Below are 59398 nucleotides of genomic sequence, written 5' to 3' on the forward strand. Positions count from 1 at the left end.
TTTTGGAAACACAAATTAAGATCACAATGAGATACCAGTACATCCCCATTACAATGACAGTTGAGAACACTTACTGCTCTTGCAGAAGACCCTAGTTCAATTCCCAGCACCTACATTTGGCAGGGGGAGGGGGTTGCCGTCACCTCTAACTCTAGCTCAGGGAATCTGATGCCTCTGGACTCTACAATAGCAACACACACACACACACACACACACACACACACACACACACACTCGCTTGAGTAATAAAATATATCTTAAGATAAATAATAAAGGAAACTAGTATTCCTTCCCTGTTACTTCTGTAGAATCCCATGACAGAAGAGCCTTTGGGGCTGATGGTCACAGTCGTAGCACCAGGAATCCAGTTACTTTCAGTGCCTGCAGAGGCAGTGGACATGCCAAAGGGTGTCTCTCTCAGGGTATAGATCACAATTAAAGCTATAAAATGAATGAAGTCTCCTCAGCTAGTATGTCACTGCTAATTTAATTTAATTAGTCTCTGAATGGGAGCCTCGGCCTGCCCTCAGAGGCAGAACGTGAGTTGAAATTGCTAATTGCAAACTGGGGGGTTTTCTGTGTGGACGATTGTTCTTTGATTACTTGCTCAATTGGATCATTGGCTCAGTACTATTAAGACCAATGGGACTTTGATGTGGTGCTCCTTGCAGTACATAAATGTCTTACAAGTCAGACAAGAATGGAGTGGCAGGTCCCTCAAAGTTGGTTTTGGAAATTCACCGACGGTCTTGGCTTCTGAAATCTTAAAGTGTATTTCATAAGCAAACAAAAATGTTCTCTGCTCATTCAAATTGCCTGCCTGTTTACCATTCTTCTGTTAGATGCACTCATTTCAAACCACCTTCAGGATCTCGACTATGAGCCTGGAAGCCACTGTGTTGAACCGGCTTTGGTATGGGTAAGTAATTCTGACCTTGAGAGATGAGCCTGGTGTGTTTGAGCGGAGATCTGGAGCGTGAGTGTACGTTCCAATCTGCTGCTTATCATCTGATCTGGATGTGGACTTCTCTGAGCCGTGGGCAAAGATTTGGTGAGGAAAGTGTGAGCTTTGCATGAAGGCTCTTCTGGCTGCTATGGCTTTGGTTCCATTTGTTCTTCTTGGGTCATAACTGCTACCCACAGAGTCACTGGGAAGACTGGAAAATGTGTAAACATTTCATAAACCATGGATCGGTTGCTAGTACTTTTACTTCCCCATCTGTGATGCAAAGGAATTCAACTGGGGAGGCGGGGTATGAATAGTCCCTGTATTTGTTTCTTATAACCACAAAACAAAAAAAGCCATATGGACGGCCTCCCTTAAAGCAACACCAATGTATTCATCTAGCATTTTGCAGACCAAGCATGAAATCGAGGGAGGGACCAGATTTTTGTTCCTCTGATGGTTCCAGGAAGAAACATGCCTCGCATCCCCCACCTTTGGATAATTCCAGATGGCTTAAGCTTTCTCTGTGATGGATACTCTTGTCCATAATTGACTGTGCTGAGAAAACGTGTAGAAAACTGGCACAGAACACTTCTGGATGCGTCTGAGGGGTCCTTTTAGAGATGACTGTCGTACACATCAGCAGTCTGAATGGATAAGACACACATTAAATGAGCATGGCATTATCCAATAGGTTGGGAGTCCCCTGAAACAAGCCAAAAGCTGAAGAAGGGAGAAGTTGGTGCATGGCACACTAAACTCCTAAGTAGTCTTATAATACGTTAATAAAAATACAGTACTTTTTACTAATTCTTTGAGCATTTCATGAACACATACAACGTATTTTGATCAAATCCACCTGCCTATTCTTCCCCCAACTCCTCCCTAATCTTCCCCCTTCTACCACTTCCTCCTAACTTTGAGTTCTCTTTTTTAAAATTTAATCCACCAAGTCCATTTTGAACTATCTATATTCTTATGGTTGTGGGACCACCCACTGGAGCACAGTCAATCCACCAGGGACCCACAGTCCTAAAGAAAACTAACTCTCCCTCTCCCCCAAGCCACCAGCCATCAGTAGTTTCTCAGTCTCAGCTGGGATGTTGACTGTTCTGCTCTTGTGCAGGCAACCATAGCTGTTGTGAGTCCATGAGTTCATAAGTTCTGTCAAGTTCACAAAATACTGTTTTGCTTGGTTCTTGTCCAACCTCTGGCCCTTACAATCTTTCCCCCACTTCTTCCTTGATGATGTCTAAACATTGGTAGTCAGAAGTGTGATAGAGATGTCCCATTCATGGTTGGGCACTTCACAGACACTTGTTTTCTGTATTTTGGCCAATTGTGACTTTTAACTGCTACCAACTGCTCAAAGTAACTTTTCTTATGAGATCAGAGAACTGTACTAATCTGCCAGTGTGGTGATATTAGGGGGCAGTTTAATGCCATGTCCTTATATTAAAATAAGAGTAGTAGATTCATCCATGGGGAGGGCTGTGAGCTCCACAATCATGAGTTCTTGGCCAGATTTACAGCACCAAGCATTTGTTTCCTTCTATAGATCATGTCTTATATGCCGTTAGAATTGGTTGGTTCCCTCCATAATATCCAAGCCACTGTTGTACCTGTGGGCATGTATTGCCAGACCAGTCATTCTTCTAAGTCATGGGTAAGATTGTTATTGATGTTTCTCCCCAGAAACCTTTGTAACACCTTTTGGCCTATGAAAGCTAGCCAGTAAGGAGAAAGCTTTCTGGTTAGCACCAGCTTGATTTCTCTATATCCAGTGAAGAAAGTGGTGTGGTTGTCTATACAAGATCAAGGCAGTCAACATTCCAGCTTGGAGTTGGGAGGGATACTCCTGACCGACAACTCAAGAAAGGCACTGATTTTTTTATTTGGCAACCTGTGGCTTCTAGAAGGAACATTATCTCCTGTATAGTGTAATGCCAATACAACTCTTCTATCTATCTATCTATCTATCTATCTATCTATCTATCTATCTATCTATCTATCTATCTATCTATCTATCTATCTATTATCTATCTATCTATCTATCTATCATCTGTCATCTATCTATATCTCTATGTATATGTTTGCACTTAGGAAGCATAAAATGGTAGTTTCCATAAGGCCATTTCAAACATCCTTAATGGTAGCTATTGTTAGTTATCCATCTCCACCCTCTCCTCTGCCCAACACTCACTCCCTCTCCTCACTTAAACTTCCACCATCTTTATCATCCCCCCTTTCCCTTCATAATACCTGTGTTCAACTCTCCTTAAGGCCTTTCTTCCTCCATCTACAAATGATTACTTTTAGTTTCCTGGATTTCACAGGCACTTCAACTTAAACATACACATCTAAAGAATTGCCACTATGATCCACATATGAGAACATGTGGTATTTTTCTTTCTGGGTTTGAGTTACCTCAGTCAGTATAATAGTTTCCATCTACATTTATTTTATCTGGAGATTGTATGTTTCTTTATAGCTAAATAAAACTCCATTGTGAGTAGGCACTCATTTTTATGTAGTGATGTATGTATAGGCTGATACCATGTTGTAGCTGTCACGGGTAGAATGATGTAAACATGGACAAATCTGTGTTTCGTTATCATCTGTGAACATCATTCCTCAGCTTCAAATGTAGACTTGTATCAGTGGCTGTCCAGAAGCTCCTAGGCCTTTGGCTATAGAATGGGCTGCATTATTAGTTCCTTTTGATATGAGATCCTTGGACCTAGCACCCACTGGTCTCCTGTCGCTCTCTATTTTCCAGCCTACAAACAGACATCGTGTGATGAGTGCACCTCCAATGGTGAAAGTCAACCTAAGAGACCCCCTCTTGTAGTTCTGCTTGTCTAGTGAACCAAGCAGTACAATATCATCCCAATAATTTGTTATGGGTGTTATCATTTGTTCTAACCTCAATCAACTCAAGTTATATATTACCACTATAAAAACTGTGAGCAAATATGGCATTCCCATTTTGTGTGTGAATATGCTTTGTCAGCACTCACAGCTGAAGAATGCATCAAATATTTTGTTACAGTGGGCGGCAGTAGGCTCCATATGTAGGGCAAAGAAATAAACATTTCAAGCAGTCCAAGGCACTATAACAAAGTCTGACCTTCAGGGAGTTGGACTTAAATAATAATAAAACTCAGGGAAGGATAGTGTCTACCAAGTTGTTTTCTGCAGTAGGAGACCCTGAGTTAAGGGCTTTTGACTTTTTCCTTCAACTGACAGATGTCTACTATTCTAAAAGCAAAGCAAAGGGAAGTACAGCTGAGGATATAAAAAGGAAGATGTCAGAAACCATGCTAACAACAGACAATAACTGCTGCTTATGATTCTAGGGAGGTTTCCACTGAGATCAATGGTGCTCTGTAGGCAATCATCCAAACCCTGCCAGTCTGGGGATGTTTTCAGAGACTGTGCCAATGAGGAAGTGTAAGGACACCGTGTGTCATTGGAAAAAGCGCCCGGAGCTGATGCTGCAGGGTCATCAGAGCCATGATCATCAGACTTAGTTCAGGATGAAATGGGCATTGGGTGATTTCATTCGATCTCTTTTATAAATTTATGATTTTGTGTTTCATGGGTCATCAAAGTGACTGTTTCCACATTGGCTCTGTGTTAGTTCTAGGTTGCAGGCTAGTGAGTGAGGGCAACATCTCCATTATTCCCTCATGTTGATGGGTGATGGTTGGCCTGATTGCCTTCCTGAAAGGCTTCTCTGTATTTCCCATATATCCTGGACCACTTCCAATGATGTTCTTGCTCTAGAACATAGATTCATGAGCATGTGAATGGGAAGAGAACCTTAACTTCTCAGTTTTATGTTCTAGAAAGGTGGTATGTGGACAGCCAGCCCAAACTCTTGGATGAGCATGGAAGGAACAGCCTGGACCTTGCAGAGGACACTTTGGCATTTAGGAATTTGCTCTTGGAACTGGTGCTCATTTTCTTTATTTGCAATTCTAAATTTATCTTCCACTCTTCTCTATATGGTCCAGACCTGGGAATATGACCTATAGGACAGTAGCAAGGGTGCTCTTGATCTCAGGATGTTGGTTGTTTTGTCTGTACAACCTCAGAGAAATGGAGAAATGAGGGATGGGCACATTTTTCTAGTACCCCAGGATTACAGGGGCTAGCCACTTCCCTCTGCCTACATTTCTGCTGCTGACATTAACCTCCTTGACCTTGGCCTCTTTGGGTATGGAGTCTGGTAAGTTTAGGCCTAGCAGTAGCAATGATCTTGTACACAGCTGTGCTAGTTCTGGGGTAAAGTATCCATCATGCCTTTGCCCATTCATAGCTTTGCCAACAGTATCTTTGTGCAATTCTCCTGAAATCATCTTAACTTCTGTACACCTGTTCTTTCCCATATTCTGACTCATGGGTTCCTGAATTATAAAAAAATTAAGAAGGGATGCTATCACATGGGTTGTTTAGGACTTAATGTAATAATGATGGCAGCAATGTGGTCAAAAAGTGGTAGCTGAGGAAGTGTCTTAACGTGGTGCTTGATTCCTATACTTCAGTCCTTCTGATATTTGCTAAGCCCCTCAGTGTTCATAAGGCACAGAGCCAGCCATTTTCTAGGTAAGAAAGATGCTGTAGTGAGTTGAACATACACACTCACAGCAACGTCTTAATTTCTCTTCCCCCTTTTCCCTCATATTCATTACCTGACAAATATTTATTAGGGCTTATCAAATTTGAGTTGATATTTTATTAATACCTAGGGATGAAACGTTGAACAGAATACATATGCCCCTGATTATGGAGCATAAGCAGGCAACTGGAAAGAGGAGATATGTCCACAATTCTTTCTCATAGTCACCGTAGAGTGATGGGAGGACTCCAAATGAACACCTACTTTTGTAGGACATACTGATTGTCCTGGACCATGGTCAGGAACTACTCTCCTGAGAAGGCAATGCTAAATAAGCTGGAAGAAGGAATAGATATAAACCAGGTAGAGACTCAAGCACGAAGTCCATGTGCCAAAGTAGCTGGAGTAGAGAAGGTCAGCAGCAACACTGAGCCATATGGTGTAGGTTCTGTGGCCCGGGATGGCATTTGGATCTAAATTTAAATCCAAGGCTAACCTTGGTGGTGCACATTTATAATCCCAGAACTTGGGAGGCTGATGCATGAAGTTTGGGAGTTTGGGTCCAGACTGAGTGCCATAGTGAACTCTCATCTCAACGAACATACATACAATAACCTAAAGAAACCTATGAGGAGGTTGCTTCATGGTGGTTTTAAGGGTTGAAGGCATCACTAGACAGTAATAAAGAGCACGGGTTGGAGGGTCAAAGTATGCAGATGCAAAGATCATAGGCCTTGGCTATAACCTGGGTGAAAGAAGACAACCTCAGAACTGGCACCAGAGAACGTGAGGAGACCTGTAACAATATACAGGGCATTAAGAAAATGTGTGGTAGGAGTAGATTGGGTGTAGAGGATGAAGGACTGAGGTATCTAACAAAGTCCTAGGTCGCTGGCTGTGAGTGAGAGCATCAGGCTAGAGGTAAAGTATTGGATGATGGTTTAATTTGGTGTGCAGTGGGTGGAGAAGATCAATTGCAGTTTTTAGTTGATGTGCCCTTTGAGAAATCTAAATTGAGCATAGCAAGAAACAATTGGATACAGGACTCTGTATCTCTCTGAGGATAGGGCTGAACTGCTGTTGGGAATAGTTAGTAGAAACCACTTTGTCATTGAAGTCCAAAGCCAGCCCTGACAGGCTTGCCTGTGGAGAGAGTCTGTGGAGAATTCCAGAGGGGTACAAGGAAAACTGGAAGTGTGGGTGGCAAAGAGATCAAGAGAATGTTGCAAGGGAAGGGAGTGGTCTACAATGTCTAGAGTTCTAGAGAAGCCAAGAAGAGAACTGAAAAATAGCTGCTTGATTTAGCAACATGGAAGGCCTCAGTGACCTTGGTAGGAGTAATTTCAGTGATGCATGGTGACCTGGAGTAATGCTAGGGAATTCAATGAATTTACACCTTTGTACTCGTCCATCACTTTCCCGGCTGATTTGATGATAAATGGAAGCAGAAGAAAGGGGGGGAAAGGCCAAGGGAGGGTCGTATTGGCCAGCTCTGTTATCTGTTTTAAGATTTATTTAAACTGTGTGTGTGTGTGTGTGTGTGTGTGTGAGAGAGAGAGAGAGAGAGAGAGAGAGAAACAGACAGACACTGAGGGTGTGTACAGATGTACAGGGTCAACATCTGGTGTTCTCATCACTCCCCACCTTAATTTTGAGACAGGATCTCTCAGTAAACATGGGTCTCATCAATTCACCTGTCAGGTGAAATAAACCCTTTCCTCTCCAAGTTGCTATTGGTCAGTGTTTTAAACAGTAACAGGGAAGCAAACCAGGATATGTGCCAAAGACTCGATCCCACAGAGCCATACACAGATATATAGAATGATGATAATAACAAGGCTGAGTTTCAACATGAAGAGGCTCCTAAAACTACTCCTGGGTAGAGAATGCCCAGGCTTCTTCCTTTGGCTGTTGTTCTTTGTTTCTCTTTCTTTAAAGAATTAGGAAAAAAAAATAGTTTCACGGTGGTTATGTTAATTGGAAACAACAACATGGAACTTAGGCAGAACAGAAAGAGACTTACACGTCTGAAACTCTGGTTTTAAAAGGTTCCATTGTCTACTAGGAAAGAGGAAGGGGATGGGAGAGAAGTTGGGGATTAGGGGAGACAATGGGGGTGAATGTGATCAAAAGGTGTCTGCATGTATAAAAAGGCCACAATGAAGTCTATTATGCTGTGCAATTAATATGCACTATAAAAAAAGTCCCATTGTTCTCTCATCACAAGAGCCTTCAGTGAGACCCATGTGAGTGAATTGTAGCCTGGTCTGTCAACCAGCTGAGATGAGCTGCAGAATCCCCAGCAGGCCCTTCTTTCCTTGGAACTTACACCTCAAGAAGAAGGCAGAAACATCCTGGAAACATCCAGAGACTGAGGCAGCAGTAGCCCCTGAAAGTGAAGAGCTGGGCCTCCTGAGACTTGCCAGGGTTTCTCCTGGGAGTGGGAAGGTCAGGGCAGAGGAACCTGGACTCTGAGATCCTGGAGGCCAGACGGACTAAGCATGTGAATTCAAGTCATCATGTCTGAATGTCAATGTCCATCCCTCTCAGCTGTGTGACCCGGAGAAAGCTACTGAATTTCTCTAAACCACAGGTTCCCCATTTGTGCAAATTCTGATTGCACCTAATAATAGGACTAGGGTGGGGCAGAATGAGAAAATTCATCTGAAAAAAAAATCTTAGCCAGACATGGAATAAACACTCAAGAAATTTGAATGATGGTTACATAACTCCTCTTTATTTTACAGATGACAAAACTTGGTCCAAAGAAGTGAGCTGGTATTCTTAAGGTGGTCTGGTTTGTAGGAGAGTCAGGTCTTTGTCTGCAAGATACAATATGTGACTGACAGAAAGCAAAGCCAAATTCTGGGCTCAAGTCCCAACTCTTCCATTGTCTGATGCTAAACAGAAAAGGAAACCTATTTATTTATTCATGTGTTTATTTAGTGTGCTAGGGATTGAGTCTAGGACTGCATGAATACATGCATGCTAGGTAAGCACTCTGTCACTTGGCTGTGCACTCCTGCCCCAGGGATGTCAAGGACCCCCTTGGCTGGAGAAGTGTACTGAGAGAAGGGGTATCTTGGAGTGTTGAAAGATAAAATTAGAAGTCAAATTGTGGGTCCAAGCTGACAGCCTCTGTTCTGCTTGAGATAGCTCCCTAGGTAGATCTCTGTAGATAGGACTTGTCTATCTAGTCTGCTCGAGACAGCTCTCTCTGCTTGAGACAACTCTCTTTTTTTTTTTTTTTCCGGAGTTGGGACCGAACCCAGGGCCTTGCGCTTCCTAGGCAAGCGCTCTACCACTGAGCTAAATCCCCAACCCCGAGACAACTCTCTCTTGCTAGAATAAAATTTCTAAAGGTTCCTTGGATAGTTCATGGATTTTTTTCCAACCAAAGTCAGAAAAGCTACTATAAAAATTTTGTTGGATTTTCAAGAAAAAATTCTAAAAGAGCTATGTTCATGTTCCAGAGATTTCCAGACAGCTCAGTTCTTGCTAAAATTCTAAAAGAGAACTGCTAGCTCATCTCATGCAGACCAAAAGCCTACACTTTTATTTACATATCAATGCAGTTATTCCAGGTTCTCTCTTGACGACCCCATGATTCAGCATTCCATGACCTTAGCCCCTTGACTCTTAGGAAAGGGACAGCAAGCACATTTTTTTTTTTAACATTGCAAAAAGAATCCAGAGATCTGCCTGCCTCTGTAAACTTAGCTGGGTAGGATAGTGTTCAACCTGACCATTCCTGGACCTAAATTTGCTCTGTCCCAGGCTGACCTTGAACTCAGGAATCTGCCTGTCTTTTAAGCATAAACAAGAAACATAGCTGGATGGGATCTTGCTCTCTGATCACCACTTTCTAAACCTATTTACTCCTTCTTTAGTATTTTTCTGACAAGCTGACTCTGCAGCTGCCTCTGTTCTTTTAGATCTGTGAAGCTGCTTGTACAGTTCATATTGCATCCTTATATTTTTGCATAGTTGAGGAATTATATAAACTCATGTTTTCAGTGTTCTTTCCCACAGCTTTAAGGGCTGTCTTGAAGGTCACAGTGTTCTATCATTTTGCTGAGACATAGATGTGCCCTCAACTCCTAGACTCACATTGTCTCTGATTATCATGGAGTTATTAACCTTGGCAGAGAGGACATTCCTCAAAGGAGGAACATGGAGATATATATGTACATCCTTATACAAACAAGACTTAAACCCACAGCAACCATCAATACTTGTGGAGGCCCAGGCAGGCTCTGTTCCACCCTTACATGGCCAAGCAGGACTCAGCACAGGGCCACCTGTTTAAACTTTAGATTCCTCCACTGTGTTATGGGCAAACTTAGGTTGTTACAAGGTCTGAGATGAAAGGCTCTGAGGATATGTGTATGAGCCTAGCAAATGACATTTCTCTGTCCCCTCCTCTAAATTTTCCTCTTGCTTTCTAAGCCAGGCTTTCAGAATCGTTATGTGGAAGAAGGCCACTGGCAAGTCTTCAGCTTAGTGAAGTGCTCATGGTCTAACAAGATGGCCGAATGTGCAAAGATGCCTACCATAAAGCCTCACAACTTGAGTTGATCCCTGGGTGCTTCAAGGTGATAGGAGAGAACTGATTCCCAAAGTTGTCTTCTGACCTGTTCCACATGCACATCGTGGCCCATGTATTTACATATGTGTGCACACACAGTACATAAACTAAAATAAATAGGAAGTACCCATGATTCTCTGTTCAGGACCTTGGGAGAGTTGTCCAAGACCAGCAGCTCATAGTCCTAGAGAGTGTGAGAGAGGTGCATGTAGAACCTTGAGAGAAGTAGCTGGAGCCCGGGAGAGGTTGGAGAAGTAGAGCTCAGGCTGACATGTGAAGAGGAACCCAGCCGTGATCAGGGAGAAATTGAGTCCCTGGAGCTGTATGGCAATGCCTGTGGCTGGACATGTAATTTGGTGGGGGAAAGAGTAGCTGAGAGTATGAAGAGCATAGGACAGCCACAGGATATAGACAGCCAGGCCTCTCTGTTGGTGATGACAGTGTGTTCTGCAGATACCACCCAGTTCCTCGAGGAGAACAACAACTTCTTCTACAGCTTCTGAGACTGCTGGGTTAAATAGTGCTGAAACTTTGAAGGCAGAGACTGTCACCCCTCCTGTGTCAGGTCCCTACCTAGAGCAGTCTACAGAGGATGACATATGGACCTGGTGTGTAGTAGCACCTTGACCTCCCCCGCGCCCCCAGTGAAGCCAGCTGAGAAGGGTCATCTCAACTTCAGAGATCTCTGTGGTCTTTGTTGAGCTCATTCTTGCTACTGTATTATGGCTCAACATCCTCCATCCCACCCTGATGTGACCATCAGACTGTTCAATATTGTCTTTGGGGATGAGAGGGTAATTTCTTAAGAAAATGAGTCACTGGGGTACAGGGCGGGGCAGGTAGGCAGAGAAGAGGAATTTGAGAAAAAGGGGATGGTAGGGGAGGGCATGCCATGCCAAGAGGGTGTGTCCAGAGAGGGTGGTCCTGAATGGAAGTGCCAAGAAGCAGTGGGCCCAGGGCAGGATAGGGCAGGAAGCTTCAAGCCCACCCCCTATGAAGAATAACTGAGATTGACAAGTAGTTTGAGGGCAATCAGACAGGGGACACAAACAGGCTAGATGGAAGGCATGCTGCTAGCTCTCCCAGCTTCCGCTCTTGACAGTCTGCCCCTACATCATATAGAATAAAGCAAGTCATCACTTTCCAGCTTGAAATTCTTTAAGCACTATGACTAGAACCCACAAGTGTCCTTGTACGGTTTGTGAGATCTGTCATAATATTACCCTTCTCTCGTTTTTTTCTTTCCTGGTGTCTGTGTGCCTGCAGGGTACACAGGTGATGTCATAGGACAACCTTGGGTGCTGTTCCTTGGGCACCGACAAACATGATTTTGAGAGACGTTCTCTGATAAGCTCAGTGCTAGCTGATTGCAGTAGCCTGGCTGGCTAACCAGTTACACAGACAGGTCCTCTTTGACTCCTCCCCGGGCATCCTTCAGTTTTTTGCTCAAATATTACTTTCCCAGTGAACCTTTCCCTGATGCCCCCACCTACCCACCCTCTATTCTTCCCAGCATTCTCTATTTACCTTTCTGTTTTCATGTTCCCCTCTGCCAACGTGGAAACAGGAAACCGATCCGTGGTTTGTTTTTGTTTCTTTTTGTTATCTGTCTGTTAAACTCTACACTCAAGGAGGGCAGGAATTTGTCCTCTTTGAGCTCTGGGCTCAAAGAAAGCAGGTGTTCTGGCAAGCACAGTAAGGACTCAGTAATTGTTCTACAAATCAGCCTCTGACTTGTGACAGCTAGAACAGGAACAGGTAAGAATGCTGGTTGTGGAACTGCCTGATCTCAGAGAACAGCTTTTTGTGTGTGTGTGTGTGCCCGCAATAGTTTTCTCGGCGGAACACACACTTGTTGGAAACTAAGGTTTTCAACAGTTCTCCAACTTTAGGAACTCGGAGGAGGCAACCATTAAGGAGGATTCAGAGTGGATGGGGATGGGAGAATCCATTTCTCAGGAGGTGGGTCAGATGAGACTGATGGTGCAGGGAGGTAATGGGAGAACAGTGGGTAGGGACTGAAACCAGGCCACCTTGGGCTCAAGTGCTGCTTTCCCTGAACTAGTAGTCACTCAACCTCCCTGAATTTGCTCGGAATTTTAAGCAGGTGGCTGGGTGGGATGTGGCGGGGGTGGGGGGTGGAGGGTGGGGGTAGGAGGGGAGTCCATCACGCCATCCTCTCTGGCAGATTATAGCGGGGATTGGGGAGGTATTGAAGGAGATCATCATAGAAGTAGGCCAGAGGCAAGGTGGGCGGTGGGGCAACTGAGGAGGAAGTAGCTATGTCATCTAGGGGAGGGTGCATGGAATGGAGGGAGGGAGAGGCTAGGAGGACCTTGGCCCGCGGGCAGAAATGCAGTTGGTGGAGGAAGGGCGCAAAGGGGGTGTTTCCTGGGACAGGGGGCGGAGACCTGGAGATTATAGGCTCCCCCAGGACTCAAGTTCACTGAGCTTCTGCAGACACTGTATAGCGTTCAGTCCTCCTGCTGTGACTATCACCTGGGGGACTCACCTGCCTGCACCTTTAGCCAGCACCTACAGACAGTACCTGTGCCAGACCCCAGCAATGGCGGACCATGTGCGCTTCGAAACGGATATCAGTACCCTGACCCGCTTCGTCATGGAGGAGGGCAGGAAGGCTGGGGGCACGGGCGAGATGACCCAGCTGCTGAATTCGCTCTGCACCGCGATTAAAGCCATCTCGTCAGCGGTGCGCCAGGCCGGCATCGCTCAGCTGTGAGTTAGGCCTCTGGCTGCTGCATCTTGTTCATTAGAGCACCTGGGGTCTGCTTCTCTGGACCCCTGCTGGTAGCCAGTGTGCCCATCTGACACCTAAGATTCCGGTTTCTTGCTCTGCTGCGCACAAGCCCTCATTCCCCTTTCTCCTGGTGCACAACTGTCCCATCTCTTCTGGTTTCAACTCTCCTTTTCGCTCCTCCCAGCTTCACGGTAAAAGTGAGTGACTTACCAGCTGCTCACCTGGGCCTCAGAGAGAAAGTGCTAGCACCGGCACCTTTCACCCCATTTCTCTTTTAACCTCTGTTACTCTCTTTTGGAATTGCAGTCCTAAACTCAGTTTCTAATCCGGTATCATCTAGACAAGTCCCACTGAGAGTATCACATCACTTGTCAGTCTGGGAGGAAGTTGATGCCCAGCGATGTAAGCTGTCTATACAGCGGGCGCTCCCTCTTTCTGGAGCCGGCTGTAGATCGCCCCCTGAGCATCAAAGCCTCTCCTTATTTGCATTAATGATAGGAGCAGATCTTGCCCAGTTAATGAAGAGCTCAAAGACAGAGCAGAAGTAGTAGACTGCTTTTTTATAAAGCCAAGGATCCGATCTCCTTCCCCTGAACCATTTGAGGACTTTGTTATGCAGACCCTCCTTAGGGGGCAATAAGGGCCTTTCCAATAAGTTCCCTTGTGGTAGGTTATGCTGATGATGACGATGATGATGATGAATTTTATTATTTTGTTTTGTTTTTGTTTTGAGACAGGATCTCACTATGTAGATCCTACTGTTCTGGAACTCACTATGGGTAGACCACGCTGGCCTTGAGCACACAGAGAGATCTGCTTGCCTCTGCCTCCTGAGTGGGGATTAAAGGCATGAAGCACCACACCTAGCATGGTGGGTGATTTTAATGCTCTGATCTGCAGTTTGTACTGTAGGTAGGAGAAAATGAAGAAACATGGAGTCTCAGAACACCTTCATTTTATAAACTACACAACACTTTTTTTTTTATTTTTAAACTTTGTTCTGGCCTGAGCACATGTTTGGGACCTAACTGGTTTTCATACAACTGGACGGAACCTGGGTTTTCACATTATCTGTATACTTTCTTAATATTTATCATATCTTTAAATATTCCCTATGAACAACGAAGAACTGATATGTGAGGTTTGTCGCTAACTTGAACCTATCAACCTCTGAAATGGATTTTTAAATGCTCCTCCAACAGCATGACCTGTGTTATCTAGGTATGCATTTATTACTGGAAAACCTCTGGTTCTACTGTGTGGCTTGGCTGAGATCATTCTTAAGCATAGAATACCTGGTGACGTTTACTTTTAGATGCCAAGCAGGACTGGGCCTTGCTAGAGAGAGCTAGGAACAGGTATGTTAGAGGTGTGACTCCCTCACTGTTCTTGAGGAGTTGCACCCACTGACAAAAACACCAAGACATTTCAAAGATAAGAAGGAAAACAAGCCCCCCCCCCGCCATGTCAAATTCCTGGCTACCCACTGTTAATTTTTCTTGGTTATTTTTTCAGATGCTTTTTTATGCAAACAAAACAGGACTATACTTATCTTGTTTTTCTCCAGCTACATAATGACCATTCTGTGCCACCAGGATGTGACAACCTACCACTTTCTTTTAACCTGCTGCATGGTGTTTCCCTGAGCAGATACCTTATTAGTAATGGAACCCTTCTGCCACTTTGGGGCTTTTAAGTCCTCACTACTATGGCTAGTACAGTGGTAGAACAGGTGTTGATGCTGGCTGGCTATGTGAGTAACTAAGGGAAGAAGTTGGGTTCTTGTGGGACAGGAAGCATCTGACTATTCGCAGGGTGATACCGCAGTCGGACCACTAGCAGCCAGATGAGATCTCAAGTCGGGCCTTTCAATTAGGCTCATTTAGGCTTTGATGTGTTGGATGGAGAGCCAGTGTGCCTGTAAAGAGCTTATTAAGGCTGCCAGTCGGCCTTAGAAGAGCATTCACCCAGAGGGATGGGATGGTTGAAGATCTGCAAGAACCCCGCCAAGACTGGTCTCCTCCCTGATGTCGCACAGGGAAATCAGCAGAGGTGTAATTATGGGTCACGCTGCTCCTCTACCTGGGTCAACCACAATGTTGCCGCTGTAGTCGTTTCCACTGCTCCATATGATGTGACATTGTATGATGTATGATATATGGTATATGATTGATGTAATAATATAATAGTATAAGTAAATAATATGATATCTTGAAGCAGCATCTCAGCCCAGGTCAAGTTCTGGGGAAGGGAAGGCTAGGAGTGTGGAATTGGAGAAGACATGGAAAATGGGTGAAAAAGATGAATTGAGCAAAGCTTTTGTAGCAGAGAGAGCAGGGGTATGGCAAAGGTAAGGTATGGATTGGATCTGAAAGGCAATGAGGGTTGCTCTCAAAGAGATGGCTCTATCTAACAAATGAGACTAGAATCATGCCACCCCAAACCAAGGAAATACAAAACTGAGAACGGGATCAAGGAAATGTTGACTTGTAAAGGCTTGGGAGCAATAAGGGGATGTAGCACTTTGGAAGCCTTGGCTAGGCTAGCGTAGAAATACACAGTCATAGTCTAGGGGCATTAAGGCCCCTTGGCATCTTTAGGACTAGGTTTAGAAAAGCAGGGAGATGCAGAACCGAAGAGACCTTCTCAAAGACAAGGAGCTAGGCTTAAATTCCTGGAGCTGCCATTTAATTTAGGTGGTGACATGGGTGGATGGATGGTGAAGCATCTGAGGGCCTCAGTTTCCCCTATCGTAAGATAGGGACAGCTGCTCTTCAACCTAAGAGCTGTTGTGGAGATGAAGGAGCTTACTAATCACATCCAGATGTCGTCATTGCGTTTCTGGCAACGTCCTTATTTCTGTTGTAATCTGTTTGTGCTTCGCTTGCATTCTATTTTGCAGCCACCACATGCATATCCGCTGGAATATATTTCAGGTTACAACATCTGGAAAAGTGCGTGCGTGCGTGCGTGCGTTCGTGCGTGCGTGAGTGCGCGCATGCGTGTATGGAGGTCAGGGCCAAACCTTTGTTGTTGTTTCCCCGAGGCGTCTGCCTTGCTTATTGAGACGGCGTTTCTCATTGTCCTGGGGTTTACTTACTGGTTAGGTGAGGCTTGCTGCCCAGTGAGCTCCTGGGATCTGCCTGACTCTGCCTCCCCAGCACTGAGATCACAACTGTGTGCAATCATGCTCTGCTTTTTAAAATGGGTTCTAGGAACTGAGTTCAGACACTTTGCTCATGTGTCAAACACGTTACCAATTGAGCTCTCTTTCTAGTTTCCCAGAAACATTTCTTTTTCTTTTCCTTTTTCTTTTTCTTTTTCTTTTTCTTTTCCTTTTCTTTTCTTTTCTTTTCTTTTCAAGACATGGTCTTCTCCCTCGTTTGACAGAGGGGAATAAGGAAAAACAGCAGTTTGGGACTGCACATCAACTGATGTGAGCTTATGCTTGTGTGCACACTGGCAGAATTTATGGCACGAAACTGCCGAGAAGAACAGCAGATTCCCATGTTGTTTCTTGGCTTATCTGCACCATACAATACCAGCGTGCAGTAAATCTCATTCTGGGGCAGGATCAGAGCTGGTCCCATACCCTGACATCTGTCCATCGCCAACCTGCACGAACAAAAGCCAGGGTTGGGATTGTGATCTTGGAAAGAGCTTGACTGACACCTCTTCCACGTATTTTTCAAATAACCCCAGGATTTTCCCCACTGGGTGAATGGTTGGTCATTTGCCACAGGATCAATGAATAACAGGGTGGAGGTAGGTTCACCTAGGACCTCAGTGATAAAGTTTAAACCATAATCCTCCTCCCTTTGCCCTTGGTTGGGTGTTCTGAAAACCAGTGTGGGCAACTTGTATGCTGCCAAAGATGCTTACAGCTCTGGTATAGACACCAGAGGAGGGAAATAGCCTGCCAGTCAGAAAGTCTAGAGTGTTATATAGGGCTTGTCCATCCTGTGGCAGCCCTGGTTTTAGTCCTGCTGTTCGAGGAAGCTACGGTTGCAGCTCAGCGGTAAGGTGCTTGTTTAGCATGGAGGCTGAGAAATTCAAGGTCACTCTGGAATACAGAGCGAGCCTAGGCAATCCCCAACCCAACTCCCAGCTCTGATGACCTGGGCTGCTCTCAGCTAAGAAGCTTCTCTATGTAGCAGTTGTGGAGAGACACAGAACCGGGTAAACTGCCGAGAGTGCTCAGCCACAAACAAAGCATCTGTATTCTCTTACCTCCAAGGCTCAGGGAAAATTCCGGAAGAGAAGGCAGGCAGAAGGTAAGAGCCCCAAGATGGGGAGGAACGCTGTGAAGAGCTAGGGTCTGGACATGACTTGGTTATAGAAATAATGAACCAGCAGCACCTGTGGTTCCCTCCAGACGACCCAGCACAGGACCAAGCAAAACTGCAGCCTAGATCTGTTGCCCAGCCCCTCATTGAGGAGCTGTGGGCAGTGGATATCTGCTAGGGGAGAGAGAGACTTATTCTATTTGGAGAATGTGGGACTGTAAAATTCCCATGATCCGGGGGATGGCCCCACATCTGTCTACATGTGAGTACAGCACTAACTGAATTAGAAGATAGTAATAGTAGTCCTAGTAGTAGAAGTAATAATGATTAATAATAATGATGATAATAATAGTAATAATAATGACATGAAGTCAGAAGGATCATTTTGGGGGATGTGGAGACAACTGTAGATATGTTTGTATTTTGTTGGACACATGTATGAGATTCTCAAAAATAAAAAAAAATTTTTTTTTAAATATCAAAGCTGTTCAAGGCCTCCGTTCTTCTGGCTCCTGCCACGGTAGAAATCATTCGAGAACCTTGCATAAAATACTAATACTTGACCCAAGCTTTCAAAGATTTAAATATATTGAGCAAATTAACCCACGCGCTAAGGAATTTGATTTTCTACTAATTAATTAAAGTAGTTTATATCTTTAAAAACTTGAGTAAAATGTGGAGTTTGACAGTAAAAGCAAGAGTTGAGATTTACAAAGCATTTTTTTTAAAGATTCATCTACTTATTATATATAAGTACACTGTAGCTGTCTTCAGACACACCAGAAGAGGGCATCAGATCTCATTACAGATGGTTGTGAGCCACCGTGTAGTTGCTGGGATTTGAACTCAGGACCTCTGGAAGAGCTGTCAGTGCTCTTAACCACTCAGCCATCTCTCCAGCTCTACGAAGCATTTCTTAATGCTGATTTTAGTCCATGGACTCCGGGAAGAGAATGCTTGTTTCCAGAGGCCTAAGGGCAGGCCCTGGTCTAAGGCTCTTGACAACACACTTTCCTCACTGTAACTGCTTGAGCTAAAGGCCAGATAATTGCAACAGAGCCATAACGAAGTGTCGCAGGACCTCACAGGAGCTGTTTTCTTCTTCATGCCATTCACTTGTGATGACAGTCCTATGTCGGCTGGTCTCTTAGAAGTTGTCTGCCAGCGTGGTTCAGAATGGGTCTCTCACCCACCCAGCAACAGACACTTGCTTATCGGCTGCTCTGGGGATGTGTTAAGCACAACCTTGGCTGTCATTTTTAGGGAGTCAGATGAGCAAAGGGACACATCTGTAGACCAGGTGTGTCAAGCTCCCTGTTTCTGGCTAAGTTTAGCCAGGGAGTTTTAGACAAATTGACGGCGATCACACACTTGGTAGAAGGAACATAGAGAAGCTGAACCTAGGTCTTTGTGACGCTGACTTTTTTCTAGGACCTCGCCTGAGTGTGCTAATGCTGACTTAGCATGAATGTGCTAATGTTGACGGAACCAGAGATGAGTGGGACGATAATAGTTCTTAAATGTCTGTCTAGACAGGGGTATTATTTAGAGCCTTTGGCCCCTATCAACTAATTGCCCACCCTCCCCATGTACTGTGAAGCTGATGTCTGTATCCCCATGTTATAGTTGAAGGACAAGATACCAGAGGCGTGAAGTGACTTACGCAGGACTGCCAAGCAAGTAATGGAACTGGGTTTGGAATCTTGGTTGTCTAGAGTTCCAGCCTGTGGCTTGGAATGTCACCTCCTGTGCTGCACATTGCTTTTGCTGGTAGAGTTAGGGATATGAGCGGAAGGAAACGCTCTGTCATCCAGTCTCCAAAACTGTAAATTCTCAGATGTGCCCCTTCTGCATAGGGTCGGTTCCTTTAATGGATTCCCTCAGCATTTACCTTGCAACCACGAAGCCCCGGTTCTAGCATCCCATCTCGCCAGAAACAAAGCAGACTGCCACCTCCCCAGGAAGAGACCTGCATGGACAGAGTAGTTCTTAGGCTGGCCCAGCCATTCAAGACCAGACACAGATTTCAAAATGGAAATGTTGTGTTATGTTGGTGACCGTTATCTTTCCTAGTCTCGAGAGTCCTAATTCTGACTGGGCTGTATGCAAATGCACTAGGGCTTGCACTCAGAGCCTTCTGCATGCTAAAGCGCTCTAAAACTGAGCACAGGCCCAGGCCTTGTTAGAAACCTTTGAATACCGGCTACAATCCACACATATCCGAATGCAGATTTAATGAGCTTGACACCCCTGGTTCAGTGGGTCAAACAGGCTCCAAGAGCCACATGTTTTGTGGAGACCCCTGCTACTCTATCCCTCAAGGCTTGAGGAAGGAAGACCAATCCCCCGCAGAGGCTGATGGTTTCTGGGGGAGGAAGCGTGGGTGCAGATCTGGAATTGTGTTGAGAAGATACACCCCACCTGTGTGATGAATAACTTTTTTCTTTTCCCAATAATTCTTTTTACTTTTACATCCCCATCACAGTCTCCCTCCCTCTTCTCCTCCCAACCCCACCCTTACAGGTTCCTTCCCCTATTGCTCCCTCCCCTCCTAAGAAGTGGGAGACCCCCTTTGGTACCACTCCATCCTGGGATATCTAGTTCTAGTAGAACTAGACACATCCTCTCCCACTGAGGCCCAACTATGCAGTCCAGGTAGAGGAAAGGGGATCCAGTGGAGGGAACAGAGACCAAGACAGCCCCCACTCCTCTTGTTAGGGGTCCCACCTGAACACCAAGCTGCACATTTGCTACAAATGTGTACGGGAGCTATGTCCTGTTCCTTGGTTGGTGGTTCAGTCTGTGAGCCCCCATTGGCCCAGGTTGGTTGACTCTGTGGGTCTTCTTGTGGTGTCCTTGTCCCCTCTGACTTGCTCATTTCTATCCCCGACTCTTCTACAAGACTCCCTGAGCTCCATCTGATGGTTGGCTGTGGGTCTCTGTGTCTGTTTCCATCAGCTGTCAAATGAAGACTCTCAGAAGGCAGTTATGCTAGGCTCCTGTCGGCAAGCATAGCGGATTATCATTAGTAGTGTCAATAATAGAGACCCCACATACTCTCTCATATGGACTGGGTCTCAAGTTGAGGCAGTCATTGGTCAACTGCTTCCTCAACCTTTGCTCCATCTTTATCCCTGTACATCTTGTAGGCAAGACAAATTTTGGGTTGAAGGTTTTATGGGTGGATTGCTATCCCTCTCCCATTCCAGAAGTCCTGCCTGGCTCCAGGAGGTGGCCATTTCGGTCTGCATCCCCTCTGGTAGAAATTTCAGCTATCTCTCCTCCCCAATTAGCTCCTCGGTCTCAGGCCTCCAAATAGTCCCAGAGATGCCTCCCACTGATTTCCATTCTCACTTTCAGCCCTCTCCTGCCCCACTTTTCCCACATCTGAATGAGGGATGATTTTCATTGTCAGCCTGACTGGATCTAGAAACGTAGGGGATTGGTGAGGTTTGTTTCTGAGCGTTTGGGGGAGGGCATTTCAGAAAGGTTAACTCAAGAGGGGTGTGGATGGCACCATCCTGTGGCCCAGGGCCTAGGTGGACAGAAACGAATCCAGCTAAGACCTGGTGCTCTTCTGCTCCCTTTTCTCTTGACCTGTAGTGCAAAGTCACACGTTTCTGCTGCCAGGATGTTCTGTCCTGGCTATGGCACATGGTACCAAGCAGTCATAGGCTGGACTTTCTTCTTAATCTATTTCTTGCAGGAGTTTGGTTACAACGACTAACGAGTAGCTGATATAGTGTGCTCTTCAGTTCTTTACTTCCTTGAGGGCTCATTAGTGTGTGTTTGCGTGTGTTCACACACGTGTCTGGCATGGGTGTAGAAGACAGAACAACTCACAGAAGTCAATTCTTTCCTCAGGTTGTCAGTGTTGGCAAAAGCTACCTTTTTCTGCTGAGCCGTCTTGCTGCCCCTTGAGAGTATTTTTGTTTTAGATTCATCTATTTATTTAGTGTATGTGAGAACTCTGTCACTGTCTTTAGACACGCATCCCATTATGATGGTTGTGAATCATCCGGGAATTGAACTCGGGACCTCTGGAAGAGCAGTCAGTGCTCTTAACTGCTGAGCCCTCTCTCCAACCCCCGCCCCTTGAGAGTACTTTTAAGGGATTATTTTTTTTTCCTCTGTCAAATCAACAAAAGCCTTGATTTCTGGCCTTTCACTGGCCAGTTGTTCCTCCACAGCAGCCTTCTGTGGCTCTTAGAGTGTGATCAGGACTGCTTTACTCTGACCTCACATCACTGGCCCGAGTAAAGATGTGCACAGTAGAAAGGAACAAAGACCTGACTCACTCAGGCACTGGGCCCTGAGGCAAAACTTAGGTCACCTGTGACCCACACATCGCTCCCGTTACCAAGGTAGTGTTATTGACTGGCAACTGAAAATGTTCACTCCTGAGCCCAGTGTCTAGCTTCAAGACATGTCACTGTGTTTTCTTATGGGGTATCTAAGCACCTGGGCTTCCCTGAGCAAGCCTTCACACTTCATGCCCTACAGAAGTTGTACAGTGCACCTATGAGTTTAGAGGTTTCTGGAAGAGGCAGACCCTCACTGGAGATCAAAAAGAGCTCTGATGGAGGAGCAGTGTCGCCTAGTGGCCACTGCACTAAGGTGAATGGGAGTCCTGGAGGTGTTGGGTGACACTGGTACCTTGGCGGCACAGACCCTGTGGAGTGTTAATTGGGCTGAAAGAGTCTTTTCATGAACAGGCAGCATGTCTCTGTGACTCTTGACTTCCTGTACACTGGCTTCTCTGTGACCCCAGGGTCAAGCCCTCTAAGATCCTGGAGCAAGTGTGGAGTATGAGCTTGACCGATGAAGCCACCTCTGCTGACACCACTGTAACCTCTCATAGCCCAGGGCAGGGTGACAGTCCCAAGGCTCCGTTATTTATGGTCTGCCCACACATTGAAGCTGGATGCTCAGAAAAATGAGCTGAGTGGCCACTGTCTTTACCACATCTCAGGATCTGGTCATGACGGGAGAAAGACGTCAAAAGTTTTAAAAAGCTATTTCTACGGATGTTTATACAGCACACAGCCCCTTTCTTCTGGAAAAACGGACTATCTCTCCTGAATTGATTATGTAACTTTGCTTTGTAGTCATTGCTGACTGGTGAATTCAGGCTTCTTCAGGGATTTGGGGTATCTTCTCTTTCAAACACAAAAACCAACCAACCAACCAACCAACCAACCAACCACTCTAAATTTCATGCACTTGGAAGTCCGGCATTGAGTGCCTTTCTGACCATCTAAATTAATTACCCACCTGCTACCTGACATCCATAGCTGCTCTCTCACCATCGCACTCATTTGGAAACAGCCATTTTCTGATTTGTCTTTTCTCACAGCAATATTAAGCTCCCTGAAGCCAGGGGTCTGGTCTGCCCTGTTCAGCAATGCTGCCCTAGCACAGTAGGTTCCCAGAAAGTTATTTGTAGTATTTAAGAAGACTCCCCACAAACTCACCTTGCTGCAGTGTAAGTTTCAAGGGATCATGTGCCAGGAGCCTAGCCCTCAGTATGCCGGTTGTGTCTAGAAGTGGTGGTACCTTTAAGAGGTGGGGCCCAGTGGGAGATGGTAAGCTGGCCCCTCCCCCTCGTGCTGGCTTCTTGCCTCACCAGCCAGGTCTCCTTTTCCCAGGCACTCTATTGTCATCCACCAGGGCTGATGCCCACAAAAGGGTTCTTATCAAAGCTGGTGTTTGTACCTTCCATCTCTCTCACTGGAAGCTCAATACTGGTTCAGGTTCTCCACGTAGTTGTGACAAACTGTAGGAAGGTGCCTGTCTGCAGTGCCCAAAACCTTTGCCTGAGGCTCTCATCTACACTGCCCCAACTCTTCAGGCTCCCCAGAATCAGATCTCCCATCTGTATTCCTGAGGTGCCAAGGGCTGCGCTGAGTCCCCCCCCCCGCCTCTGTGTGTGTGTGTGTGTGTGTGTGTGTGTGTTTTCTAATGGCAGCCTCACCCGCAAGATGCCATTCCTTCTGTGCACACCAGGAAGAGAGGAGACTCAGAGACCAGAGATTCACAGAGCTGAGGTTTGCACGTGGTGGGGGTGAGGCGAGGCGAGGCTGTCATTGGCATCTTTAGGCTCCATCTTCTCCTGTCAGTACCGTTCCCCTTCTGATTTAGCAGTGGCCTTGATGGCGGCAACTTTAATCTAGAGGGAGAAAAGCTGTCCTCATGGGGCTTATCTTCTGTGGTTTTTCTTCCCTCTAGCTATGGCATCGCTGGCTCAACCAATGTGACTGGGGATCAAGTGAAGAAGCTGGACATACTTTCCAATGACCTGGTGATCAATATGCTGAAGTCGTCCTATGCTACCTGTGTCCTTGTGTCGGAAGAAAATACACACGCCATCATAATAGAGCCCGAGAAGAGGGTGGGTCTGTGTTTACACCCCTGAAGGCTTGCATGTGGCCATTTTCCTCCTCCGCATTGTGGAAGATCTCATTCACTTTTCTAAGCTACCATTACCAAGCTCCCTTTCTGTTCTGTCTTCCCACCGTCCCATCCCAAACCTCTCCTCTGAACGTGGTCCCAGAGGCTCCATTGATCCTGCCCTCCCCATTTCTCCGGGGTGTGTCTGCGCGTCACTGCCGTGTTTAGGGATCGTAAAAGCCTGGTTCATCATGACCAATCTCCAGCCTTCGTGTTAGACCCACCGCCATGGTGAGCTGCCTCCATTTTTTTTTTTTTTTTTCCCATCCCTGGCTCAGGTACTGGGATTCTCTGGTGCTCAGATTGCTTTGTGAGGGCAGAGAACAAGCAATAATCTGTACATCCCAGCCTCTAGCTCCACACCAGCATGTTGTAGGACTCCATGATAAACCATTGGGGGAAGATGGAGCTACTGCTGGGGACATGCTCAACACCGCACTCCTGGGGGAATTTGAGAGTGGCATGCTACAGGGTAGGTTGATTCGGCTTCTATTCCAACAGTAGCTAGTCCTACTTACCGTCTTTCCTCATCCAGGTGAACTGAGGGCATGGAAGAGTAGAACTGGGAAAGAAAATCAGAGTAAATGCCCAGCTCGTCTTGACCTTAGTGAGAGGCAAGAAGCCAGTCTAAAGTGACCTGCTTTGTTAAGAACAGGCAGTGGGAGAGTCCCCTGACTCTGGCAGTGCGCCGAACACCCCTCCACATCTAAAGACGCTGAGTCGGAGATGGGAATTTCCCAGTGATGAGCTGGTAAACTGGCTCATCACCGGGAAATGTTCGGTCTTGGCCTGCAAGCACGCTGTCACTGTAGTGTCCCTGACAGAGCTTGGAAGAGCCTGTTCAATGAGCTCTCGTGAGCTGAAGCTGGTCAGCCCGGGTGCCACAGACGCTGGGCTGACACCATAGCAGAGGGCCACTTCCTACTTCCTCCAGGAGTCATGGCAGGGATTTTGTTGAGAAATCTGTGCACGACAGTGTAGAATATCCGTAGAGAGAGTCAGCAAAAAAGCCGATGGCCAATGAGCTGAGGCGGGAAATAGGAGGTGGGACACTGGCAGGAAGAGAGGATTCCGGGAAATAGTAAGAGATAAAAGAGAGACACAGGGAGAGCCAAGAGAGATGAGACAGGAGACAGACCCAGGAGACATAAACCAGCAGATAAATGAACCTAGGGAGATTAGAAGGAATAAGTGGACTGGGTAATTAACCACGTGGTAGATATAGAATAGTTTAAATGGGTTAAATAAGTCATGAGCTCATCAGGGAATGAACCAAAGCTTATGGCCAAGGCATTTAATAATAACTAATTAACCTCAGAGTCTGTGAAGGAACAATGGATAGAATACGTTTACAAATGGTGCTGAAAGTGGGGTGCCATTTGTAATAATTTAATAATCGTTTTTTTTCTCTTCCAATTTCTGCTCCGGGATGACAACTCTGAGATTAAATATTTATTAACAAATACCCAGGCTATAAGCTTTAGCTCCTTCCTGGCTAGCTGATAACTTATTTAACCGTTTAAACTATTTTATGTCTACAACTTGGTTGGGTTAACTGTCCTTCAGTCCTGGCCCACTTTTTGCTTCTCATCTCCTCAGTGTCCCCCTCAGCGTCTCTCCGAACTCATCTACCTGCTGGCTTATGTCCGTCTCCTCAGTCCTCCTCCTGTCTTGCCTCCTTCGTCTCTCCCCTCAGCTCTCTTTTACTTCTTACTATTTCCTAAAATCCCCTCTTCCTGCCAGTGTCCCACCTCCTGTTTCCTGCCTCAGTTCATTGGCCATTGGCTTCTCTATTGACTGGTGAGGCTTATAATAGTCTCTCTACAAGTAGCTTCTACCACACGTGAGTGACAACGATGTCTTCTTACAAGCCTAAGTACTAAGAATGGCTTCCAGCGCCTTGAGGCCTTAGAAGTAAGAGAAACAAATGACTAATTCTGTTTTGCTTTTTTTTTCCTTTGGAGCTGCCAGGACACTCTCAAACCAAATATGATTCAGTTATATCAGTGGCATAGGAAACAATGATTTAATTATCTGTTTTTCTATCACTCCCTACTTTCTGTTCTAAATGATACGTTATCTCCCTGTCTGTCTGTCATCTGTCCATCCATCTTCGCATACTCCCAAACAGAATATAAATAGATAAGACCACTTTCCCCGCCTTGTCCTTTAAGTCCACTTAATACCTACGCACCGTGCTTGCCTTCTGTTTTCTTTGTCCAGGGCAAATACGTTGTCTGTTTTGATCCCCTCGATGGCTCATCCAACATCGACTGCCTCGCGTCCATCGGAACCATCTTTGGCATTTACAGAAAGGTAAAGTGAACTAAGGTGAAATGCACACAGCCCCTGGCTTTGACCAAAAAATAAGCATAGAGCATAAAGCTGTGTGGCTTGAACAGATGTGCAGCAAAATCTTATGACCTTGCATGTACTGTGCAAGAAAGGTCCACAGAGCTGCTGAGATACAGTGGTAGAATGCTGGTGGACCGAGAGGCCATTGCGCACTCTCAGCTATCTCTCTTTCACAAAAGACAGGGCAGATATTGTGACAACCTCCCCAAACCAGCCCAACGAGTCCCACTGTTTTCTTCTTTAAGCCGAAAGCTTCCCCCACCCCTGAGCTCTTTTCATACGATACAGAGAACAAAGCCAAACAAGTCTTCTCACTTGGGACGACCCACCTCTCTTAGTTTAGTCTTGCTCTAGTAACTGGCAATATCCTTAAAAAGTATTTGGTTCCCATAACCGAGAATGGAACCGTAAAGGGAATGGTTGTCTGCCCTTGTGAGAGAAAAGCCCCAGGGAAACCAACCATCCAAACCACAAAAGAAAAAAAGAAAAAAGGAAAAAGGAAAACAAATTTTCTTTTCCTCCCCTGCCCGCCCTCCCCTCCCCCCAAGCCTCTGGTCACCTCCGTTCCCTCTCAGGTTCTGTGAGACCAGCTTTATAATGCCCTGTCCCCAGCACCTAGCCTGTCCTCTGACAACTCCAGAGAGATGCTACAAACTATGTTTCTGAGAATCTCTTTACCATGGGAGTAACTGACCACACTGCTCAGTGAGCGTATACTTCAATTGACAACGGCTCACAGAATCGATGTTCTCATGAGACGCTCAGCCCAGCAGCCCTGTGCTAATCTGTTTAAATAAAGATAGAAAAGGTAGGCGAAAGGTGCTGGGGCCTGTAATCAGGTTACATTCGTGGGGCTGGTGATAATGGGCGTTGCTTTTTGGAAGTGGTAACAGAGACACGAGGGAAAATCAAATTAGAAAGATGTTAAGATGGAAAGAAAGATCCCGATGCCGGAAGCCAGGGCCCTTCAGGAAGCCCCCTGCAATCAGAGAGCTGCTGGTGTGTGGAGAAAAGCAACACCTGGGACATCAGTGGCTTTCAAGGAAGCAAATGGTTCTCAACCTATATAGGTCTCAACCCCCTTAGAGGTTGCATATAGGGTATTTAAATTACGATTTAGTACTGTAGAAAAAGCTATGAAACAGCAACGGAAATAATTTCATGGCTGGGGGGGGGGTTCACGTTTAACCGGTGGTAGCATTAGGAAGGTTGAGAACCATTGCATTAGACGGCTGGACTGGAAAAAGAAAAAGGACCACGAAGCAAAGTGGAAACGTGCCTTTGTTTTCTCTTTTGCTTTAGACATCTGCTAATGAGCCTTCGGAGAAAGATGCTCTGCAGCCAGGCAGGAACCTGGTGGCAGCAGGCTATGCACTCTATGGCAGCGCCACCATGTTGGTCCTGGCCATGAGTTGTGGCGTCAACTGCTTCATGCTGGACCCGGTGAGACATCCCTTAGACCGAGTACTTAGCTAGTAGCTTTGAGCTTGGACCTGGTTGGTGTGTGTGTGTGTGTGTGTGCGCGCGCGCGCGCGTCACCTAACCTGGGTCCGGAGAACTGACCCCAAGTCCTCTGGAAGAGCAGGAAGTGCCGAACCATCTCTTCAGCTCTCTCCTCTTTCTCCCCCCACCCCACCCCAAACAAAACAAAACACAACCAAAAACAACAAAAACCACACACACAAGGTACAAAGAACAGCATGGCGTCTTCCTCTGTGAGAGGCCTGGGAGAGATTTGCTCCGGGTGTGGCAAAGTGCTGTAAATCAGAGCATGATCTCTACCTTTGATCTGTGCATGCTTAACAAAACTGCACTTTCACCTTCCTGGGGGCAGGAACATTTAATTAATCAACTAATACCGGAGAGGAGGGGTGGCCACACGAATCAAAATCTCGGCATAAGTCCCCAGGGGGAAAGCAGGGCAGGTCCAGATGGAACTTTAATCTGAGAGAAGGGCACAGCTTCTGAAAGCAGTGCCAAAGTGTCACCTGTCCAGCTTGTCCAGTCCTCTGGATGAGCTCCCGGTGCCCCCGCTCTCACTTTTGAATAGACAGACATTTGGGGGAAAATTCAGTCTCTTGACTGCCGACTGCATCCGGGCTTGTGAATGGCTGGGTTTCTCCCTCCCCAGACACAGATGTTTTTGCTGGATCAGTGCAGCCGCTGGAATGCTTCCTTGCTGATTGCCAGGGATAGTTTCGATTTGCACCCTTTTGCTCGCTCTCTTTGGCCTGATGGAGGCAAGACTACTCCGGGGAGACGGCTAAGTGCCTCTCCCTTTCCTCGTGTCTCCTCTGCCAGGACTGCTAGGCTGAGACCCACCTGTGGCTACAAGTGGGTTTCTAGCAGGCTTCGGCTTTCGTTGAGCTTTTATAGCTCCTGTCTCTCTATGTGGGAGACTCTCCTTCACCTTCTGGGTACTCAGGCTGGGTACCAAGATGGCTGCCTGGGGAGCACGGGGGCCCGAGCTCTGCTGGTAGTTCTGGTTGCTTGCTGTGAGATGGTTTCCTTTTTCAGATGTTTTAGGTAGAGATATTTATTTTGTCTTCCTGACTATACAGAAGTATTCCTGTAAGTTCGTGGCCCAAATTTTTAGAAATAGAAACCAGAAGGCACAAAAGTAAAAATGTGAAGACTCACTTGCAGTGATGCACTCTGTGACCTTGGTTAATTCTCCTCCTCCTCCTCCTCCTCCTCCTCCTCCTCCTCCTCCTCCTCCTCCTCTTCCTCCTCCTCCTCTTCCTCCTCTTCCTCTCTAGCCCTCTCTAGCCTTAGCACCAACCCACTTTTCTATTTCACATACTTCTTCCATTCCTGTGTCTTAGTGGGTTTTCCATTTTCATTTTTTGACAACTTCATACACATATATAATGATTTCGATCAGTTTTATCCCCTAGATTCTCTCTCTCCCTTGCTAGCCAGTCCTCTCCTACTTTCATGTCACGTTTTGTGTGTGTGTGTGTGTGTGTGTGTGTGTGTGTGTGTGTGTGTGTGTGAGAGAGAGAGAGAGAGAGAGAGAGAGAGAGAGAGAGAGAGAGAGAGAGAGAGAGAGCGCTTAAATAGGATTGCTTGGCTTGCATGGGCACAGGGCATGGGCAGGGGCTGTTTATTGGGAAATGGGCAACTTATCAATGACCATGACAATGAAGAAAATGACCCTAGGAACATTAACTGACAATTGTCCTTCATGGAGGGGTGGGACCTCATGAGTCCCTCCCCCATCTATGATGTTGGAGGCAGGGTCTCAAAAAGTAGTCCAGGTTGACCCTAAACCCCTAATCCTCTTGCCTCAACCTCTCTTGTATTGGGATAAGAGTTGTGCTCCCCAATGTCTGGCCTTGTGGAAATCATTTGCACTGTTAAATCCTGTATTACCCTGTGGACATTGGCACTCTCTGACTCTCTCCGTTCTTCTTCTCACCACGGGAGCCTTTGGCTGCAGTCACTATGCCCTGGGATAAGGTGTGGTCATGTCCCATGTTTTGTTCATGCTGAGGGGAGCTTGCTGGTCATCTGTCTACCTTTCTCCCTTGTTTCAAAGTCCATTGGAGAATTCATTTTGGTGGACAGGGATGTGAAGATCAAGAAGAAAGGTAACACCTACAGCATTAATGAGGGCTATGCTAAGGACTTTGACCCTGCCATCAATGAGTATATCCAGAGGAAAAAGTTCCCTCCGGTGAGTGAGACAGCAGGTGGGACTGGTATGGTGTTCGGTCCTGGGAGGAGAGTCCTTGAGAGCAAAAGGGATGCCATTGAGAAGGGTCTGAACTTCACCTGGGACTCCCTCTTTATGAGAAAATCTGCTGATGTGAATTTTATCATGGTGATGAGAGACAGAGAGGTGGGAACTATCGAGCCCTAGAAGCTGAGGCTAAAAGCTTCCTCAGAGATATTAAAACCCGAGTATGATTTCGCTTTTGTCTCCCAGCGTATCAAAATCTGGACAATATCATCAACCAGATGACTTCCTTTACAACAATAAAACATTCCCATTTTGGGGGCCCCTGGCACCCAAGCACTCACTATGTGATGTTTGTACCTTTGGGCCTATGCCTTTTGGTGGATTTCTGTTTGTTGTATCAAGATGGTCAGTGTCAGGCAGGAAGGACAGCTCAATGGGTAAACTGTGTGCTTCACAGTCATGGGGGCAAGAGATTTGTCCCCCAGATCTAGTTTTCAGGAGGCCTGCCAATACCCGTGTGGGGAGGGAGAGATGGGATCTCCTGAGTGAGCAGTAAGCTAGGAACACCAAATCACCAAGCTTTGGATTTGTGTGGAAAAAGCCCGTCTCAATATCTAAAGTGGAGAACAATGAAGGAAGATACCAGACATCAATCTCTTGCTTCCACATGCATTTACATTCCCATAATCCCCTGCACATACAAACATGCCTACACAACTGCAGGCACACCACCAAACACACACACACACACGCACGCACGCACGTACACATGCACACAGACACAGAGAGACAGACACACAGAGAGAGACAGACAGACGGATGGACAGACATTTGGTGGGCAATGTCTACATTGGTATCTCACTACAGAGGTTACTAATTAAGTGATATGAAGACAAAAATTGGCTGATTGTCCAGGAGCCCTACAGGGGTGTGTGATTCTGCCTTACCATTGACGCTCTGTTCTGAGGATGCATTTCACATGCTAACATGGCATTCAGGGTCTAGCCCCAGGCTTCCTCTCTAGTATGGGATTTTCTCTTCTTTCACAAGCCCAATCCCCGCACAAGTGCACGCCAGCAGGCCCTGTGGCAGCAGCCCTTACCTCCCTGCTGTTAAGTCCTGGCTTGTTACACAAGAGTCTTCTCCCACAGAACATACAGATTTTCACCTGCCCAGTTCTTTAGCTTGACAAAAGTCCTTGTCAACCTTCAAGTTAAAATTTTCATATGGCCTGTTCAACCCCATAGCCGGAACCAACCACACTCTCCTTGGAAGCTACTGCTAGAATGTGACCTGCTGGGAGATATTCAGTAGGCGTTGGCCCCATAATCTCTCTCCTTCTCTGGAATGGGATTTTCATTTCATGTCTTATCCCAGCTCGAAGTGAGCACTTGTAAGATCCTTGGTGAGTGGCTGTGGTACAGAGTAAGCATCAGGACAGGAGGAGTTTGCCTTTTTATCTTCCACAGCCCTAAGATTTTGCTCTTGTTACCCTTGTAGGATAATTCAGCTCCCTATGGTGCCCGGTATGTGGGGTCCATGGTGGCTGATGTTCACCGCACTCTGGTGTATGGAGGGATCTTCTTATACCCCGCCAACAAGAAAAATCCATCTGGAAAGGTATGATCATCCCCCAAGGAAGTGAGAGAGAGGGTGGATTTCGTTTCCAGCCTGGGAGGATGATTTCATTAGGAAAAAAGGTCATGGAGCTGATGAACACTCCAGTGATTGCTAAGAGGTCTGTGACATAGTCTCTAGATGTGAGACAAGGCCCAGATTATATCAACTAATGTCCCATGAGGGCCCTGCCAAAGGCGATGGCAAAAGAGAATTAATGGAGATCCAGCAGGGGACTAAACGTGCTCAGAGCTTCCAGGGGCATGGGTTTGGCTTGGCTAGAACGAGTTCCATTCATAGAGGGAAATGAAATAGTCCTGTCTCATTACCAAGACAGAAAGTCAAATATGTGTTGCAGAGAGGGGTGTGCCTTGACAGCTCCCAAAAGGCCTAAAATAGATGTAGCTAATGAGCTTGGCACTTGCTACTTGGAAAGTAATGTTGTCTGATGAGGGGACAAAGCGGTGGGGGAAACCCAAAGCTTCCAGGTGGATTTTTCTACTGACTACACTGGCCACGTTATGGCCCAGTTCCCAGCAATTCACAAGGCTATTGTGCTTTCTAATGCTGGTTAGGCGGAGATCCTTTGCTTCTTCACACAAGGTGACAAAAATGCTTCCTTTTCGGATATTCTGTCCTCTTTGCTACCCCTCTCCTGTCTATGTCTGTTTCTCTCCCTCTCCCTCTCCCTCTCCCTCTCCCTCTTCCTCTCCCGTTGTCTGTGGCCCAGAATGGTTTGGAATTTTCTATGTAGCCAAGGGTGTTTGAACTCCTGATCCTCCTGCTTCTACCTCCTGAGGGCTGGGTGGTGTGAACCACCATGCTAGGTTTTACACAGTCCTAAGGATCAAATTCAGGGCGAGACAGGCACTCTTAGCAACTGAGCTACATCCCTCCCCCCACATCTTTCTTTGTATGAAAGAAGAAGCAGGAGGAACAGTGCCCTCAAGATGTCAGGAACTGAGGTTGCAGGTCTGACAGATCTGCTCGGGCTCGTGCATGGTGTGAGCGCTTCATTGAAAGTCACAGCACAGCCCAGAAGTGTATGGCCGGCCTCCTCTCTATCATAAAAGGAAAGTGACTTACTTTCCTTTTCTTCGATAGAAATGTGGAGATCCCCACCCCGTCCCCCTCTCCCCGCCCTTTTCAGGCCTTTAAGCCTGGCTCTCATTCCCATATGGAAGCAGACTCAGGAAGCACCAGCACAGTCCGTCTGCTCCATAGGCCAAATGCTTGAAAACGTACTCAATAAAAAGAAATTAATATTCAAAAGCAAACACCAAGATATATGGCAGACAAAATCCCAACCTCGGAGCATTAGGAGGTTTTCAAGAGGAACGCACAGGGCTGGAGACAATAGCCCACTGTTTGGAGGGGCCAGTCTGCCTTCCAGATGTCCGCAGCCAGACACCACTGTGGATTTTAAAAACGCTTTTAGAACAGACAGAGCTCCATCCAACACACACGGAATCACTCATTAAGTCTAGTCTCTGGCTGTAAAGAGTTGGGAACTGTTAGTGCTGCCAAAATGTCACTCTGTCCCAAATCCAGGTGGTCTGCCTCATGTTTGCCTCAGGTGGCCGGCTAGGCTCTGGCTCCATGAATGGTTTTATTCAACCAAATATGGGAACTTTCCCAATTCAAAAGCAGAGAGAGAGAGAGAGAGAGAGAGAGAGAGAGAGAGAGAGAGAGAGAGAGAGAGAGAGAGGTGTTATCATGGAAACTCCCACCAGCTCCTAGGCAGGTCTTTACATTAGAACAAGCTCCCCAACCCTGATGGTACTGCCTTCTGGCTTGAAGATCTTTGGCCTCTGGTCCTGTCTTCCAGCTGCGGCTGCTGTACGAGTGCAATCCCATCGCTTACGTCATGGAGAAGGCCGGTGGACTTGCCACGACGGGGAATGAAGACATATTAGACATCGTCCCCACTGAGATCCACCAGAAGGCACCAGTCATCATGGGGTCCACCGAAGACGTGCAGGAGTTCCTGGAGATCTACAATAAGGACACAGCCAAATCAAAGCCGTCCCCGCCCCCGCCCCAGCCCCAGCCCCAGAGCAGAGCTCGAGAGTCACCGGTCCATTCTTTCTGTGATGATCTTTTCTAGAAACAAACCCAACAGCGCGGATAGTTTCAGGGCCGAATGCCTTGCAATGCCCAAGGTTGCTTTGCCCAGATGCTATAATGCCACTGTATCAGGTACTATATATTTTGAATAGGTGAAGGAGAAATAAACATATTCTTCCCTCATAAATTATTTTTCAGTGCTTTGTGTCAACATAACTAATATGAGACAACTCGTTTACTCCCCACAATGGCAGCTGTGCTGGAACTCCGGGTTGGGTCCATTTTATCCGTGATTACATGGAGATCTGAAGGTCAATGAAACCTGCTGAAGGTTTCCAGCCAGTAGGTGGCAGGCAGGGCTGGGAGATGAACCCAGGCATCCTGGTCACTTATGTCATAAACTGAGTCAATGTCTCATCTTTTACATGCAGTCTTTTTCAGTTCTGGCTGTTTCCGCAAGAATGGCATGGAATAACAAAGCCAGGGAGGGTCAAGCTGTCATGATGCAAATGCTTGCCCATAAGAACTAAATTTAATGAAATAGATTGTGTGCCAAGTGGGCACTTTTTGAGTTAGGGGGCTTTCCTAAGAGGACCTGCCACAGCTGTTCCTATGTAGAGGGAGTGCGGTAAGAGATACACCTGGCTTGGTGCGTGGTCTGTTCTGCACACAGTTCATCCCTTTCTGGGTCAGAAGTTCCAGATTATGGTAAGTTACATCAGATGTTAGGAACCCTGTACCTTTGTGAGATTTCTCTCTCTCTCTCTCTCTCTCTCTCTCTCTCTCTCTCTCTCTGTCTCTCTCTCTCTGTCTCTCTCTGTCTCTCTCTCTCTCTCTCTCTCTCTCTCTGTGTGTGTGTGTGTGTGTGTGTGTGTGTGTGTTTCACGTGCAGTGTGCACCCATATCTCTATGTACATGTGGAGAGTAGAGGACCACCTCAGATGTTGTTTCTTTTTCCTCGGGTGCCATTTTTTAAATTTTTCATTTCATTTTTTTTTTAAAATAATGGATTCTGTAACTTGAACTGAGGTCCCCATGCTTCCAAGGCAAGTGCTTGACTGACTTGAGTTATCTCTTCGTCCTCCACTTGTCTTTCAACCTGCTTGCAGCACCTGAGGAGGGCGCAGCATCCAGAAACACACACCCCAGTACCACGATGAAACCAAGAAGAGCCAACCAAAGATTCCCTTCCTCTGCTTTTCCCTGTGCGTCCCACCTGGCATCTTCTGATTGGGAGGTGGGTTCAGTTAAGGGAATGTTTTCAAGAACGCTTGTTTGTATTCCCTGAGTGCATCTAAGTTCTTCGCTGTACGTAAGCCCGAGCCAGGGACAGGATCCAGAGCAACAACTGCATAAACAACAGCTCTCTGATAAGTCTTCAATACAGCCTTGAAGGTTTTTAGATGCAGTCCCTATCACACTCCCTTTCACATAAAGGTGTATGGAGACTTAGTTTCTACAGTGTGGCTTTGCCCTGATGTGGGAGACCCTCCTACTTTCAACATCACCCCGGCAAACAGCCCTTGAAACCTCCCCCTCACACGAAGGCTGCCAGGCCTTTCCGCTGACTTCTTCAGCATCAGCAGAAGCAGGAAGTGGCAAGCGGCTCCATTTGGTTCGCTTTCAGAGTTTTCATAGATGTGCCTCTTCCAACTTAAATCACATAGCAAACCAAGCAGAGGGCGTATCCATTGTGCACGCAGGAGGGCATCCCTCTGATACGACTGGAAGCCATTCCTGCTCTGACTTTGCCAACAAGGGCCGATTACACTCAGTGCACATATGACTGAGCATTGGATGGAACAGGTCAGGCCTGGTGGAGATTCTCAAAAGCCTTGGAGTAATTGCAGCCTGACCCACCCCCCAGCCTCAGGTTTGGGAATCATTTCCAGATGCCTGTAGTTGGTACATCTCAAGGGCATGCTCACATTCAAATCTCTGGGACTGGCCAATATGACCTTATCTGGGTGAAGGGTCACAATGGATGTGAGTAAGCTGACGATTTTGAGATGAGCTCATCCCTCCCCATGGGAGGGCCCTAGAGACACAAGTGACAGAATGAGCACATGAGTATATGTGAGCACACACACACACACACACACACACACACACACACACACAGAGAGAGAGAGAGAGAGAGAGAGAGAGAGAGAGAGAGAGAGAGAGAGAATAGTTACTGGAGGAGCTTACATGATGTGGCTATCTCCAACAACAGAAAGGCTAATGATTGAGTTCTCTGAGACTGGATGTCTTTTTTTAAACATGTATTCCTTATATATAAGTACACCGTAGCTGTCTTCAGATCTCATGAGCCACCATGTGGTTGCTGGGATTTGAACTCAGGACCTCTGGAAGAGTAGTCAATGCTCTTAAACACTGAGCCATCTCTCCAGCCCCCAAGATTGAATGTCTTTTTGTTTTTAAACTATTCTTTTTTTTTAAAGGTTTATTTATTTATATACATGAGTACACTGTAGCTGTCTTCAGACATACCGGAAGAGGGCATCAGATCCCATTACAGATGGTTGTGAGCCACCATGTGGCTGCTGGGAATTGAACTCAGGACCTCTGGAAGAGCAGTCTGTGCTCTTAACCGCTGAGCCATCTCTCCAGCCCAAGATCGAATGTCTTAACAGTCCCAATCTGGTGCTAAAACCCCAGGGAGGTCCTAGAGAACTGTAAGTCTATGTTGGTGTTCCTAATTAGTATGTCCTAACACCAGCAAAGGCATGGCTCAGCATGACTGATAAACTTGCCAAAACCTTCCTCCTTCCATGTCTTATTTATATGGTTGGCCACCAGAAGGTATGGTCTGGATATTGGGTGGGATTTCTGGCCTCAAATGATTCAGATTTAGGGTAGGCCTCCTACCTCCAATGATCCAAGAAAAATCCCCAGATGCTTGGGGTTTAGTTAATTCCAGATGTAGTAGACGACCGCCATTAGCCACCTCACCAGATGGCAGTGACCAGAGTGATGTCACAAGCCATGGCAACCAAGGAATACACCAGAAGCCAGAGGAGGCAAGGAAGGACACTCCCCAGAGCTTTCAGAAGAAGCATGGACACCTTGGTTCTGGGCTTTGTGCCTCCAAAATGATAAGAAAAATTTCTGGATTGTTGGATGTGTGGTGTGTAACGGTGTATGTGTATGGGCGTGGGCACATGTGTTCCGGTGTGGGTATATGTGTTATGTACACATATGGAGACCACAGGTTGGTGCCCAGTGTCTTCCTTAGGTGCTCCCCGTCTTATTTTTTCGAGACAAGGCTTTTCCCACTGAACCTAGAGCTTGCTGACAGTGAGGCTGGCTGGCCAAGGAGTTCCTGGAATCCTGCCTTTGTTTCTAGAGTGCTGGGATTGCAGGCCACACATCTGGCTTTTACAAGGACACTGCGGTTGACCCGTTTACTGAGCCATCTCCCCAGCTGCGCATTCCACCTTTTAAATAACCTGGTTTGTGACTCGGTTTGGCAGGCCTGGGAAGCGTCTTCCCAGCTCGTATCACAAAGCCCCTGGTGACAGCCCAGAGCACTCCTCCTCTACATGGCTATTCTCTTCAGAGGGAACCTCTTTATACGGATGCTACTTTTGGTTTCCATGAAGCATTGAGATGAGGAAGGGTCCCCGTGTCTTCGCATATAGTGGTGGGAAGGCAGAGATAGCTGTGAACTGGAAAAAGGGACACAGGACATGTCACTAATGTGTCAGCAGTCCCCAAACACCTATGAGAGGCAGCCCTCACCCACCTCATCTCCTGTGTCTCCAAGAAGCTTCCTTTGCATCTATGCCAGTGCCGCCTGGTTGAGAGACTGCTCACAGACTGAGCAGGTATCCCAAAGGTGTCACACGCAAGGGTTCTGGAATCATGTAACAGGATTAGATGAAGCAGTTTTGCCAACAGGAAGGGCCCTCAGACAATGGTACAGAAACATATTTCTATGTCCAGGTCTCTGGTGGGTGGCCTTGCCCAACAAGCAAGCCTTAACTGTTTCAGGATCTGTTTGTCCTGATGCACTCAGACTTGTGTTTTTTTTTCATGGAACACAACCAGGTCCTCAATAACTCTGTCACTAATGTGTCAGCAGTCCTGAAATACCTGGGAGGGAGGGGCAGCTGTCACCCAGCATCTGGACTGTTACCAGGGCCACTCTATAAGTTTCCACTCTGTCAAGCACCCTGGAAGAACTTTGGCATTTGCAGAAAGGCCAGCAGCTGCTGTCTCGGGCCACTTGGGCAACTTGAACTTCTACCCTTTAAATACGGCTTTGGGTATAGGTCAGAACTTGACATTCGGCATTTTTCTTTAGTTTTGACACAGGGTCTCTCTCATTGAACCCAGAGCTTACTGATTCGACTAGGCTAGCTGGCCAACAAGACTCTGCTGCCCCGTCTCTCGCCCAGAGCTGAAATCACATGCGTGTTCCAATGTGTCTGGGTTTTAACCTAAGTGCTGAGGAATCCGAACTCAGATCCTCAGACTTTCATGGCAAGCACTTCGACAGTTAATCCAGTCATTCAACCTCAGAATGGGCTTTCAAAAGGACCTTTTTAACACCCGAAAGGATGTAACAGCCACAGCCTGGAAAACCCACAGTCCAAGAGAAAAAACGAAACACATTCATGTACAGAATGCTCTGGGTTTCCTATGACTTATAGCTAAACAAAACAAAAGCAAAGAACAAAACCAATTTTTTTTTTTTTTAAATGTATGAGTGTTCTGTCTGCAGGCCAGAAGAGGGCATCAGATGCCTTTTATAGATGGTTCGTTGTGAGCCACCATGTAGTTGCCGGGAATTGAACTTAGGACCTTTGGGACAGCAGCCAGTGCTCTGAACTGCTGATTCATCTCACCAGCCCCACTAAACAATTTTAATTGAAATAATTATCAAGGGAAGATAGAAAGTTGTAAGGCAATGTGCACACCCTCAGTTTTGTTGATTGAATTATTTGATACAGAGTCTTGATATATTATTGCCCGGAATTGGGATTCTCTTGACTCAGCTCTCCAAGTGGGGATACATGAAATTATTTATATGTATACTTATTTATAGTTCTAGGTACATTGAAGAACTGGAAGGATATAGGTTTCTAAGACACTGAGTTCGATAACAGTCCCATCAACTGATTTCTAATACTTAGAGCCACTCTACTAGTTGTTATCTAAATTCATGAGGAAATCAAGGCTTTAAGAGTTTAGCAAATTTTTCAAATTATCCATATAACAGGTAGCCAGCTTAGGCCCCGGAGCCAGGTCTGTCTGCAGTCAGAGAAAGTTAGGATATCACAGAAACAGAACATGGCCAGCTCAAAGCAGTTAATTCTAGGACACTTTTTTTTAAAAAAATTATTTATTATATATAAGTACACTATAGCTGTCTTCAGACAAAGCAGAAGAGGGCATCAGCTCCCATTACAGATGGTTGTGAGCCACCATGTGGTTGCTGGGATTTGAACTCAGGACCTCTGGAAGAGCAGTCAGTGCTCTTAACCACTGAGCCATCGCTCCAGCCCCTAGGACACTTTTTAAAAAGTGTTTTTTTAAACATTTTTATTAGACTATTTCGTGTGTCTGAGAGCTCTCCTACATGTATGCATGTGCACCACTTACATGCTCACTGTCTTGGAGGTCAGAATAGGGTGTTGGATCTCCTAGGACTAGAGTAAAAGCTGGTGCTAGGAACCAAACCCAGGTCCTCTGCAAGAGCAGCCAGTGAGAGCAGCCAGCTGAGGCCGTTTCTTTTCAGATAAAGAATTTTTAAAATAAAAATAAAAATCCAGAGAAACTGACAAACCAACCCTGGGAGTATACAGTTTGCTAGGAATGCAATATTTATTTCCCTCATCCCTCTAGTTAAACATGCTTAATAGAAATAAACATGAAAGAACTCTTGTTACAGTTATCCTAGCATTGCCATTAGTTCGTTACGTGACCTATGCCCCAGATAAAGTGTCTGCCAATATTGCCATCTGAGAGTCACAACCATGCAGAAGGAGGCCCAGCAGCAGCTATTTGCAGAAAACCCTCTTGCTTCCGATAAGAGGATTTTGTGGGTCATTTTTATTAGCTAGCCTTCTCTCACTGTGACTGATGCTGGCTTTTTAGGATCTTAAAAGAAAAACAAAACAGAACAAAACAAAACAAACCCAAAAAACAAAAACCAGCAAAACCCAGAATAGAGATTGAGGCCAGCCCTTCTCTGTAGCGCTGCTCTAATTATAGCCTCCTTAATGCCCAGAGTCCAGGGACGTTTCCTTGAGGGCTTGTCCAGCTATCTGAGTCACGTGGCTCTTTTCCCTTGAACCTTGGCACAATCAAGTGTAGGTGTGTCTTCAAAGTGTAGGTGTGTCTTCAACGTGTAGGCTGTAAGGCTGCTGCCTTGAGAGAGCAAGGATTCCTACGAGGAGGAAAGGGAGGCTTTGAAGTCTCACTTGCCACAATGACGGACAGAAGCCCCTTTGAGACAGACATGCTGACCCTGACCCGTTACGTTATGGAAAAGGGGCGACAGGCCAAAGGGACCGGAGAACTCACCCAGCTGCTCAACTCGATGCTGACTGCCATCAAAGCCATCTCTTCCGCTGTGCGAAAGGCCGGCCTGGCCAACCTGTAAGTCCTGGAGAGCATGCGCGGGCAACCCAAACCAGGATGTGGAAGCCACAGACAGGTGCTTGCGGTAGAAACTGGTTCCAAAGTTAATTTGCTTTTTGTGTCCTAAGGTTACTGCATTTAAATTCTTTATGCCTGCTTTGATAAAGCAGCCTTTGGCATGTTTTGCCTGGAAACGGCAACTGCTTAGCAATGTAGAGAAAAGTCTGACTACCGGTTACTACAGATTATAATGGTAACACTGTAGCTTGTTGCCTCAAAACCTGTATTGAATTCTCATTACTTATATTTGCACAGATAGATTTGTACAGGGACTTTAAAATGGGTTTTGATGCCCTTTTTCTTCCGTACAAGTGTGTTCGGTTGCCATGACCCGGCTGTCATGAAGAGAACCTGGTTCAGTTTTCTTCATGTTTGTGCTTGGGAATCTGGGCTGGGGCAGGCAGAGCAGAGCACCTTTGCCTGGTTCCTTTTTGCAGAATGGGGCCACATTCATGCCGGAGTTGCCGGTGGCCACAGCCGGGAGTCCAGTTTTAAGGCACAATGAAATCACCTCCTTTGGGCTTCCATTTGGATTGTGGTATTTCCAGTGAAGGGCCTCTTTTAAGTTGAAGGGGCATACATGATTTGGGGGGTAGGGTGGGGAGAACCCCCGAAGATGAGCCAACAGGGTCCATCCACCTACTTAAAAAAACGTTTATTCTCAACCGTGTGGTGCCTTAATTCCCGAACTCTGACAGCGTTGATTTGATAATTGCAATAATAAAACCATCAACAGAGCTTACTATGTGAGTGTTTAGGGACAGGTAGCAGGGTCCAAGTTAAAGATGATGGGCTCTTTCCCCTGCCTGTGCTTTTCCTTAACTGTGCGATTACCTCATTTGGCAAGAACCGCCAAGCGTTCGATGCCTTTAAGAACATGCTTCCAGAATGTGAGGTGCCTGCGTGTGTGACGATCATCCCTGAGTAACATTAGACAGCATCTTTGCTGCTCCTGTGTTCCAGCTCCGCTATAATTAGGGTGGTTCCCTCAGGACTTTTGCCCACACTTTTACCCCTCCCCCATACAGGCCTCTCGGCTCCACAGCAACTGTCTTGGCAAAGCCCTTTGTGTATCAGCCACAATCTGCTTCTCGTGGTTCAGCATCCGACTGAGGGCTAACAGGGACTTAGAGAATTAAGTGCTTTATTTAACTGATGTCTGATTTTAGGGGCTCCCCCATTCCCTCTAGCTGCCAGTGCCAAGCAGGAGTCTGCATATTAGTGAGGCCGAATCCGGTCAACCTCCTTGAAAGACCAAGGAGATACGACAGTGTCCCCCAGGTGTAAAGGAAGTAATGTTGAGTATCAGTGCTTCGAGCCATAGTGCACCCCCTATATATTTATAATTTGGAGATGGGAGAGAAGGGTAAGTGTACTGTTGGTTTGGGCTCTGCACATTCTTTGCTGCTGTTAAGACTCCTTTGGTGACTTATGTACCTGTCTTCTTAGGTATGGGATTGCGGGAAGCGTGAATGTGACAGGGGATGAGGTGAAGAAACTGGATGTGCTGTCCAATTCCCTGGTGATCAACATGCTCCAGTCCTCCTACAGCACCTGTGTGCTTGTCTCAGAAGAGAATAAAGAGGCTGTGATCACAGCCAAGGAGAGGAGGGTGAGTCTAAGGCAGGCTGCATTACCTCTGATGAGCAGTAGATGGTGCTACTGGGCTGAGAGAACGGGCTTTTTTTTTTTTTTTTTTTTTTTTTGGGTTTGTTTTCTTTTTTGGGACATTTGTTTTCTGGAAAGAAGGCATCTCACTTCTTTCGTTGGAAATCTTACGTGGTCTCGTGTCCTTTGGGGTATGTGTCATCTAGCGCATCACTAAACAGGCCTTGGCATCATTTGGATGAACTTGGACTTGTAGAGTCCAGAGATAAGGAAGGTTTATTTGGGGGAAAGTCTTCTTTTGGACAAGAGCTGTAGAATGCAGTCTCTGATTCAGCGTCCCCTCCTGCCCCCATGATTTCTTATCTATGGCCTTCACTACACATGTCCTGAAGAGGGCTGCAACTCCTTGGATGGGGTGGTTCTTCCCAGGTGGATTAGCCTGGTAAAAAGACTAATCCAGGGAACACTTCATGATAATCCTGTGCCCTTGGCAGAGTTTGCTAGCCCACGGAGAGGGTTTACATCCAGCAGATTCACAATGACTTATTAAAGACCGAAGTTTGCTGGTGGCCAAAAATTCAGCCAACCTTCAGTCACAATATTGTTCCGGTTAGTTTTTGTCAACTTGACCCAAACTGGAGTCACCTGGGAAGAGTCACACTTGAGGAACGACCTCTATCAGATTAGCCTGGGAGCAGGTTCATTGCATTTTCTTAATTTATGATTGACGTGAGAGGGCCCAGCCGACAGTGGGATGTACCATCTCTGGGAAGGTGGTCCTGAGTTGTATAGGACAGCAGGCTGAGCAAGCCGTGAGGACTGCAAGCCAGTAAACAGCACTCCTCCGAGTCTCTGCTTCAGTTCCCATCTTGGTTTCCTACCTGGGATTTCCTCATTAATGACTTGTGACCTTGGAGGTGTAAATTAAAATAAACTCTTTCCCCACAAAGATGATTTTGACCAGAGTGTTTTAACACAGCAAGAAAGAATGGAAAAGCAAGCGCTGTGCTGTGAGCTGAGCTCCTGGTCCCTTGTCCTACTCATTGGGAATTGGGGATGGGGCTGTTTCTTTGTAATTCGCAGGACTGAAAATATATAGAGAAATCAAGTTTATTAAAAGCCCTTTACACCTGTCTGACACAAACCACATCACATCTGTTATGGTTGGCTTTAAACTTCAACTAGAGTGGTTCTCACCCTTCTCCACCTTCACTGACTGCATACTAGTTCTCATATATTTGGTTGTGAGCCTAGCCTTTAACGGCTGAGCCATCTCTCCAGCCCTGCATACTAGTTCTTGAATGTATTCTAGGCCACCTTCTAGGCCAGGAGACTCAAGTATCTTCTTGTCTAGCATTCTTCTACCCAATTCTCTGTGCTCCTGCTTTTCTTTCTTTCTTTTATTGGATTTTTTACATTTACATTTCAAAAGTTATCCCCTTTTCCCTGTTTCTTGTCCATAACCTCCCACCCCATTCCTCCTCCCCTTCTTCTATGAGTGCGTTCCCCCACCCAACCACCCACCCTTTCCCACCTCCCCACCCTGACATTCCCCTACACTGGGAGGTCCAGCCTTAGCAGTGCCTGATTTTCTTAATCCCAGTCAGGTCTATCATTAGAGTTAGCCTTGCCTGCTTTCTATACACTCACCTGCTTAGGTCATGTACACAGCGTTTGCCTGTGGATTGTGTTTCTGAGTCCCACCACCTGAGCCTTGAGGCAAGTGATTGCTACTGTATTTTTCGGCATACACAAGACACACAACAGATACCTGTTGAGCTATGTCCATAAGCAATGGCTTTTGGCATTGCAGAGTGGAAGGCCCATGGGTCTAAATCTCTTGTTGGGACAGACATCAGTCACATGCAGCTCTAATATAAAACAATTGTGCCAGTAGGTAGGTGTGCTGACTGGGTGCTTTTCTCTCTGTGATTTAGGGGAAATATGTGGTTTGCTTTGACCCACTGGATGGATCTTCAAACATTGACTGCCTGGCCTCCATTGGAACTATATTTGCTATCTACAGAAAGGTGAGTAGACAGGCTGGCACCCTACGATTTACTTCCTAGTCTGAAAACAGAGCCTGGAGGCTTATCTTTTCCTCCACTCACAGGACAAAGAACTTGAGGAAACTCCAGAAACACCACTCCCTTCCCCCTACCTTGTGCTCCTCACTGGGAATCTCCACCTACCTTTTTCCTGGCATTCCCCTAGGAAAGCAAAATGGCAGGGCTCCCACTGGGACCTCGTTCTGATTGGATGGATGGAACTGAACACCCTTCACCCAAATGCTAAGGAGCAGAACTGTTGGGATTTCAGATTTTGAAATTTTTGCAAATGCGTAACAAGTCGTCTTGGAGAGGAGCACAAATCTCACTTGTGTTACTCACAGACCTTGTGCCCTTCACCTACACGTAACTTATACAATTTATGTTTTAGAGTACTCTAGCCTGCAACCCAGGGCCGGGTATAAAACTTGACCTGCATGAGCACATATTAGTACTTAAACAGTTTCAGATATTAGAGGATTTTATTTATTTGTTTGTTTGTCTAATTATTTATTTATTTTAAGCAGTATATTGCTAGGTCACTCTAGCTGGCCCCGAATTTACAATATTCTTGCCTTATGACCCTTGATGCTGGTGCCACCATGACCAATAGTAGATATACTCCACTTTCACTAGGCTCTAAGCACACTCGTCCTCTGCTTCCTAGTGAGACTCAATGCTTACTGTCAGTTTTCTGTTGCTGCTGTGTAATTTAAGCCTCTTGGGGGTTTAAAACGCCTGTTGATTATCTGTTCACTTAATCAGAGAAGGCTTGGAATACCTATTGATTGTCTGTACACTAAATCAGAGGAGAATTGCCAACTTTGTCTGGTTAGATAATCCAGCTAATCTGATCTCTTGAGTATCTAGAAGCTGAAGGGAGGAGTGGGAATTTGCTTCCAGGTGAGTTTAGGTTAATATGAGTTTAGGTTGATGGTGGAGTTCAGTTTCATTTTGTAGTACACTGGAAGTATTTCTCTCTTTGCTAGGAGCCCTTTTTAGCTTCTGGAAGCTGCTTGTTGTACTTGGTCTGTGACTTCTTCAGTTTCAAAGCTCACAAATGTCCCGTGGCTTTCTCTCAGAATCTCTAAGATAGCCCCTCCTTACAGTGTTTCAGTCTCCTTGAGGTGCCCTTGAGAGCCAAGTGAGTTCAAGCTTTCATTTGATTAGACTGAACTAATATTATCAGAACATCCCAGGGTCATCTCTTCTTTTTAAATCTGTAACCCCAGGCAAAGTTGGTTTTGTTCAGTAATGCAACATGCAGATTTGGGGGCTACTGTAAATTTGGGGCTTTTCTGTTGACCCCACAAAGTTAACAACAGAGGATATCACAAGGGTTGCCCAGCAACCATCCGGCATGATCATAAATTCCACACCAGATTTCACAATCCAGACAACGCTAACCTGTACTCAAGTCTTGCATGTACACATGTCTTGCTTGTGTCCTTTCTAGACCACAAACTCCCAAGGGAGCAGGAGTCAATCACATGGGACAAGAATAGGATTGAGTGGGCTGGAGATATGGCTTAGAGGTTAAGAGCACTGACTGCTCTTCCAGAGGTCCTGAGTTCAATTCCCAACAACCACATGGTGGCTCACAACCATCTGTAATGAAATCTGATGCCTTCTTCTGGTGTGTCTGCAGACATCTGCAGTGTACTCATATTCATAAAATAAATAAATATTTTTTAAAAAAAGAATAGGATTGTGTTTCAAGAGTAAGTGATACTGAGAAGAAGAGGCAAAGGGGCTTTGTTTCTAAGAAGAAAGAAAGCAGGCAGTACAGTTTGAGGAGAGGCACCCACTTGTATACTCAGGTGGTTTTCTGTATAGGTTTCTTGGATGTGAATCTTCTCTGCATCCTACTTCTGGTGCTTTTCTATTGCTGTGACAAAACACAATCCAAAAGCAGCTTAGAAGGAAAGGGATCATTTCACCTTACACTTTACAGCCCATCACTGAGGGAAGTTAAGGTAGGAACTCAAGGCAGGACCCTGGAGATAGAAAATAAAGTATAGACCATAGGGTAATACTGCTTATTGGCTGAGGAACAGTAGAAGCATAAAGAAGAATTAACTCAATGTAGATCACTGAGTCAGTAATGGCGGAATAACACTTAAGTGGGTTCCCCAGCTCTATTCTTGCATACTTTAACATCTGAAGACCAACTACGTTGGGAAAAAAAAGGAATATTATTATTCATGGCATATAGCCATCATTTTAAAATAAAGCACAGACTCGGATGGCCAGTCTAAATAGCCATGGATCTCCTCCGATTATATTTCTAAAGAAAAGGCAGACTTTAAATACACTAACGAAGGTGGCTAGACATCAAAGACATGTTTGATTCTACTACCAGGAATCTGGAATAGCAAATCATAAAGTCAGAATGTTGACGCTGGGGTTTGGGCTATAGTCAGTAAGCAAAGGGTATTAGTTACAAGCATGAAGGCCTGACTGTGTGGACCCTCATAAAAATGTCAGGTATGGTGGAATGCACTTGAAATCCTAGAGTTGGTGCATTGGAGACAGGAAGATGCTTAGGGTTTGCTGGCTAATCAGTGTACAGTGTAGCCTAATTGGTGAGCTACAAGCCAATGAGAGATGTTGTCTCATAGGAGATGGATAGGGTCCATGAGGAAAAACCTCAGATGTCCTCTGGCCTTTACACACACACACACACACACACACACACACACACACACACACACACACACACACACTGCTGTAAATACAAAATAGTGGGGAAAATGCTGAGGAAGAAATACTCATAGCTTCTAAGTTTCTATCAACCAAAATATTTCAGCTCTGCATGATGTGGGAGTTTTTCAATTACTGAAGCTCCAAACTCTTCATATGTAACACGGAGATAATAATGCTGTCTACCTTGTAGGTCTGCTGAGTAGAGATCATTGTAGCGAGTTAGGGACGTGGCTGGCTTGTGGCAATTACATGGGAAGGGGTGACTTGAACATCTTATAGTGCTCCTGACAGGACTCAAGGACAGATATTCCCATAGAGACACGAGAGCAGCCTTGGTTCTGGCTCTCAGTCTGAGCTGTTCACGAGCTGGTAACTCACTTCCTTTGGATGCACTCTGCAGATCAGAATTGTTCCCAAGTTATCCCATTTTGTCCACTGTGCAGCATCCCATAACCACCAACATGAAGAACTTTTCAGAATATATAGTTTAAACATGAGGTGGCTGTGTTATCTTTTTGCTATAATAAAAGTAACCTGATAGAATACTTTACAGGAAGGAAGGCCTTGCCTTGGCTGCAGATTTGAGAGAATTTAGTCTATGGTTGCTTGGCCCCATGCACTTAGACAGACATTATGCTGGGAATGTATGCTGGAGGAGAGTCTTCATATGATGGAGGACAGGAACCAGAGAGAGACATAGAGAGTGGAAAGAGACAGCCATCAAAGACATAACGCAGTGGTCTCTATGCCTCTCTTCTGATGTCTTTAATGAAAGGTAGGCTGCAAACGCACTAAAATGATGTGCTGTCCAATACTGTAAAGTTTCCAGAATGTCCCCAAACAGTTCCATGAGCTGAGGACCACGCCTCTACCTTACACACGAGCCTTTGAAGCTAAGGACGCCTCATACTCAATTCAGAACAGCAGCCAAGTAGGTGGAGATTAAAGAGTATAGCTCATCTTTCCTTTTGAGAACTAGGGTTGATAGTGCTGACTGGCTGAGACCTGTGAAAAGCAATTGCAGCAGGTGAAACAGGGAAGGGCTACAAGCTTTTTGAAAAATTTCCCACTCCATTTAGGAGCTCTGAGGGGCAACTCCTGGTGAAGAAAGGGCTCTACAGGAATAATAATAACGCACCGAGTGCATTTCTTCTTATCTTCCACAGACCACAGAGGATGAGCCTTCCGAGAAGGATGCCTTGCAGCCTGGACGCAATATCGTGGCTGCAGGTTATGCACTGTATGGTAGTGCAACCCTGGTGGCTCTTTCCACAGGGCAAGGAGTGGACCTCTTCATGCTGGACCCGGTAGGCACTGAATATAGTGTTGTTTGTTCTTGAGGGTTCCGTGGGCACCTGTGTTTGAATTCCAGTTCCATAGGATAATTTCCCATTCATTCTGAGTACCTGTTTTTGGAGTTAGAGAACGTTATCACGAACAATCTGAAGGACCTCATGCAATGTTTTGTATAAGTAAATTATTTTAACAGAAACATAAAAACAGAAAATTGTTTGTATCCAGTGGGTCCCATGTAATGTCCTGGATGTATAAATTGTGTTAAATATATCTCTTCAGACGTTTATAATTTCTTTTTGGTGAAAACATTCAGCCTTCTTTTGTATAGCTTCTGGAATAGAGTTTCTTTTCTACAGAACCATTCACCCTGTTTACATGTTTACAGAGCATCGAGAGGTAACATTCCCAGACCAATGTCCAGATGAGACCATCAATTCTTAGAGCAGTATCTTTCCTTAGCCTCTATAAGATGATAGGTTCTATACTCTGGCCTCCCAGCCCAGTTCTGTCATGACTGAACACTTGAAGTATGGCCTGTGCACATGAAAGGAGTTTTTACATTACTCACAATATTAGTTAAAGAGGGGCCCACATGACTAGTGGTTTCCCTTGTGGACTGCAAGGTCCTGGAGAATTTCCACACGTGTGCAGAAATTCCACAATAGGGAGAGTGGGTGGAAAATGGTTCCTTCCAATACCGTGTTATTCTCCACACTGTTCATGATGACAGAGTATCCAGCAGTAGGAAAGGAAGGGGCATGGTAACTGGACAGATGGGAACTGTGTCAGCATAGTCCTGACCAAAGGAAGTAAGAGCTGAATAAAGGCAGCCATTTTTAAAAGGAAGGATAAGCTTTTATGAGGTGGGCAGATTAAAACAGAGAGAAAAAAAAAGTATTTTCCAAATTACAGAATTTCTCCTTTAAATGACAGGAACTCCATCTATCAGTTGCTTTGTTGAAGAGACTGAGTTTTTATGAAAATCCTAAATTATGACCAAAGACTGCTTCAGAGAATTCGCTTTAGTGGGGAGCTCTGCATTTCACTTTAATTCAGGTTTGCAAATATTTATTGAACACCTTCAGTACTCTGAAGTGCCACTCTAGACGGCAGTGATAAAGGCTCTCAGATGAAAATCCCAGAGTCAACTGACAAGGCAACTGTATGGCTCACCCAGTGACGTTTTAGACATAAAAGTTTCACATTATTGACCCTGCAGAACCCAGCCCACCCATTGCACCACTTTGCTAATGTCCTGGCTTCTCCTTATTTCTGAAGGAGAAGAAAAGTCCTGAGAAATTCTGTGGTTCACAAACATGACCTTTGGGCAAAATCCTTTTGAAAATTCCTCTACAAGTTAGACAGGAGGCACCTGTTCTAAGCCATTTCCACACACTCATGTCTAAGCGGGCCTACGAGGGACTCTCCATCATTCTTGTTTGTTCCAGTCTTCTGAAAAGGCAGGCAAGGCACAGTGAGTGATTGACAGAAAGGATCCTGTTCAGGTCATGTTAGTTACTGGCTGGATTCTAAATCCCTACCACCCCCCCACCTCTTGACTATAAGCCAGATACCTTCGATCATATTCTGAAGAAGTTCTGGAGGCCAAAAGGCACACAGAGCCAACTCTGGGATGCAGAGGCAGTCTTCTGCTCTTGCAGTCATGACAGCCTGAACAGAGGTCAGCGTTAGGTCAGCATGAGACCTTGCCTCTGTATCTGAAAGAGATATAGACCATAACACAATCTTCCCAGATCTTTCTTTGAGCCACACCGCCACGCTGCTGAAAATAAATTTGTTCAATGAGAAGTATATGAAGCTTTTGAACTCTTTGGGCTGGGGCCCTCAAAATGAAGGAGCTTTGGCAGTTATCATAGATGGGAATTTTCTCCAGAGTGACCAACAGGTTCTGTGGCAAAGTTTGCGGAAGAGTGCTCTCTGGTGGGTTGGCCAGATTTTGCCAGATGCAAGGATTCAAAAGCTGATAACCTGATTTTGTTGGATTGTGTATCTTTTGTTCAGGCAGAGGGATTCACGTATGTTAACAAACTCTCAACTGAGGAAACAAACTCCAGCCTCGGGGACTTTATTTGTAAGTGGGAGATAGTATGTCTAAGTTGAAAGGGCCTATTGCCTAATAACCAGGTGCTCTTGTTGAAGTGTGTGGCAGGTCATGTGGCCATTAGTCACCATTGGTGACCGAACAGTCAGAATGCAGGAGCATAATTTCTGTAGCTAATTCCTACTACAAGGAATAACATTCCAAGGCCTGAGGGTTCCTGTTTCCAGCTCAGCTTGGATAGACAAAAGCTTTCCATGGGCCAGACTGAAGCAGGACATGGCCTTGTGTACAGCCTGGCTGGTGGATATTCTTGTTTAGATTGCTATGCAAGTGCTAAGCCATGTACTGATGAGCAACAGAGAAGTGACTTAGCCTCAGTCAAGCAAAAGGTGGTGATGTATTGTTGGGAGAGCTGAGGACCCAAGCCAGACATGAATAGGGCTAGAGGAACTTGAAGCAGGAAGGTTAGGAGTGGACTTGAATTTTGTCTGGCCAAGTCCTGAGCAAGAGACACTGGCTATGTGTTTCTTGCTCAGTTTCAAGGGCTAGGAAGAAATATTCCAACTCTTGGGATATGTCACATCCATGACCTTGGGCTAAAGAGGCTAAAATCAGAGACTTCCTAGACTGGCATTTAAAGATAACACATTTATTTTGAGATGGGTTTTCACTATATAGCCCAGCCTGCACTCAAAATCATGGTCCTCCTGTCTAAGTCTTCTGAGCACTGGGATTCCTCAGTCCAGCTAGCACCAGCACACTTGGCAGAAGAATACTTCTTTATATAAAGTTAGGGATCTCTTAAAGTATCTTAAGTTATCTCTTAAAGAAACAAGGGGCTGGATAGATGGCTCAGTAAAGTACTTGCTTTGCAAACATGAAAACTTGAGTTCCGGTCCCTAGCTCCCCTATAAAATATAGATGCAGAGGCACAGGCATCTGTGATCCCCATATAACATCTCTATGATTGTGAGGTGGACACGGAATCTCTGGAAGCTCATGAAGCCAATTAGCCTGGCAGACACAGCAGTGAGCAGGAGAGAATTCATCTCCAGCAACATGGTAGGCAAGGACTGACACCTCAGGTTGCCCTCTGACTTCCACGTTTTGTGGCACATGTGTGTCCATACATACACAAGGTTGCATATACATGAACACACTTGCAAACACACTCAGCTGTGCACATACATGAATATACCCATACACAAACACACAGATATGCACATATATGAACACTCCTATACACAGGTTCACATATAAATACATATACACAAACACCCAGGTGCACACACATGCCCAGAAGTGCTCATATAGTTATGCACACATACACACATACACACAGGTGTGTACACACACAGGAACACACAGGTGGGTACATAAAAACACACATACGGGTTGGGGATTTAGCTCAGTGGTAGAGCGCTTGCCTAGCAAGCGTAAGGCCCTGGGTTCGATCCCCAGCTCCGAAAAAAAGAAAAAAGAAAAAAAAAAAAACAACACACATACACTTGAATACACAGGTGTGCAAACACACATACACACAAACTTGTGAACATACATACAGATGAACACACAGGTATACATGCACATGAACACACAGGTATACATACACATGAACAAACAGGTATGCATACACATGAACACACAGGTATGCATACACACAAACACCCCTACACATACATGAGTGCACACACACACACACACACACACACACACACACACACACAAATAAAGGAGTTGAACTAAACATCAGGCTCTCCCAAAATAAAGATGCCCACAGTGACTGGCTGATGTCAGGAACCAAAGACTACCAGGAGCACACATTACTCACAGTAAAAAGAAGTTGGATTTCTTTGCAAGGGGAGAGTGTTATGAAAGGGAGCTGGGTGGGTTTGTTATAGCACTTGGTGATTCTTAGGAGTATTTGAGGAGGAATAGATCAGTTCTGGTTGAGATGCTGTCTAGATGTGGCTGAAACTAGGGACTGGGTATCTTATCTAGCATCTTGCAGGCAGGAACATTGAGGACACAGACAGACTCACTGAGAAGGAAGCAGTTTCACTGCTCTTTGGCAAGGGAGAGGAATGGGTACATGCTCTGCTGTTGCTGACTTTCCTAGTCTCTGTCCATTTCAGACATGGTTGTCTACGTATTTGGGAAGTAAAGCTCATACTCCTTAGGCAGCTTCTAGCCTGGCCATCGGCTGTGAACCCTTACCTCAGTCCTTCACGTTCTTCAGGCTGTCACCAGCATTAATACAGGTCTGGTCTCCAGGTCCTGGAGACGGTGATGTTTAAGGCAATGCCTGCCTTACCAGACCTTAGGGAGTCAATAACCAGAACTAGGTAGACAGTTGTTTGAGGGATGTTCTGCAGGGACTTCGGGGCATTGGGCACAGGTTAATAATTAATAATTATGAGGGTTCTTCTTGTTTTGCCACTTATCCCCCTTTTGTGGGGTGAACCCAGTAATGGATTGGAGGCATTCCTTCTTCTTTTTTTTTTTCCAGGTAGAAGTGTCCAGGAAACCAGGAAATAGTAATGGATTTCAAGACAGAACCATTAACATAAAATAATTAAACTGTGAACTGATAGTAAAACTGTGTGGCTCTTTTATCTATGTAGCTTCTTTCTCTCACTGTTGGCTCCCTGGCGTCATTAAACTGGGGAAGAGACTCTGGGGACTCGGTTTACTAGGTTGCTTAGAAACGGCATTGAAAACATGGAGGAAAGGAAGAAGATCGTGGCCTCTTTCCCTTGATTTGTTTTATTCTTTATTCTATTACTGCTTGGGCCTCTGCAAAGATGGCCTATCACCTTGTTCTTCTTATGACTTGGGAGAATATAAAGAAACCACATGGTGTTCCAGACGACTGCAGGGAAGCCCCAGGTCCTTCTAGCAGGCTGCGGTCTTTTAATAGCTTCCTGTTGTACTATGTGCGACTGGCTTCTGTTCCCCGGCATGGATCATCTTCCTGAATTCCCTTGTCTTTCCAGGCTCTTGGAGAATTCGTGCTAGTGGAAAAAGATATCCGGATTAAGAAGAAAGGGAAAATTTTTAGCCTCAATGAGGGCTATGCCAAGTATTTTGATGCTGCTACCGCTGAGTATGTACAGAAAAAGAAGTTCCCTGAGGTGAGTGAAGACAACCTGGGCTAGTGGCAGGGGGCAGGCTGTCTCTGTGGTGTGCTATGCATGTGACTTCTTTGTCTCTTTAAAGGGGTTCGTGTCACTGTTTACAACGCTCATCTGCATGAGTCTGATGGCCTCTGTCCTTCTTCATAAATGATCAATCTTCTTTGCATCTGAGAGTGACATATTAAAATGAACACTGCCCGATTCAGTCCCTCTAGGAATTTGTCAGGAGCCACATTTTCAGAATTCATAACTCTAGCCAGAAGCACTCTCAGGTCATGTTTGCTAAGCTGTAATCTATAGATGTTGAAATACTAGTTACTCTGCTTTAAGATGGGATATGATCATATCATTCCGTTTACAAGCTATCTTATTGTGATCTTGCTGTTAACCATGGGTCATCCGATGTTGTCATTATTGTTTGTGATGCTGGGACTCCAAGTCAGATCCTTGCATATATTCTGAAAAAGCAGTGAAGGACTGAGCTGCTCCCTGCCTCCACACTTTCTCACAGTATAGAGAAGAATGGAGAGAAAAGCGTCTACCTGCTCAACAACAAAGTCTTTCTTTGTCTCTCTGTGTGTATTTATAGAGGTGAGAGTGTGTGTGTGTGGTAGTTGTGACAGAAGATACCTTAGTCACAGTTCCTTGGGTGTTATTTATCTGTTTTTCACCAGTCTGGAGCTTGCCAAGGAGGTGAAGCTGGCTGGCCAGTGATTTCCAAGGAATCTACTAATCTTTATCTCTATGGTACTAGGATTTCCAGCATGTATCTCTATACCTCACTTTTGTATGTGGGTTTGGGGGATTGAACTTCTGGATGTAAACACTTTCCTAACTTAGCTATGTTCCCTGCCCCACAGGGTCTTAAGTTTTTGAATAATTCTGTTTTAAATTATAGTGTGTGTGTGTGTGTGTGTGTGTGTGTGTGTGTGTGTGTGTACTGGAGCTGTTTTTAGACACACCAGACCAGAAGAGGGCATCAGATTCCATTACAGGTGGTTATGAGCCACCATGTGGTTGCTGGGATTTGAACTCAGAACCTCTGGAAGAACAGTCAGTGCTCTTAACCACTGAGCCATCTCTCCAGCCCTGAATAATCCTTAAAAATAGTTATTTTATTTTATGTTAATGAATTTTTTGTCTACACATGTGTCTGTATATCACCTGCATGATTTGTGCCAATGGAGGATAACAGATCCCCTGGAACTGGAGTTGCAGATCTTGTGTGCTGCCATCTGGGTGCTAGGAATGGAACTCAGGTCCTCTGGAAGAGCATGCAGTGCACTTAACCATTGAGCCATCTCTCCACTCCAAGGAATGCAAAGGCCATGCCAGTTTGTCCTCTAACCCCACACTGGTGCAAGCTAGCTGCTGAACCTGGTGGTTCTGATCTCTTCCCCTTTTGCCCTTTAGGATGGCAGTGCACCTTACGGGGCGAGGTACGTGGGTTCCATGGTGGCTGATGTGCATCGCACCCTGGTCTATGGAGGAATCTTCATGTACCCAGCCAACCAGAAGAGTCCTAATGGCAAGGTAACTTTCTGTGTCCACTGGCTGCCATCATAGTGAACTACGGAGATTCTTCTGCTCCTGGCATGCTATATGGCTACTGAGCTGCTTCTGGGCATGCGTGTCCTTCAGATTGCAGAGCAAGAGAAATAAGATTTCTGTTCCTTTCAGTGAGTTTTGAAACTGTGGTAGCTTTGGAGAAGAAAAGGCTGATACGATTACGACTGGCAAGTTTTGCAGGCCTCTCCTCTGGTTTCATGCCCATTGTTTACTACAGTTACCTGCTCATCTCTCTGTAGTCATGTGGTCATCTCTCTGTAGTCATGTGCTCATCTCTCTCTCTGCAGTCACATGCTCATCTCATCTTTCTATAGTCACATGCTCATCTCATCTTTCTATAGTCACATGCTCATCTCTCTGCAGTCACATGCTCATCTCTCTCTCTGCAGTCACATGCTCATCTCTCTCTGTAGTTACACGCTCATCACTCTGCAATCAGATGCTCATCTCTCTCTGTAGTCAGGTGTCATCTCTTACTTTCTCTAAAGTTGAAGGCTCTCACTCGCTTTTGTAGGCTGTGTCTGATTTTTATCAGCACTGGTTAACCTGGGACCATTGATCCTAGGGAATCAATCCATCTCCCAAAGACAAATATTTTGTAAGCGTGACTTTTGCAACTGTTTTGGAGGGTTTGCATGTGCCCTGAGCTCCACAAGAATTCAGAATAAGGCTGTCTATTCAGAGCCCTTTCCATGACTCTAGAAGAGTAGCTTCTAGAAAAGCCAGCAACAACTTTATGACACAATATTGAAAATAGCCACTATCAAGTGGGAGCCTCATGATCCAAATTCTTATATCATGGCGACAACGTCCTGCCAACACAGATGTATCTGTGTTTTGGCCAGCTACAGAGATCATAGGTAGATCCTCATGCCAACAGAAACCATGCATTGTCATCTAAGCTGACTTTTGAGATTTTCACTCTTTGAGTGCCAGATTCAAATGAAAGATAAGAAATTTATCACTGCCCGTGAGTCTGAATGAAGACTGTCACACACAGGTTTGTGTATTGGGCACCTCTCTTTGTCAGTGTTTAGCTCACATTTACCAACCTGCTGACCTCATGACCACAGAGAAGTCTGCACAAAGAGGGCCACAGGAAAGAAAAGTACAGCAGAGGATCAAGTGGGATTGTGCAGACAATGTAGTGTTCTTGAATAAACTCACACTTGCCACCTGCTTAATTCCAGCAGGTAGAACACAGACATGTTTATTAGAATGACTGTAAATGAACCTGAAAATGTCCACATGTAGTCACATAAATGTGTCCTGAAGACACAGGCAATTCTATGTAGAGATGTGTCCACTGCATCATGACTATTATCCAGACTCTTGATTCCTGGTCTCCACATTATAACTCTGTGACCACATGATTGTATGCATGAGTGTGTGTGTGTGTGTGTGTGTGTGTGTGTGTGTGTGTGTGTGTGTGCACGCACTCACACACTCACATCCTTATTTTCTATGCTCGACTCATATGGCTGTGATAGATCTTAAATGTTCCCCCGCCGAAGAAAGAGACCACATGATTCAAAGCACTGTGAATTTTTTCCGATGAAGGCTACTTGTGTACAACCAAGGTATCTGAGGTCCTCACCCTCAAAGTCACATTATGTGTTAATGTTGAGCTTTTAAAATAGATCTGAATTGACAAACTGGTTATAGTTAGACTTACAGCCCAACGTCCAAATCCTCCCTGTCAAGACTTCAAGACAGAGAAAGGGAGGAACAAAAGAGCAAACCCTAGAAGTACCTAAGATAAAGATCCTCTGGCTGAACTGTCAGGACAGAGTCCTTCCTGTGGATGATAAGGGACAAAATTAGCTCCCAAGTGTGCTCATGTGTTTTAGGTCTTTTGTCAGGTGCCCACTACTGTGAGGGTCTCTGGTGAAGGCATCCTAAGTGATTGGCTGATGTGTTAGTCATTTCCTCTAGAGTCTGAACCTGCTGTGTCTTCAATGTCTCTGGCTCTTCAGCCTTGACTGAAGACATTTTGTTTGTTGTATCCTTGAGACAGCAGCAGCACAACACCAATAATAAATAAATAAATGCCAGAAAACAAATGAAAAAACCATGCATATCACATAGGCACAGTTACATTGCTTCAGCTCCACCCGGTCAGTGGTGCCTCCTGAGAGGTTACTAGCCCATGGCATCCAGAGGTGGGTAACAGGCCATGCCTATGCTCACACTCAGGATTCACACAGATAGCTCAACAGTTCACCCTGCTCTCAGTATTTAGGGGCATGCCTTTCAGGGTGTCTGACCACTTGAACAATGTATATGCCTGTCCCCTTTTCTTGTTCCACAGCTCCGGCTCCTGTATGAATGCAATCCTGTAGCCTATATCATCGAGCAGGCAGGAGGCATGGCAACCACAGGCACCCAGCCGGTACTGGATGTAAAGCCTGAGAGCATTCACCAGCGAGTCCCCCTCATTCTGGGGTCCCCGGAAGATGTGCAAGAATATCTCAGCTGTGTGCAGAGAAACCAGGCAGGCAGGTAGTGATCCTGAACTCATGAGCCCACTTCCCTTTGTCTTTGACAAATGAAAAACTAGATGAATGGAGGGATGGGGGTAAAGACAAGCAAGACAAGCTCAACAGGTTACCTTCAGAACAGCGCTCAGCTGGCAAGCACAGGGTTAGAAGCCAGAGGTAAAGATATGATTGAAGGGCTAAAATAAAAATATGAACGTGAAAAGAATTCTTTTCTTGGGTCTTCTGTCATGAACAACAACCTCAGTGGGTAATATAGGCCAGGGACTCTCTCTCCTCTAGCTCAGTAGCTACCCAGCACATCGCCCCAGGGAAAAGGCACACGATCAATCAAGAAGTGTCTGAAGTTTAACTTAGGTTAAACTTCCTCTGACCACAAACATGATGGCATGTACAGAGGAGGATGCTCCCCTTCATAGACCATCCTCTGCTCTGGGGGAAATGGCAGCTAAATCACTGAAGGGCGCTGGGTAGAATGACAGCTGAGGCACTGAGGTGAAAGGCTCTAAGCACCTCACAGTGATCTATTGCCATCAACAATGAAAAAAGTATTTTGGATGAGTTTATTGACATAATATAGACTCCAGATAAGACTTAAAAGGCGGATCCATTGTTATCAATACTGCTGCTAGAGCAGTGGCTCTCAACCTTCTAACACCTCCACCCTTTCCTCATGTTGTAGTAACCCTCAATCATAAAGTTATTTTAATTACTATTTCAAAATTATAATTTTGCTACTGTTATGAATCATAATGTAACTATGTGATATGTAGGATATCTGATATGTGACTCCTGTGAGACATTCGATCCCTCTGAAGGGATCAAGACCCACAGGTTAAGAACCACCATGCAAGTGGAAACTTCACATACAGCTGCTGCATATGCCACTTGTAATCTCCATGGAGCTAAACACATTAAATTTGTACAAGGAGGACCTCAAGGTGCTATGTTATGTGACATCACAATTATTTTTATGAATCGCTAGAGGGAAATATGCTTACCTCTACTGTAGAACTGGAAGAAATCTTGGCTACAGACAATAGAAGCAGACACAGGTCCCACTGTAGCATGTCATGCACCAGGGCACCCTCATTCTCTGGGATTTACACAGTCTGTGATATTAGCAGAGAATTCTCAGGCTTTTAAATGTAAAGGGAGAAGAGAGAGACTGAATTACTTCCACCTACCTCTTGGCGAGCACGAGTTAGAGCCACAACGTCCTGCACTTTGTAGAGCACACCAAAGTCTAGGCTGCTACAAACCATCCCAGGAAGTGAAATGAACTGGGAAACTTGGAACTGAAAATCAAGTTTCATGTCTTCAAGGACACCCATGGATCTTCTAGTCTGTAGAAATTTTCATATGAAGAATCTGTGCTTTATGTGGAAAGGTTTGCATGTTCTCTGTGTGCAGAGAAGCAGAAACAGCTACATGGAACCATCACATCAGAAAGCTGTGCACCGACTGACAATGAGACACTGATAGCACACAGTGATTCTACCTTCCAATGTGAGTTCTGAAGACCATGGATTTTCTGCAATTGCCCCCTTCCCATAACATGAGATGGAATGGCAACATAGACATTGCAGTTACCATTTCTTCATAAGAACAAGACTCCTCAGTGTCCAGGCCTCTGCTGACCTTCATAGACAGGAAGGCTGGCCAATCATGCTGCCAGTGCAGCCCAGGTTTCCCTAAGGTTGGAAGCAGTCTAGTAGGTCCTGTAGGCTTGCTAGTGTTTCAGAACACTTCTAAGGCACCTGCTACACTGAAAGCCCAACAAGAGCAACAGTTAACAGAGAGAGAGAGAGAGAGAGAGAGAGAGAGAGAGAGAGAGAGAGAGAGAGAGAGAGAGAGAGAGAGGGGTTTGTGTGTAGAACCTATGGTAGGTATTTAAGCATAGCAGTTTGTCAAAGCAAAGATGCCAATTCTTTCCTGGCTTTCCCAGCGGGCACTGGATGAAAAGACAAGACATGTCACACCTGATCCTTCACAGGAGTCACATAGCTTTCTGTTCTCTAGTCCAGAGCTGGGAACATCATCCAGAAGGTTTCTGGAAAACTCCTTTTCTTGTTTCTGGCTTGTTAGGGAATTCATCACTTTCCAGAAGCATAGAGTTGACAACCAGAAGCACAGAGTTAAGCCATCCCTGTAATACTCACCAAGTCACCAAAAATGTTCATCTCCATGGTAATGCCATGCTTTCTGTGGCCACTTTTTTCCACTGAACAACTCAATCATGTTTCTGTCTTCTACCACCTGCTTTGTTACAAGCTGGCCTTTAGAACCTATGGTAAACTCCCAAAGCATGGCATGGGTAAAATTATTCCTCTGGAGATGTGGACCAATATTTACTGACCCCAGATAGGGAACCAATGTATGGATATGACAGAAGTCCAGTTTGGTGAACTATGAAGTTCTTGGGTTACTTACAAAAGCAGAAATGA

The 59398-nt window shown here is 45.6% G+C and overlaps 2 protein-coding genes across 2 annotated transcripts; both read left to right on the forward strand.

Moving 5' to 3' along the window:
* Positions 1-12514: 12514 nt before the first annotated feature.
* Positions 12515-33563, forward strand: Fbp1 (fructose-bisphosphatase 1). The gene is made up of 7 exons (XM_032885130.1): positions 12515-12894; positions 23431-23593; positions 25876-25968; positions 27310-27450; positions 29549-29686; positions 31193-31312; positions 33138-33563. The coding sequence occupies exons 1-7, from the start codon at positions 12725-12727 to the stop codon at positions 33414-33416; spliced, it is 1104 nt and encodes a 367-aa protein (XP_032741021.1). The 5' UTR covers positions 12515-12724; the 3' UTR covers positions 33417-33563.
* Positions 33564-39719: 6156 nt separating this feature from the next.
* Fbp2 (fructose-bisphosphatase 2) lies at positions 39720-57159 on the forward strand. Its single transcript, XM_032885034.1, has 7 exons — positions 39720-39985; positions 41477-41639; positions 43573-43665; positions 47556-47696; positions 52744-52881; positions 54298-54417; positions 56765-57159. Exons 1-7 carry the CDS (start codon positions 39816-39818, stop codon positions 56957-56959), a joined length of 1020 nt encoding a protein of 339 aa, XP_032740925.1. The 5' UTR covers positions 39720-39815; the 3' UTR covers positions 56960-57159.
* The last annotated feature ends 2239 nt before the right edge of the window (positions 57160-59398 follow it).

This window comes from Rattus rattus, chromosome 14 (assembly GCF_011064425.1).
Source record: "Rattus rattus isolate New Zealand chromosome 14, Rrattus_CSIRO_v1, whole genome shotgun sequence".
Lineage (NCBI taxonomy): Eukaryota > Metazoa > Chordata > Mammalia > Rodentia > Muridae > Rattus > Rattus rattus.

Coding starts and splice junctions, on each gene's coding strand:
- Fbp2 (XM_032885034.1), top strand. CDS start 39,816: ATGACGGACAGAAGCCCCTTTGAGACAGACATGCTGACCCTGACCCGT. Junction 43,666..47,555: donor TATTTGCTATCTACAGAAAG/GTGAGTAGACAG, acceptor TATCTTCCACAG/ACCACAGAGGATGAGCCTTC. Junction 52,882..54,297: donor AGAAAAAGAAGTTCCCTGAG/GTGAGTGAAGAC, acceptor TTTGCCCTTTAG/GATGGCAGTGCACCTTACGG.
- Fbp1 (XM_032885130.1), top strand. CDS start 12,725: ATGGCGGACCATGTGCGCTTCGAAACGGATATCAGTACCCTGACCCGC. Junction 23,594..25,875: donor TAATAGAGCCCGAGAAGAGG/GTGGGTCTGTGT, acceptor TTCTTTGTCCAG/GGCAAATACGTTGTCTGTTT. Junction 31,313..33,137: donor AGAAAAATCCATCTGGAAAG/GTATGATCATCC, acceptor CCTGTCTTCCAG/CTGCGGCTGCTGTACGAGTG.